Source organism: Entelurus aequoreus, linkage group LG05 (assembly GCF_033978785.1).
Source record: "Entelurus aequoreus isolate RoL-2023_Sb linkage group LG05, RoL_Eaeq_v1.1, whole genome shotgun sequence".
NCBI classification, from domain to species: domain Eukaryota; kingdom Metazoa; phylum Chordata; class Actinopteri; order Syngnathiformes; family Syngnathidae; genus Entelurus; species Entelurus aequoreus.
Window position 1 is genome coordinate 61,815,813 of NC_084735.1, and position 72,089 is coordinate 61,887,901.

Genomic DNA, 72,089 nt, shown 5'->3' on the forward strand with positions numbered 1-72,089 from the left:
TCCATATGTGCACTTGGCACAAGGACACCCTCGGCCGCATGATTGACTTTGTAGTTGTGTCATGGGATTTGCGGCCTCATGTTTTGGACACTCGGTGAAGAGAGGGGCAGAGCTTTCTACCAACCACCACCTGGTGGTGAGCTGGCTCCGATGGTAGGGGAGGATGCCGGTCAGACCTGGCAGGCCCAAACGCATTGTAAGGGTCTGCTGGGAACACCTAGCAGAGTCTCCTGAAGAACTTTGAACATGTCCGGAAGAACTTTGAACATGTCACGAGGGAGGTGCTGGACATTGAGTCTGAGTGGACCATGTTCCGTTCCTCTCTTGTTGAGCCAGCTGATTGAAGCTGTGGCCGCAAGGTGTTTGGTGCTGTCGTGGCGGTAATCCACCAGCAGTGAGGGATGCTGTCAAGCTGAAGAAAGAGCCACCGGGTCCTTTTGGCTCATGGGACTCCAGAGGCAGTGGGCATACCGACAGGCCAAGCGAGACCTCCTCAGTCCCACCAACACGTCTTCCTATGAGGAAACAGTGCCTGGGAAGTCTGTGGTGGGCTCTCCTATTTCTGGGGCTGAGGTTGCCAAGGTAGTTAAAAAGCTCCTCGGTGGCAAGGCCCCGGGGATATGAGCTCCGTCCGGAGTTCCTTAAGGCTCTGGATGCTGTGGGGCAGTCTTGGTTGACAAGACTCTGCAACATTGCGTCTACATCGGGGGCGGTACCTCTGGATTGGCAGACCGGGGTGGTGGTTCCTCTCTTTAAGAAGGGGAACCGGAGGGTGTGTTCCAAATATCGTAGAACACACTCCTCAGCCTTCCCGGTAAGGTCTATTCATGTATAATGGAGAGGAGGAACCTCGGATCCAGGACGAACAGTGTGGTTTTCGTCCTGGTCGTGGAACGGTAGACCAGCTCTATACTCTCGGCAGGGTCCTTGAGTGTGCATGGGAGTTTGCCCAACCAGTCTACATAAGTTTTGTGGACTTGGAGAAGACATTCGACCTTGGCCCCCGGTAAATCCTGTGGGGAGTGCTCAGAGAGTATGGAGTATCGGCATGTCTGATTGTGGCGGGTGTCTCCCTGTATGATCAGTGTCAGAGCTTGGTGACTGCTCGCCGTCTGTTCGCTGCTGCGAAAAAGCGAAAAAGCTAAGTAGCGCTCTATCTGTGTGCTTTTAATTGTTCTACAGCTTTCTTTATCACTTCTCAAACATTTTTAGTGGTACTATTTAACTTGCAAATCACCCGATCTCTGTCCCACCCTTTCCTCAGCTAGCTAGCTGCTAAGCTAGCGCGGAGAAAGGCAGCGCCGGTCAGTAAGAAGCTACTCCTACAGACCGCGACCACTTCCCTGAGGACAGCAGGAACTTCACTCGGTGACAGAAAACACTGTGAGTAATGGCTTCCTGCGCGTCTTGCACCATACTCACGGAGAGGTTGGCTCTGCTAGAGGGCCGTGTCCGCCAGTTAGAGCAGAGTAATGTCGTAACTTTAGATGTTGCGGACACATCTGCTAGCGTTAGCTGTAGCGAGCTAACTAGCCCAGCTTGTAGCAGTCCTAAGCGGCCTACAAGCTACGGTGTACCGGTTGAGACGCATAATAGATTTAGCTCTTTAGCTAGTCCTACACCCCAGTCTACCGGGCACCACACCTTAGTTATAGGGGACTCCATCACCCGAAACATAAAGCTTAGCAAACCAGCCACAATAAAGTGTATCCCCGGGGCCAGAGCACCTGACATTGAAGCTAATCTTAGGGAGCTAACTCGCAACAGGCCTAGTAAACACGTACGACAGGCTAATCGCACCACTAATTATGCGAATATAGTTGTACACGTTGGCTCCAATGACACTAGAATGAGACAGTCAGAGATTACAAAGAGAAACATAGCCAGGACTTGTGATCTCGCCAGAAAGATGTCCAGGCATCGAGTAATTGTCTCTGGCCCCCTGCCTGCGAGAGGCAATGATGAGAGATATAGCAGATTAGTCTCGCTTAACAAGTGGTTGGCTAGCTACTGTAGGACGCAGGGACTAACGTTTATTGATAACTGGCCCTCTTTCTGGGGCAAACCAGGCTTGCTGATGAGAGACGGCCTTCACCCTAACCAGGAAGGCGCCATCATCCTGTCTAGAAACATAGACTACTATTTAAGTCTCACTTGACTGACTACACTAGAGCAAGCCCGGTCACAGGCAACTACAATGTCTGTTAGTCCGGGTGAGGAGTCAGTTAAGCTAGAACTAGCCAGCGCCAGGCTGGATAATCCATGTACGCATAGCAATTCTCTTAGAATAATACACAATTCACATAATGTTTTTTCTGTTGTGTCTGTGTCAGGGGTGGACATGCATTCTACTGAGGTGGCAAATTATGATATGTCCAGTCTATTGCAGCACCAAACAAACAATCGGAAAATTCCCGTCATATCAATTCCTAGATATGGTCGAAACTATTTAAAGTGCACTACGCATAATAAACGCAACATTGTTAATATTGCCACTACGGATAATCTTAACAAAAACTCGTCAAAACAGCCCAATACCTATAATATGGGCTTTTTAAACATAAGATCATTGTCTCCCAAGGCGTTATTGGTTAATGAGGTCATTAGAGACAACAATCTTAACGTCATTGGTCTTAGCGAAACCTGGCTCAAACCGGACGAATTTTTTGCGCTCAATGAGGCATCTCCTCCTAACTATACGAATGCGCATGTTGCCCGCCCTCTTAAAAGGGGAGGGGGTGTCGCACTAATATACAATGAAAATTTCAACCTTACCCCTAACCTAAATAATAAATATAAATCGTTTGAGGTGCTTACTATGAGGTCTGTCACACCGCTACCTCTCGACCTGGCTGTTATCTACCGCCCCCCTGGGCCCTATTCGGACTTTATCAGTGAATTCTCAGAGTTCGTTGCTGATCTAGTGACGCACGCCGACAATATAATCATAATGGGGGACTTTAATATCCATATGAATACCCCATCGGACCCTCAGTGCGTGGCGCTCCAAACCATAATTGATAGCTGTGGTCTTACACAAATAATACATGAACCCACGCATCGCAACGGTAATACAATAGATCTAGTGCTTGTCAGGGGTGTCACCACCTCCAAAGTTATGATACTTCCATATACTAAAGTAATGTCCGATCATTACCTTATAAAATTTGAAGTTTTGACTCTTTGTCAACAAGCTAATAATAATAATAACTGCTATAGCGGCCGCAACATTAATGCTGCCACAACGATGACTCTTGCTGACCTACTGCCTTCGGTAATAGCACCATTCCCAAATTATGTCGGCTCTATTGATAAACTCACTAACAACTTTGACGATGCCTTGCGCGAAATTATTGATAGTATAGCACCGCTAAAGCAAAAAAGGGCCCCTAAAAGGCGCACCCCATGGTTTACAGAAGAAATTAGAGCTCAGAAATTATCATGTAGAAAACTGGAACGCAAATGGCGCGCGACTAAACTTGAGGTTTTCCATCAAGCATGGAGTGATAGTTTCATAACTTATAAACGCATGCTTACCTTAGCTAAAACTAAATACTACTCAAATCTCATCCGCCTCAACAAAAACGATCCTAAATTTCTGTTTAGTACAGTAGCATCGCTAACCCAACAAGGGACTCCTCCCAGTAGCTCCACCCACTCGGCAGATGATTTTATGAATTTCTTTAATAAGAAAATTGAACTCATTAGAAAGGAGATTAAAGACAACGCATCCCAGCTACAACTGGGCTCTATTAACACAAATACGACTGTATATACGACGGACACTGCCCTCCAAAATAGTCTCTCTATTTTTGATGAAATAACATTAGAGGAATTATTACAGCGTGTAAGTGGGATAAAACAAACAACATGTTTACTTGACCCACTTCCTGGGAAACTTATCAAGGAACTGTTTGTATTATTAGGTCCATCAGTGTTAAATATTATAAACTTATCACTTTCCTCCGGCACTGTTCCCCTAGCATTCAAAAAAGCGGTTATTCATCCTCTGCTCAAAAGACCTAACCTCGATCCTGACCTCATGGTAAACTACCGACCGGTCTCCCACCTTCCGTTTATTTCCAAAATTCTCGAAAAAACTGTTGCACAGCAGCTAAATGAACACTTAGTGACTAACAATCTCTGTGAACCTTTTCAATCCGGTTTCAGGGCAAATCACTCTACGGAGACAGCCCTCGCAAAAATGACTAATGATCTATTGCTAACGATGGATTCTGATGCGTCATCTATGTTGCTGCTTCTTGATCTTAGCGCCGCTTTCGATACCGTCGATCATAATATTTTATTAGAGCGTATCAAAACACGTATTGGTATGTCAGACTTAGCCTTGTCTTGGTTTAACTCTTATCTTACTGACAGGATGCAGTGCGTCTCCCATAACAATGTGACCTCGGACTATGTCAAGGTAACGTGCGGAGTTCCCCAGGGTTCGGTTCTTGGCCCTGCACTCTTTAGTATTTACATGCTGCCGCTGGGTGACATCATACGCAAGTACGGTGTTAGCTTTCACTGTTATGCTGATGACACTCAACTCTACATGCCCCTAAAGCTGACCAACACGCCGGACTGTAGTCAGCTGGAGGCGTGTCTTAATGAAATTAAACAATGGATGTCCGCTAACTTTTTGCAACTCAACGCTAAGAAAACGGAAATGCTGATTATCGGTCCTGCTAGACACCAACATCTATTTAATAATACCACCTTAACATTTGACAACCAAACAATTAAACAAGGAGACTCGGTAAAGAATCTGGGTATTATCTTCGACCCAACTCTCTCGTTTGAGTCACACATTAAGAGTGTTACTAAAACGGCCTTCTTTCATCTCCGTAATATCGCTAAAATTCGTTCCATCTTGTCCACTAGCGACGCTGAGATCATTATTCATGCGTTCGTTACGTCTCGTCTCGATTACTGTAACGTATTATTTTCGGGCCTCCCTATGTCTAGCATTAAAAGATTACAGTTGGTACAAAATGCGGCTGCAAGGCTTTTGACAAAAACAAGAAAGTTTGATCATATTACGCCTATACTGGCTCACTTGCACTGGCTTCCTGTGCACTTAAGATGCGACTTTAAGGTTTTACTACTTACGTATAAAGTATTACACGGTTTAGCTCCAGCCTATCTCGCCGATTGTATTGTACCATATGTCCCGACAAGAAATCTGCGTTCAAAGAACTCCGGCTTATTAGTGATTCCCAGAGCCAAAAAAAAGTCTGCTGGCTATAGAGCGTTTTCTATTCGGGCTCCAGTACTCTGGAATGCCCTCCCGGTAACAGTTAGAGATGCTACCTCAGTAGAAGCATTTAAGTCCCATCTTAAAACTCATTTGTATAATCTAGCCTTTAAATAGACCCCCCCTTTTTTAGACCAGTTGATCTGCCGTTTCTTTTCTTCTCTCCTCTTCTCCCCTGTCCCTTGCGAGGGGGAGTTGCATAGGTCCGGTGGCCATGGATGAAGTGCTGGCTGTCCAGAGCCGGGACCCCGGGTGGACCACTAGCCTGTGCATCGGTTGGGGACATCTCTGCGCTGCTGACCCGTCTCCGCTCGGGATGGTTTCCTGTTGGCCCCGCTGTGGACTGGACTCCCGCTGATGTGTTGGATCCACTGTGGACTGGACTTTCACAATGTTATGTCAGACCCACTCGACATCCGTTGCTTTCGGTCTCCCCTAGAGGGGGGGGGTTACCCACATATGCGGTCCTCTCCAAGGTTTCTCATAGTCATTCACCGACGTCCCACTGGGGTGAGTTTTTCCTTGCCCGTATGTGGGCTCTGTACCGAGGATGTCGTTGTGGCTTGTACAGCCCTTTGAGACACTTGTGATTTAGGGCTATATAAATAAACATTGATTGATTGATTGATTGGTCCGCATTGCCGGCAGTATGTCGGACCCCTTTCCAGTGAGGGTTGGACTCCGCCAAGGCTGCTCTTTGTCACCGATTCTGTTCATAACTTTAATGGACAGAATATCTAGGCGCAGTCATGGCTTTGAGGATCCCCTCAACGCCATGACTGCGCCTGGTTTGGTGGCTGCAGGATTAGGTCTCTGCTTTTTGCAGATGATGTGGTCCTGATGGCTTCAACTGGCCAAGATCTTCAGCTTTCATTGGATCGGTTCACAGTGAAGCGACTGGGATGAGAATCAATCAATCAATCATATTGAGTGTGACAGTATACTGTCAAAAAACCTAATTTTTGTATTTGCAAACCTGATTCTAGTAAAACTCACATCTATACAATATTACAGGCAATTTTGGACATAATGCACGTTTGGTTTTGGAGTTATGTTCATATAAGTTTAATATATAGTATGACATCTATACTGTTATAATGAGTAAAAAAAACTAACTTGTGTCTGTCATAAAACTCAATTTTTGTATTTGCAAACCTTACAAAAACAAATGATTCTAGTAAAACTCACATGGATTCAATATTACAGGCATTTTTAGACATTTCGCATGTTTGGTTTAGGAATCATGTTGGAATACATTTGTATTGTTTTTTTCACATTATCTCAGCATTTTAGAACTTACTGTCATATTGAGTAAAAAAAACCTTTTGTGTTTGCAAGCCTTAAAAAAACAACCGATTCTAGTAAAACTCACATTGATACAATATTACAGGCATGTTTAGACATCTTGCATGTTTGGTTTTGGAGTTATGTTTATATAACCTGCTTTCTGAGCCGCCACCTTTGTGGTTTGCGTGTCCCACTGATCCTAGGAGCTATGTTGTCCGGGGGCTTCTATGCCCCCTGGTAGGGTCCCCCAAGACAAACAGGTCCTAGGTGAGGAATCAGACAAAGAGCAGCTCAAAGACCTTTATGAAAAGTACAAATCGAGGACCTAGATATTTTCTCGCCCGGACGCAGGTCACCGTGGCTCCCCTGTGGAGCCAGGCCCAGAGGTGGGGCACGATGGCGAGCGACTGGTGCCCATGGGGCCCAGCTCGAAGAGGCAACGTGGGTCCCCCCTGCAATAGGCTCACCACTCATGGGCTGGGTCACAGAGGTCGGGTGCAGTGTTAGCTGGGCGGAAGCCGAAGGCAGGGCACTTGGCGGTCCGATTATCGGCTACATAAGCTCGCTCTTGGGACGTGGAACGTCACCTCGCGAGGTGGAGAAGTTCCCGGCTAGATAAAGCTGGACTCACTTCGACGCACAGCAAGGGCTCTGGAACCTGTTCTCTCAAGAGGGGTTGGACTCTCTTCCACTCTGGCGTTGCAAGTAATGAGAGGCTGGGTTGGCAATTCTTGTTGCCCCCCGGCTCAAAGCCTGCACGTTGGACTTAACCCAGAAGACGAGATGGTAGTTTCCCGCCGCTTTCGGGTTGGGTGACGGGTCCTGACTGTTGTTGGTGTTTACGCACCAAACAGCAGCTCAGAGTACCCACTCTTTTTGGATTCCCTTGAGAGTGCTCCCTCGGGTGATTCCCTTGTTCTGCTGGGGGTCTTCAACGCTCATGTTGGCAACGACTTTGAAACCTGGAGAGTCGTGATTGGGAAAAATGGCCACCCGGATCTGAACCCAAGTGGTGCTTTGTTATTGGACTTTTGTGCTCGTCACGGATTGTCCATAACAAACACAATGTTCAAACATAAGGGTGTCCATATGTGCACTTGGCACCAGGACACCCTCGGCCGCAGTTCCATTATTGACTTTGTAGTTGTGTCATGGGATTTGCGGCCTCATGTTTTGGACACTCGGGTGAAGAGAGGGGCGAGCTTTCTACCGATCACCACCTGGTGAGCTGGCTCCGATGGTGGGGTAGGATCCCGGACAGACCTGGCAGGCCCAAACGCATTGTGAGAGTCTTTTGGGAATGCCTAGCAGAGTCTCCTGTCAGAGAGAGTTTCTTTTTCCACCTCCGGAGGAACTTTGAACATGTCACAAAGGAGGTGCTGGACATTGAGTCTGAAAGGATCATATTTTGTGCCTCTCTTGTCAAGCCAGCTGATTGGAGCTGTGGCCGCAAGGTGTTTGGTGCCTGTCGTGGCGGTAATCCTAGAACCCGCTGGTGGCCACCAACAGTGCGGGATGCCGTCAAGCTGAAGAAAGAGCTTATCTGGTCCTTTTGGCTCATGGGACTCCAGAGGCAGCGGGCATACCGACAGGCCAAGCAGTGCCTGGGGAGTCTGTGGTGGGCTCTCCTATTTCTGGGGCTGAGGTTGCCAAGGTAGTTAAAAAGCTCCTCGGTGGCAAGGCCCCGGGGGTGGATGAGCTCCGTCCGGAGTTCCTTAAGGCTCTGGATGCTGTGGGGCTGTTTTAGTTGACAAGACTCTGCAATATCGCATGGACATCAGGGGCGGTACCTCTGGATTGGCAGACCGGGGTGGTGGTTCCTCTCTTTAAGAAGGGGAACCGGAGGGTGTGTTCCAACTATCGTAGATCACACTCCTCAGCCTTCCCGGTAAGGTCTATTCATGTGTACTGGAGAGGAGGAACCTCGGATCCAGGACGAACAGTGTGGTTTTCGTCCTGGTCGTGGAACGGTAGACCAGCTCTATACTCTCGGCAGGGTCCTTGAGTGTGCATGGGAGTTTGTCCAACCAGTCTACATGTGCTTTGTGGACTTGGAGAAGACATTCGACCGTGGCCACCCCGGGAAGTCCTGTGGGGAGTGTTTAGAGAGTATGGGATATCGGCATGTCTGATTGTGGCGGGTCGCTCCCTGTATGATCAGTGTCAGAGCTTGGTCCGCATTGCCAGCAGTAAGTCGGACCCCTTTCCAGTGAGGGTTGGACCGGAGTCCAACCCTCGTGTTGGCTGCCCTTTGTCACCAAATGTGTTCATAAATTTTATGGACAGAATTTCTAGGCGCAGTCATGGCGTTGAGGGGATCCGGTTTGGTGGCTGCAGGATTAGGTCTCTCCTTTTTGCAGATGATGTGGTCCTTATGGCTTTAACTGGCCAGGATCTTCAGCTCTCATTGGATTGGTTCGCAGCCGAGTGTGAAGCGACTGGGATGAGAATCAGCACCTCCAAGTCCGAGGTTCTCGCCCGGGAAAGGGTGGAGTGCCATTTCGAGGTTGGGCAGGAGATCTTGCCCCAAGTGGATGAGTTCAAGTACCTGGAGTCTTGTTCATGAGTGAGGGAAGAGTGGATCGTGAGATGCACAGGCTGGCGGCCGAAATGAGTTTTCTCCGCTGGGTGGCGGGTCTCTCCCTTACTGTAAGAATTTTCACCGTTTAATTACAGTAACCTACTGGCAGCTAATGGTTCCAGTATAAAACTGTTTTTCTACAGCACACATATTGTGATTTATCACTACAGTTTATTACTGTAAAAAGTATCACAGTACTGTGCTGTATCAAATATACACTTCACAGCATAATACTGTCATCTGTTTAGCGGCATTACACTGTTATTTTAGTGTATCTACTGTAATATCCATTAACAGTTAATTACAGTAAAATAATTGTAAGCACTATAGACTGAGCTTTACAGTATAATGCCACTAGAAGTTAATGAGTTGAACTTTTAATTTTTCAAAATCAAAACCCCTGCAATCTGCTGGCATAAAAATGACTGGAGAAATGGCCTTGCAAGATTATGTTTTTATTAAGCAATTATTTTAAAGTGCATCAAATACATTCAATGTACATTTAGTGCATTCTTCTTATTTTCAGTAAAGCATTTTAACATTTATAACATGTCCACGTAATTTATAACTGGAGACAAAACACTGAACACGAGTCCAGTGTTTAGTTGTCGGCTACATAAAGCCCCACTCAAAGTCTGTGAGATGTTTTATAAGGGTGGCTACGTGAGGATTTACAGTTGCTGCCTTTTTCTGGACCAGCTTCCCGGTCTTCTTGGACACCACCTTTCCCTGGCTAGCATTTGTTCCCCTCTCAGGGTTAACGCCAATGAATCGCCTAAGAAAGAGAGAAAGCATATTAGATATTCTGTTGTGATTGAAGATTACTTGTAGTCGATACAGAACCCCCCTCACATTGTTATTTAGGAATATGCACTGCACAAATATTAATATCAATTTTAGGATATATGTGAGCCTATACCATAACCACAGCTGTAGATGAGTGAATGCTCTAAAACCCATTAAGACAAATTCAGAGAGGAAGACAATGCTAAAGCCTCCCCAACCCCTCTCTCTATTCATGTTTTCTCTCCATCTACGGGACCGTGTATTTACGCTGATGTTTCCTGCTTTCACCCATTTAACATATCGTTACCTGCTCATTACCTATCTTCTCTGCATCCTGGGGTCACACTGGTGCTTCTTGCCTTTACCCATTCAACATATCTTTACCTGCACATTACCTACCTTCTCTGCATAGTGTGGTCACGCTGGTACTTTCTACCTTTACCCATTCAACATATCTTTACCTGCACATTACCTACCTTCTCTATATCCTGGAGTCAAGCTGGTGTTTCCTGCCTTTACTCATTCAACATATCTTTACCTGCACATTACCTACCTTCTCTCTATCCTGGCGTCTAGCTGGTGTTTCCTGCCTTCACCCATTCAACATATCTTTACCTGCACATTACCTACCTTCCCTGCATCCTTGGGTCACACTGGTGCTTCTTTCTTTCACCATACAACATATCTTCACCTGCACATACCTACCTTGTCTGCATGGCCTCGACCACACCTGCGCTTCCTTCTTTCACCCATTCAACATACCTTCACCCGCACATTACCTACCTTCCCTGCATAGTGGGGTCACACTGGTGCTTCCTGCCTTTACCCATTCAACATATCTTCACCCGCACATTACCTACTTGCTCTGCATTCTCGGGTCAAGCTGGTGCTTCCTGCCATCATCCAGTCAACATGTCTTTACCTGCAAATTATCTACTTTTTCTGCATCCTGGGGTCAAACAGGTGCTTCCTTCTTTGACCCAGTCAACATATCTTTACCTGCACATTACCTACCTTCTCTGTATCCTAGAGTCAAACTGGTTTGTCGGTCCCTAATAAGAAGGTCCACAAAGGAACAAAAGAGTCACTGATTTAAGGCACCAAATTGGGGAAATGACAAGTCAAATTCCTGAACAGAGGTGAGAAATATAAAATAAATATCCTAACAGTATTTTAACAGTATCAAGAGGATTTACCTTTGAACAAATTCCAATGTCCGAGGACCTTCCTCTTGGTATTCCAAGTTGAACACATACTAGGTGGCAAGAAGGGCAGCAAGCCCTGAGATTAAGCTAGGTTGGACGCCTTTGCAGATGACATCACCTTCCATGCTGATCATCCAACGTTTTATTGTGACTTTGTCACCAGCAACTGGTACAGTCAAGAAATGCAGTTTATGTTCCTAAACAGTATCCAATATGGGTAGCTTTTTAAAAGTATTTGGAATGGCCACCTCACTCGCTCTCTCTTTCCTCTGTTTACATCTAGTCTCCTAAGGCAGTGGTTCTCAAATGGGGGTACGCGTACTCCTGGGGGTACTTGAAGGTATGCCAAGGGGTACGTGAGATTTTTTTTTAATATTCTAAAAATAGCAACAAATAAAAAATCCTTTATAAATATATTTATTGAATAATACTTCGACAAAATATGAATGTAAGTTCATAAACTGAACAACTAATCAAGTAGGCTATTCCATTCATTACCATAAAGCCAGAGTTTCCCCCATGCCATGATAATAATAATAATACCTGGGATTTATATAGCGCTTTTCTAAGTACCCAAAGTCGCTTTACATGTTAAAAACCAATCATTCATTCACACCTGGTGGTGGTAAGCTACTTTCGTAGCCACAGCTGCCCTGGGGTAGACTGACGGAAGCGTGGCAGCCAATTTGCGCCTACGGCCCCTCCGACCACCACCTATCATTCATTCACCGGTGTGAGTGGCACCGGGGGCAAGGGTGAAGTGTCCTGCCCAAGGACACAACGGCATGGTAAGAGGCGGGGAGCGAACCTGCAACCCTCAGGTTTCTGACACGGGCGCTCTACCCACTACGCCATGCCGCCATGAGGGTTTGACCCTACCTGGCGGTGCCACACGGCACCAACTGTCAATCAACTATCCATGTAGAAAACAATGGAGGCTTGGTTAAAGCGTAGTGGACATGTTCCATAAATATTGATGTTAAAGATTTCTTTTTTTGTGAAGAAATGTTGAGAATGAAGTTCATGAATCCAGATGGATCTCTATTACAATCCCCAAAGAGGGCACTTTAAGTTGATTACTTCTATGTGTGAAAATCTTTATTTATAATTGAATCACTTGGTTATTTTTCAACAAGTTTTTAGTTATTTTTATATATTTTTTTCCAAATAGTTCAAGAAAGACAAATGAGCAATATTTTGCACTGTTATACAATTTAATAAATCAGAAACTGATGACATAGTGCTGTATTTTACTTCTTTATCTCTTTTTTTCAACCAAAAATGCTTTGCTCTGATTAGGGGGTACTTGAATTTAAAAAATGTTCACAGGGGTACATCACTGAAAAAAGGTTGAGAACCCCTGTCCTAAGGCAGTGGTTCTCAACCTTTTTTCAGTGCTGTGAACATTTTTTTAATGCAAGTAGACCTCCATGTCTTCATAACAGGAATATCCTGAATCCTCAAGTTGCATATCACAATAGTCATCATCAGTGTTAATAACACAAGAGCTGCTTGGATTTGCTGTTGATCAAGTCAAACTTCGTTCAGTGTAGCCGTAGTGCTTCCTTGACACGTGCGATGTGAAAGTAGACTTAACTGTAAATCTTTTTTCACATTGACTGAAGGGGCACGTAACTGTCCTACCTTCGGTAATATGACTTTTCAAATGAAGGAGAAAGGCCCGTTTATCATCGCACTTCGCGCTACATGAGACAATATTACAAGGTAAACCATCTGCGCTATACATATCAGTCCTACTCTTGCCATATTTATGACGACGGCTGTGAGTTTTGAAGGCTGAGAAGTTGGAAAAAACTCTTGTGCATTTAGGGAAAGCACACTTAAACGATGCATTAGGCATACAACTATGACTTCGCATGTGTCTAACATACGCAAATACATTGCTGCAAGTCGTAGCACATATGTTGCAAGTTATCATCTTTTATGATGACTATGACAAAAAAGAAGAAAACTTAGCTAGCTAGCATGCGGCGGTACATGCGCGTGGTCAACGATAGTGTCTGTGATGCTGACTGTGACGCTATGTCATTTCGGACTTTATAAATATATATATAAAGTAATTCAAACAGAAAATGACACATCAAGGTACAAGTGACTCTTACCTTGTTATCAAAAACACACGATGCAGTAGGATGGATTTAGCAGGGTCGGCCAGGTGAAATGAAGCTCGGTTGGACGAATTGTGGGCGGACCCAAGAAACAAGTCTGAAAAATACTGAATTACACTGTAGGTTTTACAGTAACTTACTGCTGGTCGATATTTTTTGAAAAATGCAACAAAATTTACAGTACTTAACTGCATTTAAGAAGAACATGATAGGTTGATTGGCAACACTAAATTGGCCCTAGTGTGTGAATGTGAGTGTGAATGTTGTCTGTCTATCTGTGTTGGCCCTGCGATGAGGTGGCGACTTGTCCAGGGTGTACCCCGCCTTCCGCCTGATTGTAGCTGAGATAGGCTCCAGCGCCCTCCGCGACCCCGAAGGGAATAAGCGGTAGAAAATGGATGGATGGATGGAGTATATGACTGTAATTTTATTTTTTATTTTTACAGTAATTTTTTACAGTGAAGGTCATGGGTGTCAAACTCTGGCCCGTGGGCCAAATTTGGCCCAACGTGTAATTTGACTTGGCCCTTGAGGCAATATCAAATTAACACTAAAGCTGGACCGGCGATTATACATTGCGGCAGTGCCGCGGTAACACCGCATTCACCGCTACTTCTAATACTTGCCAACCCTCCCGGGAGTAACTCCAGCACTCCTCCCGAATTTTTTTTTTTTTTTTTTTTTTTTCAGCTAGTCAAACAAGTGCCGGCCCAGTTTCATGTCAGTGCAGCTTCTGCACCCACACACATTTGAATGCAACGCATACTTCATCAACAGCGATACAGGTTACACTGACGGTAGCCAAATAAAAAACTTTAACACTTTTAGAAATATACGCCACACTGTGAATCCACACCAAACAAGAATGACAAACACATTTCGGGAGAACATCCGCACCGTAACACAACATAAACACAACAGAACAAATACCCGGAACCCTTTGTAGCACTAAATCTTCCGGGACGCTACAAGGTGTGTGTGTGTGGGGGGGGTTTGGTGGTAGCGGGGGTGTATTTTGTAGCGTCCCGAAAGAGTTAGTGCTGCAAAAGATTCTGGGTATTTGTTCTTTTGTGTTTATGTTATGTTACGGTGCGGATGTTCTCCCGAAAAGTGTTTTTTATTTTTGTTTGGTGTGGGTTCACAGTGTGGCGTATATTTCTAACAGTGTTAAAGTTTTTTATACTGGCACCCTCAGTGTAACCTGTATCGCTGTTGATGAAGTATGCGTTGCATTCATTTGTGTATGCGTGCTGAAGCTGCACATATCTTGTGACTGGGTGTGAATGATGTTAGAATTGGGTGTACGAGATATGTCTGTTGAACACCTTCGTTCGATAATGAAAGTTGCCTCAGCTCAAAGCCTGAGCCCTGACATTAAAGAACTAGCATCTAAAAAAAGATGCCAGGTATCTGGCTTGGGCACATCAAATTAGATCAGTGTGTTGCAAACTGAGCAGTTTAAAGTCCTGAATGGTTGTTTTATTCATTGTTATTTTATTTTCAAATGTATTAGCCTGTGGAAAAAGTTAATGTTGATATTTACCTCAGAAGGCTGCAAATAGAAAAGAGGCATTAAATTTTTATTTAAATTGTATTTGATATGCAATTGATATCTTTTAATTATTATTATTATTATTTGAAACTCCATTTTGCATGTCACTATAAAGTTATATAAGCCTTGCTTGTTCAATATTCAATGCAAAACTTGTTTGGGTCCCTATTAAAAGGTTAATTTGTTCAACCTTGGCCCGCGGCTTTGTTCAGTTTTAAAATTTGGCCTACTCTGTATTTGAGTTTGACACCCCTGGTGAAGGTGAAGCTCTGTCATCCTGGAGGCCACGGGGAAGACCCAGGACACATTGGGAACACTATGTCTCCCGGCTGGCCTGGGAATGCCTCGGGATCCCCTGAGAAAAGGTCCTAGGTGAGGGATCAGACAAAGAGCAGCTCAAAGGCCTTTATGAAAAGTACAAATCGAGGACCTAGATTTTTTCTCGCCCAGGCGCAGGTCACCGTGGCTCCCCTGTGGAGCCAGGCGCAGAGGTGGGGCACGATGGCGAGCGACTGGTGGCCGGGCCTGTCTCCATGGGGCCCTGCCGGGCTCAGCTCGAAGAGGCAACGTGGGTCAACCCTCCAATGGGCTCACCACTCATGGGCCCATTGAGGTCATAGAGGTCGGATGCAGTGTGAACTGGGCGGCAGCCGAAGGCAGGGCACTTGGCGGTCCGATTATCGGCTACATAAGCTCGCTCTTGGGACGTGGAACGTCACCTCGCTGGGAGGGAAAGAGCCTGAGCTGGTGCGCGAGGTGAAGAAGTTCCGGCTAGATATAGTTGGACTCACTTCGACGCACAGCAAGGGCTCTGGAACCTGTTCTCTCAAGAGGGGCTGGACTCTCTTCCACTCTGGCGTTGCAAGCAATGAGAGGCTGGGTTGGCAATTGTTGTTGCTCAAAGCCTGCACGTTGGACTTTAACCCAGTAGACGAGATGGTAGCTTCCCTCCGCCTTCGGGTTGGGTGACGGGTCCTCACTGTTGTTTGTGTTTACGCACCAAACAGCAGCTCAGAGTACCCACTCTTTTTGGATTCCCTTGAGGGAGTACTGGAGAGTGCTCCCTCGGGTGATTCCCTTGTTCTGTTGGGGGACTTCAATGCTCATGTTGGCAAGGACAGTGAAACCTGGAGAGTCGTGATTGGGAAAAATGGCCACCCGGATCTGAACCCAAGTGGTGCTTTGTTATTGGACTTTTGTGCTCGTCACGGATTGTCCATAACAAACACAATGTTCAAACATAAGGAAGAACTTTGAACATGTCACGAGGGAGGTGCTGGACATTGAGTCTGAGTGGACCATGTTCCATGCCTCTCTTGTCGAGTCTGCTGATTGGAGCTGTGGCCGCAAGGTGTTTGGTGCCTGTCGTGGCGGTAATCATAGAATTCGCTGGTGGCCACCAGCAGTGAGGGATGCCGTCAAGCTGAAGAAAGAGCCTATCGGGTCCTTTTGGCTCATGGGACTCCAGAGGCAGCGGGCATACCGACAGGCCAAGCAGTGCCTGGGGAATCTGTGGTGGACTCTCCTATTTCTGGGGCTTAGGTTGCCTAGGTAGTTAAAAAGCTCCTCTGTGGCAAGGCCCCGGTGGTGGATGAGTTCCTTAAGGCTCTGGATACTGTGGGGCTGTCTTGGTTGACAAGACTATGCAACATCGCGTGAACATTGGGGGCGGTACCTCTGGATTGGCAGACCGGGGTGGTGGTTCCTCTCTTTAAGAAGGGGAACCGGAGGGTGTGTTCCAACTATCGTGAAACACACTCCTCAGCCTTCCCGGTAAGGTCTATTCATGTGTACTGGAGAGGAGGAAACTCGGATCCAGGACGAACAGTGTGGTTTTCATCCTGGTCGTGGAACGGTAGACCAGGTCTATACTCTCGGCAGGGTCCTGGAGTGTGAAGCGACTGGGATGAGAATCAGCACCTCCAAGTCCAAGTCCATGGTTCTCGCGCAGGAAAGGGTCGAGTGCCATCTCCAGGTTGGGGAGGAGATCTTGCCCCAAGTGGAGGAGTTCAAGTACCTAGGAGTCTTGTTCACGAGTGAGGATAGAGTGGATCGAGAGATCCACAGGCGGATTGGTGCGGCGTCTTCAGTATTGAGGACGCTATATCGATCCGTTGTGGTGAAGAAGGAGCTGAGCCAGAAGGAAAAGCTCTCAATTTACCGTCGATCTACATTCCCAGCTTTGGGTTATGACCGAAAGGACAAGCGGCCGAAATGCGTTTCCTCTGCCGGGTGGTGGGTCTCTCCCTTAGAGACAGGGTGAGAAGCTCTGTCATCCGGGAGGAACTCAAAGTAAAGCCGCTGCTCCTCCACATTGAGAGGAGCCATGAGGTGGTTCGGGCATCTGCTCAGGATGCCACCCGAACGCCTCTAGGGAGGTGTGGCAGGAGGCCACGGGGAAGACCTAGGACACATTGGAAAGACTATGTCCCCGGCTGGCCTGGGAACGCCTCGGAATACCCCGAGAAGAGCTGGACGAAGTGGCTGGGGAGAGGGAAGTCTGGGATTTTCTGCTCAGGCTGCTTCCCCCGCAACCCGACCTCGGATAAGCGGAAGAAAATGGATGGATTTAGAATGACAGTTATACTGTCAGATTGAGTACAAAAACTAACTAAACCTTACACAATATAATGTTTCTAGTAAAACTCACAAAGATACATATCTCCAGGCATTATTAGCCATTTTGCATGTGTGGTTTAGGAGTTATAAATAAATAACTGTCAGATTGAGTGTGACAGTAAACTGTCATAGTGAGTAAAACCCTTATTTTGTATTTGCAAACCTTACAAAAACAACTAAATCTAGTTAAACTCACACAGATACAATATTACAGGCATTTTTAGACACAATGCATGTTTGGTTTTAGAGTTATGTTTATATAACTTTCATATTTAGTATGACAGTTATACTGTCATATTGAATAAAAACAACAACGAACTTGTGTCTTTGCAAACCTTACAAAATACCATTTTTCTAGTAAAACTAACTAAGATACATGCTCCAGGCATTATTAGCTATTTTGCATGTGTTGTTTGAGTTATGTTTAAATAACTGTCATATTGAGTGTGACAGTATACTGTCATAAAACCCAATTTTTGTATTTGCAACCCTGATTCTAGTAAAACTCACATATATACAATATTACAGGCAGTTTTGGACATAATGGTTTGGTTTTGGAGTTATGTTTATATAACTTTCATATATAGTATGACAGCTAAACTGTTATATTGAGTAAAAAAACTAACTTGTGTTTGTCATAAAACCCAATTTTTGTTTTAGCAAACCATACAACTGATTCAAATAAAACTCACATGGATTCAATATTACAGGCATTTTCAGACATTTTGCATGTTTGGTTTAGGAATTATGTTGTAATACATAATACAATACAAATAATTGTTGTGTTTGCAAGCCTTAAAAAAAGCATATGTTTCCAGTAAAACTCCCAAAGATGCATTATTTCAGGCATTATTAGCCATTTTTCAGGTGTGGTTTAGGAGTTATGTTTAAATAACTGTCATATTAAGTGTGGCGTTATACTGTCCTATTGAGTTAAAAAAATCTTTGTCTTTGCAAACCTTACAAAAGAAAATGTTTCTAGCAACACTCACAAAGATATTTTTTTTCACGCTATTAGACATGTTTCATGTGTATTTAGGAGTTATAATTAAATAACTTTCATATTGACTGTTAAAGTTATAATGTCATTATGTGTAAAACCTAATTTTTGTATTTGCAAACCTTACAAAAACAATTGATTCTAGTAAAACTTACATACATTCAATATTACAGGCATTTTTGGACAATTTACATGTTTGGTTTAAAAATTGTGTTTGAATGCATTTGTATTGCTTTTTTCGCATTATCTCAGGAATCTAAGATCATTACTTTCATATTGAGTAAAACACTACTTTTTGTTTTTGCAAACCTTACAAACCCACATGAATACATTATTATAAGCAATTTTAGACATGACACACGTTTGGTTCTGGAGTTATGTTTATATAACTTTTATATTTAGTATGACTGTTATACTGTCATATTGAATAAAAAAAAACCTAGCGTGTGTCTTTGCAAACATTACAAAAGATCATTTTTCTAGTAAAACTAACAAAGATACATGTCTCCAGGCATTATTACCCATTTTGCATGGGTTGTTTAGGAATTATGTTTAAATACATTTTTATTGCTTTTTTCGCATTATCTCAGGATTCTAAAATCCTTACTTTCATATTGAGGAAAAAACTACTTTTTGTTTTGCAAACCTTACAAACTCACATAAATACATTATTACAGGCATTTTTAGACATAACACATGTTTGGTTTAGAAGTTATGTTTTGATAACTTTCATATTTAGTAGGACTGTTACACTGTCATATTTAATTTTAAAAAACTAGCTTGTGTCTTTGCAAACTTTACAAAACATCATTTTCTAGTAAAACTAACAAAGATACATGTGTCCAGGCATTATTACCCATTTTGCATGGGTTGTTTAGGAATTATGTTTAAATACATTTTTATTGCTTTTTTCGCATCATCTCAGGATTCTAAAATCCTTACTTTCATATTGAGGAAAAAACTACTTTTTGTTTTGCAAACCTTACAAACTCACATAAATACATTATTACAGGCATTTTTAGACATAACACATGTTTGGTTTTGGAGTTATGTTTTGATAACTTTCATATTTAGTAGGACTGTTATACTGTCATATTTAATTTTAAAAAACTAGCTTGTGTCTTTGCAAACTTTACAAAACATCATTTTTCTAGTAAAACTAACAAAGATACATGTGTCCAGGCATTATTACCCATTTTGCATGGGTTGTTTAGGAATTATGTTTAAATACATTTGTATTGCTTTTTTTGCATTATCTCAGGATTCTAAGATCATTACTTTCATATTGAGTAAAAAACTACTTTTTGTTTTTGCAAACCTTACAAACTCACATAAATACATTATTACAGGCATTTTTAGACATGACACATGTTTGGTTTTGGAGTTATGTTTATATAACTTTCATATTTAGTGTGACTGTTATACTGTCATATTGAATAAAAAAAAACTAGCTTGTGTCTTTGCAAACATTATAAAAGATCATTTTTCTAGTAAAATTAACAAAGATACATGTCTCCAGGCATTATTACCCATTTTGCATGGGTTGTTTAGGAATTATGTTTAAATACATTTTTATTGCTTTTTTCGCATTATCTCAGGATTCTTAGATCATTACTTTCATATTGAGTAAAAAACTACTTTTTGTTATTGCAAACCTTACAAACTCACATAAATACATTATTACAGGCATTTTTAGACATGACACATGTTTGGTTTTGGAGTTATGTTTATATAACTTTTATATTTAGTATGACTGTTATACTGTCATATTGAAAAAGAAAAAACTAGCTTGTGTCTTTGCAAACATTACAAAAGATCATTTTTCTAGTAAAACTAACAAAGATACATGTCTCCAGGCATTATTACCCATTTTGCATGGGTTGTTTAGGAATTATGTTTGAATACATTTTTATTGCTTTTTTCGCATTATCTCAGGATTCTAAAATCCTTACTTTCATATTGAGGAAAAAACTACTTTTTGTTTTGCAAACCTTACAAACTCACATAAATACATTATTACAGGCATTTTTAGACATAACACATGTTTGGTTTTGGAGTTATGTTTTGATAACTTTCATATTTAGTAGGACTGTTATACTGTCATATTTAATTTTAAAAAACTAGCTTGTGTCTTTGCAAACTTTACAAAACATCATTTTTCTAGTAAAACTAACAAAGATACATGTGTCCAGGCATTATTACCCATTTTGCATGGGTTGTTTAGGAATTATGTTTAAATACATTTGTATTGCTTTTTTTGCATTATCTCAGGATTCTAAGATCATTACTTTCATATTGAGTAAAAAACTACTTTTTGTTTTTGCAAACCTTACAAACTCACATAAATACATTATTACAGGCATTTTTAGACATGACACATGTTTGGTTTTGGAGTTATGTTTATATAACTTTCATATTTAGTGTGACTGTTATACTGTCATATTGAATAAAAAAAAAACTAGCTTGTGTCTTTGCAAACATTATAAAAGATCATTTTTCTAGTAAAACTAACAAAGATACATGTCTCCAGGCATTATTACCCATTTTGCATGGGTTGTTTAGGAATTATGTTTAAATACATTTTTATTGCTTTTTTCGCATTATCTCAGGATTCTTAGATCATTACTTTCATATTGAGTAAAAAACTACTTTTTGTTATTGCAAACCTTACAAACTCACATAAATACATTATTACAGGCATTTTTAGACATGACACATGTTTGGTTTTGGAGTTATGTTTATATAACTTTTATATTTAGTATGACTGTTATACTGTCATATTGAAAAAGAAAAAACTAGCTTGTGTCTTTGCAAACATTACAAAAGATCATTTTTCTAGTAAAACTAACAAAGATACATGTCTCCAGGCATTATTACCCATTTTGCATGGGTTGTTTAGGAATTATGTTTGAATACATTTTTATTGCTTTTTTCGCATTATCTCAGGATTCTAAAATCCTTATTTTCATATTGAGGAAAAAACTACTTTTTGTTTTGCAAACCTTACAAACTCACATAAATACATTATTACAGGCATTTTTAGACATAACACATGTTTGGTTTAGAAGTTATGTTTTGATAACTTTCATATTTAGTAGGACTGTTATACTGTCATATTTAATTTTAAAAAACTAGCTTGTGTCTTTGCAAACTTTACAAAACATCATTTTCTAGTAAAACTAACAAAGATACATGTGTCCAGGCATTATTACCCATTTTGCATGGGTTGTTTAGGAATTATGTTTAAATACATTTTTATTGCTTTTTTCGCATTATCTCAGGATTCTTTGATCATTACTTTCATATTGAGTAAAAAACTACTTTTTGTTATTGCAAACCTTACAAACTCACATAAATACATTACTACAGGCATTTTTAGACATGACACATGTTTGGTTTTGGAGTTATGTTTATATAACTTTTATATTTAATATGACTGTTATACTGTCATATTGAATTAAAAAAAATAGCTTGTGTCTTTGCAAACTTTACAAAATATACATTTCCTAGTAAAATTAACAAAGATACATGTCTCCAGGCATTATTAGCCATTTTGCATGGGTTGTTTAGGAATTATCTTTAAATACATTTTTATTGCTTTTTTCGCATTATTTAGGATTCTAAAATCCTTACTTTCATATTGAGTAAAAAACTACTTTTTGTTTTTGCAAACCTTACAAACTCACATAAATACATTATTATAGGCAATTTTAGACATGACACACGTTTGGTTCTGGAGTTATGTTTATATAACTTTCATATTTAGTATGACTGTTATACTGTCTTATTGAATAAAAACAACTAGCTTGTGTCTTTGCAAACTTTACAAAATATACATTTCCTAGTAAAACTAACAAAGATACATGTCTCCAGGCATTATTACCCATTTTGCCTGGGTTGTTTAGGAGTTATGTTTAAATACATTTTTATTGCTTTTTTCGCATTATCTCAGGATTCTTAGATCATTACTTTCATATTGAGTAAAAAACTACTTTTTGTTTTTGCAAACCTTACAAACTCACATAAATACATTATTACAGGCATTTTTAGACATGACACATGTTTGGTTTTGGAGTTATGTTTATATAACTTTTATATTTAATATGACTGTTATACTGTCATATTGAATTAAAAAAAACTAGCTTGTGTCTTTGCAAACTTTACAAAATATACATTTCCTAGTAAAACTAACAAAGATACATGTGTCCAGGCATTATTACCCATTTTGCAAGGGTTGTTTAGGAATTATGTTTAAATACATTTGTATTGCTTTTTTCGCATTATCTCAGGATTCTAAGATCATTACTTTCATATTGAGTAAAAAACTACTTTTTGTTTTTGCAAACCTTACAAACTCACATAAATACATTATTACAGGCATTTTTAGACATGACACATGTTTGGTTTTGGAGTTATGTTCATATAACTTTCATATTTAGTATGACTGTTATACTGTCACATTGAATAAAAAAAAAACTAGCGTGTGTCTTTGCAAACATTACAAAAGATCATTTTTCTAGTAAAACTAACAAAGATACATGTCTCCAGGCATTATTACCCATTTTGCATGGGTTGTTTAGGAATTATGTTTAAATACATTTTTATTGCTTTTTTCGCATTATCTCAGGATTCTAAAATCCTTACTTTCATATTGAGGAAAAAACTACTTTTTGTTTTGCAAACCTTACAAACTCACATAAATACATTATTACAGGCATTTTTAGACATAACACATGTTTGGTTTAGAAGTTATGTTTTGATAACTTTCATATTTAGTAGGACTGTTACACTGTCATATTTAATTTTAAAAAACTAGCTTGTGTCTTTGCAAACTTTACAAAACATCATTTTCTAGTAAAACTAACAAAGATACATGTGTCCAGGCATTATTACCCATTTTGCATGGGTTGTTTAGGAATTATGTTTAAATACATTTTTATTGCTTTTTTCGCATTATCTCAGGATTCTAAAATCCTTACTTTCATATTGAGGAAAAAACTACTTTTTGTTTTGCAAACCTTACAAACTCACATAAATACATTATTACAGGCATTTTTAGACATAACACATGTTTGGTTTTGGAGTTATGTTTTGATAACTTTCATATTTAGTAGGACTGTTATACTGTCATATTTAATTTTAAAAAAACTAGCTTGTGTCTTTGCAAACTTTACAAAACATCATTTTTCTAGTAAAACTAACAAAGATACATGTGTCCAGGCATTATTACCCATTTTGCATGGGTTGTTTAGGAATTATGTTTAAATACATTTGTATTGCTTTTTTTGCATTATCTCAGGATTCTAAGATCATTACTTTCATATTGAGTAAAAAACTACTTTTTGTTTTTGCAAACCTTACAAACTCACATAAATACATTATTACAGGCATTTTTAGACATGACACATGTTTGGTTTTGGAGTTATGTTTATATAACTTTCATATTTAGTGTGACTGTTATACTGTCATATTGAATAAAAAAAAACTAGCTTGTGTCTTTGCAAACATTATAAAAGATCATTTTTCTAGTAAAACTAACAAAGATACATGTCTCCAGGCATTATTACCCATTTTGCATGGGTTGTTTAGGAATTATGTTTAAATACATTTTTATTGCTTTTTTTGCATTATCTCAGGATTCTAAAATCCTTACTTTCATATTGAGGAAAAAACTACTTTTTATTTTGCAAACCTTACAAACTCGCATAAATACATTATTACAGGCATTTTTAGACATAACACATGTTTGGTTTTGGAGTTATGTTTTGATAACTTTCATATTTAGTAGGACTGTTATACTGTCATATTGAATAAAAAAAAACTAGCTTGTGTCTTTGCAAACATTACAAAATATCATTTTTCTAGTAAAATTAACAAAGATACATGTCTCCAGGCATTATTAGCCATTTTGCATGGGTTGTTTAGGAATTATCTTTAAATACATTTTTATTGCTTTTTTCGCATTATCTCAGGATTCTAAAATCCTTACTTTCATATTGAGGAAAAAACTACTTTTTGTTTTTGCAAACCTTACAAACTCACATAAATACATTATTATAGGCAAATTTAGACATGACACACGTTTGGTTCTGGAGTTATGTTTATATAACTTTCATATTTAGTATGACTGTTATACTGTCTTATTGAATAAAAACAACTAGCTTGTGTCTTTGCAAACTTTACAAAATATACATTTCCTAGTAAAACTAACAAAGATACATGTCTCCAGGCATTATTACCCATTTTTCCTGGGTTGTTTAGGAGTTATGTTTAAATACATTTTTATTGCTTTTTTCGCATTATCTCAGGATTCTTAGATCATTACTTTCATATTGAGTAAAAAACTACTTTTTGTTTTTGCAAACCTTACAAACTCCCATAAATACATTATTACAGACATTTTTAGACACGACACATGTTTGGTTTTGGAGTTATGTTTATATAACTTTTATATTTAGTATGACTGTTATACTGTCATATTGAATAAGAAAAAACTAGCTTGTGTCTTTGCAAACTTTACAAAACATCATTTTTCTAGTAAAACTAACAAAGATACATGTCTCCAGGCATTATTACCCATTTTGCCTTGGTTGTTTAGGAATTATGTTTAAATGCATTTTTATTGCTTTTTTCGCATTATCTCAGGATTAAAATCCTTACTTTCATATTGAGGAAAAAACTACTTTTTGTTTTGCAAACCTTACAAACTCGCATAAATACATTATTACAGGCATTTTTAGACATAACACATGTTTGGTTTTGGAGTTATGTTTTGATAACTTTGATATTTAGTAGGACTGTTATACTGTCATATTTAATTTTAAAAAACTAGCTTGTGTCTTTGCAAACTTTACAAAACATCATTTTTCTAGTAAAACTAACAAAGATACATGTCTCCAGGCATTGTTACCCATTTTGCATGGGTTGTTTAGGAATTATGTTTAAAGACATTTTTATTGCTTTTTTCGCATTATCTCAGGATTTTAAGATCATTACATTTATATTGAGTAAAAAACTACTTTTTGTTTTTCCAAACCTTACAAACTCACATTAATACATTATTACAGGCATATTTAGACATGACACATGTTTGGTTTTGGAGTTATGTTTATATAACTTTCATATTTAGTATTACTGTTATACTGTCATATTGAATTAAAAAAAACTAGCTTGTGTCTTTGCAAACTTTACAAAAGATCATTTTACTAGTAAAACTAACAAAGATACATGTCTCCAGGCATTATTACCCATTTTGCATGGGTTGTTTAGGAATTATGTTTGAATACATTTTTATTGCTTTTTTCGCATTATCTCAGGATTCTTAGATCATTACTTTCATATTGAGTAAAAAACTACTTTTTGCTTTTGCAAACCATACAAACTCACATGAATACATTATTACAAGCATTTTTAAACATAACACATGTTTGGTTTTGGAGTTGTGTTTTGATAACTTTCATATTTAGTATGACTGTTATACTGTCATATTGAATAAGAAAAAACTAGCTTGTGTCTTTGCAAACATTACAAAAGATCATTTTTCTAGTAAAACTAACAAAGATACATGTCTCCAGGCATTATTACCCATTTTGCATGGGTTGTTTAGGAATTATGTTTGAATACATTTTTATTGCTTTTTTCGCATTATCTCAGGATTCTAAAATCCTTACTTTCATATTGAGGAAAACTACTTTTTGTTTTGCAAACCTTACAAACTCACATAAATACATTATTACATGCATTTTTAGACATAACACATGTTTGGTTTTGGAGTTATGTTTTGATAACTTTCATATTTAGTAGGACTGTTATACTGTCATATTTAATTTTAAAAAACTAGCTTGTGTCTTTGCAAACTTTACAAAACATCATTTTTCTAGTAAAACTAACAAAGATACATGTGTCCAGGCATTATTACCCATTTTGCATGGGTTGTTTAGGAATTATGTTTAAATACATTTGTATTGCTTTTTTTGCATTATCTCAGGATTCTAAGATCATTACTTTCATATTGAGTAAAAAACTACTTTTTGTTTTTGCAAACCTTACAAACTCACATAAATACATTATTACAGGCATTTTTAGACATGACACATGTTTGGTTTTGGAGTTATGTTTATATAACTTTCATATTTAGTGTGACTGTTATACTGTCATATTGAATAAAAAAAAAACTAGCTTGTGTCTTTGCAAACATTATAAAAGATCATTTTTCTAGTAAAACTAACAAAGATACATGTCTCCAGGCATTATTACCCATTTTGCATGGGTTGTTTAGGAATTATGTTTAAATACATTTTTATTGCTTTTTTCGCATTATCTCAGGATTCTTAGATCATTACTTTCATATTGAGTAAAAAACTACTTTTTGTTATTGCAAACCTTACAAACTCACATAAATACATTATTACAGGCATTTTTAGACATGACACATGTTTGGTTTTGGAGTTATGTTTATATAACTTTTATATTTAGTATGACTGTTATACTGTCATATTGAAAAAGAAAAAACTAGCTTGTGTCTTTGCAAACATTACAAAAGATCATTTTTCTAGTAAAACTAACAAAGATACATGTCTCCAGGCATTATTACCCATTTTGCATGGGTTGTTTAGGAATTATGTTTGAATACATTTTTATTGCTTTTTTCGCATTATCTCAGGATTCTAAAATCCTTATTTTCATATTGAGGAAAAAACTACTTTTTGTTTTGCAAACCTTACAAACTCACATAAATACATTATTACAGGCATTTTTAGACATAACACATGTTTGGTTTAGAAGTTATGTTTTGATAACTTTCATATTTAGTAGGACTGTTATACTGTCATATTTAATTTTAAAAAACTAGCTTGTGTCTTTGCAAACTTTACAAAACATCATTTTCTAGTAAAACTAACAAAGATACATGTGTCCAGGCATTATTACCCATTTTGCATGGGTTGTTTAGGAATTATGTTTAAATACATTTTTATTGCTTTTTTCGCATTATCTCAGGATTCTTTGATCATTACTTTCATATTGAGTAAAAAACTACTTTTTGTTATTGCAAACCTTACAAACTCACATAAATACATTACTACAGGCATTTTTAGACATGACACATGTTTGGTTTTGGAGTTATGTTTATATAACTTTTATATTTAATATGACTGTTATACTGTCATATTGAATTAAAAAAAATAGCTTGTGTCTTTGCAAACTTTACAAAATATACATTTCCTAGTAAAATTAACAAAGATACATGTCTCCAGGCATTATTAGCCATTTTGCATGGGTTGTTTAGGAATTATCTTTAAATACATTTTTATTGCTTTTTTCGCATTATTTAGGATTCTAAAATCCTTACTTTCATATTGAGTAAAAAACTACTTTTTGTTTTTGCAAACCTTACAAACTCACATAAATACATTATTATAGGCAATTTTAGACATGACACACGTTTGGTTCTGGAGTTATGTTTATATAACTTTCATATTTAGTATGACTGTTATACTGTCTTATTGAATAAAAACAACTAGCTTGTGTCTTTGCAAACTTTACAAAATATACATTTCCTAGTAAAACTAACAAAGATACATGTCTCCAGGCATTATTACCCATTTTGCCTGGGTTGTTTAGGAGTTATGTTTAAATACATTTTTATTGCTTTTTTCGCATTATCTCAGGATTCTTAGATCATTACTTTCATATTGAGTAAAAAACTACTTTTTGTTTTTGCAAACCTTACAAACTCACATAAATACATTATTACAGGCATTTTTAGACATGACACATGTTTGGTTTTGGAGTTATGTTTATATAACTTTTATATTTAATATGACTGTTATACTGTCATATTGAATTAAAAAAAACTAGCTTGTGTCTTTGCAAACTTTACAAAATATACATTTCCTAGTAAAACTAACAAAGATACATGTGTCCAGGCATTATTACCCATTTTGCAAGGGTTGTTTAGGAATTATGTTTAAATACATTTGTATTGCTTTTTTCGCATTATCTCAGGATTCTAAGATCATTACTTTCATATTGAGTAAAAAACTACTTTTTGTTTTTGCAAACCTTACAAACTCACATAAATACATTATTACAGGCATTTTTAGACATGACACATGTTTGGTTTTGGAGTTATGTTCATATAACTTTCATATTTAGTATGACTGTTATACTGTCACATTGAATAAAAAAAAAACTAGCGTGTGTCTTTGCAAACATTACAAAAGATCATTTTTCTAGTAAAACTAACAAAGATACATGTCTCCAGGCATTATTACCCATTTTGCATGGGTTGTTTAGGAATTATGTTTAAATACATTTTTATTGCTTTTTTCGCATTATCTCAGGATTCTAAAATCCTTACTTTCATATTGAGGAAAAAACTACTTTTTGTTTTGCAAACCTTACAAACTCACATAAATACATTATTACAGGCATTTTTAGACATAACACATGTTTGGTTTAGAAGTTATGTTTTGATAACTTTCATATTTAGTAGGACTGTTACACTGTCATATTTAATTTTAAAAAACTAGCTTGTGTCTTTGCAAACTTTACAAAACATCATTTTCTAGTAAAACTAACAAAGATACATGTGTCCAGGCATTATTACCCATTTTGCATGGGTTGTTTAGGAATTATGTTTAAATACATTTTTATTGCTTTTTTCGCATTATCTCAGGATTCTAAAATCCTTACTTTCATATTGAGGAAAAAACTACTTTTTGTTTTGCAAACCTTACAAACTCACATAAATACATTATTACAGGCATTTTTAGACATAACACATGTTTGGTTTTGGAGTTATGTTTTGATAACTTTCATATTTAGTAGGACTGTTATACTGTCATATTTAATTTTAAAAAAACTAGCTTGTGTCTTTGCAAACTTTACAAAACATCATTTTTCTAGTAAAACTAACAAAGATACATGTGTCCAGGCATTATTACCCATTTTGCATGGGTTGTTTAGGAATTATGTTTAAATACATTTGTATTGCTTTTTTTGCATTATCTCAGGATTCTAAGATCATTACTTTCATATTGAGTAAAAAACTACTTTTTGTTTTTGCAAACCTTACAAACTCACATAAATACATTATTACAGGCATTTTTAGACATGACACATGTTTGGTTTTGGAGTTATGTTTATATAACTTTCATATTTAGTGTGACTGTTATACTGTCATATTGAATAAAAAAAAACTAGCTTGTGTCTTTGCAAACATTATAAAAGATCATTTTTCTAGTAAAACTAACAAAGATACATGTCTCCAGGCATTATTACCCATTTTGCATGGGTTGTTTAGGAATTATGTTTAAATACATTTTTATTGCTTTTTTTGCATTATCTCAGGATTCTAAAATCCTTACTTTCATATTGAGGAAAAAACTACTTTTTATTTTGCAAACCTTACAAACTCGCATAAATACATTATTACAGGCATTTTTAGACATAACACATGTTTGGTTTTGGAGTTATGTTTTGATAACTTTCATATTTAGTAGGACTGTTATACTGTCATATTGAATAAAAAAAAACTAGCTTGTGTCTTTGCAAACATTACAAAATATCATTTTTCTAGTAAAATTAACAAAGATACATGTCTCCAGGCATTATTAGCCATTTTGCATGGGTTGTTTAGGAATTATCTTTAAATACATTTTTATTGCTTTTTTCGCATTATCTCAGGATTCTAAAATCCTTACTTTCATATTGAGGAAAAAACTACTTTTTGTTTTTGCAAACCTTACAAACTCACATAAATACATTATTATAGGCAAATTTAGACATGACACACGTTTGGTTCTGGAGTTATGTTTATATAACTTTCATATTTAGTATGACTGTTATACTGTCTTATTGAATAAAAACAACTAGCTTGTGTCTTTGCAAACTTTACAAAATATACATTTCCTAGTAAAACTAACAAAGATACATGTCTCCAGGCATTATTACCCATTTTTCCTGGGTTGTTTAGGAGTTATGTTTAAATACATTTTTATTGCTTTTTTCGCATTATCTCAGGATTCTTAGATCATTACTTTCATATTGAGTAAAAAACTACTTTTTGTTTTTGCAAACCTTACAAACTCCCATAAATACATTATTACAGACATTTTTAGACACGACACATGTTTGGTTTTGGAGTTATGTTTATATAACTTTTATATTTAGTATGACTGTTATACTGTCATATTGAATAAGAAAAAACTAGCTTGTGTCTTTGCAAACTTTACAAAACATCATTTTTCTAGTAAAACTAACAAAGATACATGTCTCCAGGCATTATTACCCATTTTGCCTTGGTTGTTTAGGAATTATGTTTAAATGCATTTTTATTGCTTTTTTCGCATTATCTCAGGATTAAAATCCTTACTTTCATATTGAGGAAAAAACTACTTTTTGTTTTGCAAACCTTACAAACTCGCATAAATACATTATTACAGGCATTTTTAGACATAACACATGTTTGGTTTTGGAGTTATGTTTTGATAACTTTGATATTTAGTAGGACTGTTATACTGTCATATTTAATTTTAAAAAACTAGCTTGTGTCTTTGCAAACTTTACAAAACATCATTTTTCTAGTAAAACTAACAAAGATACATGTCTCCAGGCATTGTTACCCATTTTGCATGGGTTGTTTAGGAATTATGTTTAAAGACATTTTTATTGCTTTTTTCGCATTATCTCAGGATTTTAAGATCATTACATTTATATTGAGTAAAAAACTACTTTTTGTTTTTCCAAACCTTACAAACTCACATTAATACATTATTACAGGCATATTTAGACATGACACATGTTTGGTTTTGGAGTTATGTTTATATAACTTTCATATTTAGTATTACTGTTATACTGTCATATTGAATTAAAAAAAACTAGCTTGTGTCTTTGCAAACTTTACAAAAGATCATTTTACTAGTAAAACTAACAAAGATACATGTCTCCAGGCATTATTACCCATTTTGCATGGGTTGTTTAGGAATTATGTTTGAATACATTTTTATTGCTTTTTTCGCATTATCTCAGGATTCTTAGATCATTACTTTCATATTGAGTAAAAAACTACTTTTTGCTTTTGCAAACCATACAAACTCACATGAATACATTATTACAAGCATTTTTAAACATAACACATGTTTGGTTTTGGAGTTGTGTTTTGATAACTTTCATATTTAGTATGACTGTTATACTGTCATATTGAATAAGAAAAAACTAGCTTGTGTCTTTGCAAACATTACAAAAGATCATTTTTCTAGTAAAACTAACAAAGATACATGTCTCCAGGCATTATTACCCATTTTGCATGGGTTGTTTAGGAATTATGTTTGAATACATTTTTATTGCTTTTTTCGCATTATCTCAGGATTCTAAAATCCTTACTTTCATATTGAGGAAAACTACTTTTTGTTTTGCAAACCTTACAAACTCACATAAATACATTATTACATGCATTTTTAGACATAACACATGTTTGGTTTTGGAGTTATGTTTTGATAACTTTCATATTTAGTAGGACTGTTATACTGTCATATTTAATTTTAAAAAACTAGCTTGTGTCTTTGCAAACTTTACAAAACATCATTTTTCTAGTAAAACTAACAAAGATACATGTGTCCAGGCATTATTACCCATTTTGCATGGGTTGTTTAGGAATTATGTTTAAATACATTTGTATTGCTTTTTCGCATTATCTCAGGATTCTAAGATCATTACTTTCATATTGAGTAAAAAACTACTTTTTGTTTTTGCAAACCTTACAAACTCACATAAATACATGATTACAGGCATTTTTAGACATGACACATGTTTGGTTTTGGAGTTATGTTTATATAACTTTCATATTTAGTGTGACTGTTATACTGTCATATTGAATAAAAAAAAAACTAGCTTGTGTCTTTGCAAACATTATAAAAGATCATTTTTCTAGTAAAACTAACAAAGATACATGTCTCCAGGCATTATTACCCATTTTGCCTTGGTTGTTTAGGAATTATGTTTAAATACATTTTTATTGCTTTTTTCGCATTATATCAGGATTCTAAAATCCTTACTTTCATATTGAGGAAAAAACTAATTTGTTTTGCAAACCTTACAAACTCGCATAAATACATTATTACAGGCATTTTTAGACATAATACATGTTTGGTTTTGGAGTTATGTTTTGATAACTTTCATATTTAGTAGGACTGTTATACTGTCATATTGAATAAAAAAAAACTAGCTTGTGTCTTTGCAAACATTACAAAATATCATTTTTCTAGTAAAATTAACAAAGATACATGTCTCCAGGCATTATTAGCCATTTTGCATGGGTTGTTTAGGAATTATCTTTAAATACATTTTTATTGCTTTTTTCGCATTATCTCAGGATTCTAAAATCCTTACTTTCATATTGAGGAAAAAACTACTTTTTGTTTTTGCAAACCTTACAAACTCACATAAATACATTATTATAGGCAAATTTAGACATGACACACGTTTGGTTCTGGAGTTATGTTTATATAACTTTCATATTTAGTATGACTGTTATACTGTCTTATTGAATAAAAACAACTAGCTTGTGTCTTTGCAAACTTTACAAAATATACATTTCCTAGTAAAACTAACAAAGATACATGTCTCCAGGCATTATTACCCATTTTGCCTGGGTTGTTTAGGAGTTATGTTTAAATACATTTTTATTGCTTTTTTCGCATTATCTCAGGATTCTTAGATCATTACTTTCATATTGAGTAAAAAACTACTTTTTGTTTTTGCAAACCTTACAAACTCCCATAAATACATTATTACAGACATTTTTAGACACGACACATGTTTGGTTTTGGAGTTATGTTTATATAACTTTTATATTTAGTATGACTGTTATACTGTCATATTGAATAAGAAAAAACTAGCTTGTGTCTTTGCAAACTTTACAAAAGATCATTTTTCTAGTAAAACTAACAAAGATACATGTCTCCAGGCATTATTACCCATTTTGCCTTGGTTGTTTAGGAATTATGTTTAAATGCATTTTTATTGCTTTTTTCGCATTATCTCAGGATTAAAATCCTTACTTTCATATTGAGGAAAAAACTACTTTTTGTTTTGCAAACCTTACAAACTCGCATAAATACATTATTACAGGCATTTTTAGACATAACACATGTTTGGTTTTGGAGTTATGTTTTGATAACTTTGATATTTAGTAGGACTGTTATACTGTCATATTTAATTTTAAAAAACTAGCTTGTGTCTTTGCAAACTTTACAAAACATCATTTTTCTAGTAAAACTAACAAAGATACATGTCTCCAGGCATTGTTACCCATTTTGCATGGGTTGTTTAGGAATTATGTTTAAAGACATTTTTATTGCTTTTTTCGCATTATCTCAGGATTTTAAGATCATTACATTTATATTGAGTAAAAAACTACTTTTTGTTTTTCCAAACCTTACAAACTCACATTAATACATTATTACAGGCATATTTAGACATGACACATGTTTGGTTTTGGAGTTATGTTTATATAACTTTCATATTTAGTATTACTGTTATACTGTCATATTGAATTAAAAAAAACTAGCTTGTGTCTTTGCAAACTTTACAAAAGATCATTTTACTAGTAAAACTAACAAAGATACATGTCTCCAGGCATTATTACCCATTTTGCATGGGTTGTTTAGGAATTATGTTTGAATACATTTTTATTGCTTTTTTCGCATTATCTCAGGATTCTTAGATCATTACTTTCATATTGAGTAAAAAACTACTTTTTGCTTTTGCAAACCTTACAAACTCACATGAATACATTATTACAAGCATTTTTAAACATAACACATGTTTGGTTTTGGAGTTGTGTTTTGATAACTTTCATATTTAGTATGACTGTTATACTGTCATATTGAATAAGAAAAAACTAGCTTGTGTCTTTGCAAACATTACAAAAGATCATTTTTCTAGTAAAACTAACAAAGATACATGTCTCCAGGCATTATTACCCATTTTGCATGGGTTGTTTAGGAATTATGTTTGAATACATTTTTATTGCTTTTTTCGCATTATTTAGGATTCTAAAATCCTTACTTTCATATTGAGGAAAAAACTACTTTTTGTTTTTGCAAACCTTACAAACTCACATAAATACATTATTATAGGCAATTTTAGACATGACACACGTTTGGTTCTGGAGTTATGTTTATATAACTTTCATATTTAGTATGACTGTTATACTGTCTTATTGAATAAAAACAACTAGCTTGTGTCTTTGCAAACTTTACAAAATATACATTTCCTAGTAAAACTAACAAAGATACATGTCTCCAGGCATTATTACCCATTTTGCCTGGGTTGTTTAGGAGTTATGTTTAAATACATTTTTATTGCTTTTTTCGCATTATCTCAGGATTCTTAGATCATTACTTTCATATTGAGTAAAAAACTACTTTTTGTTTTTGCAAACCTTACAAACTCACATAAATACATTATTACAGGCATTTTTAGACATGACACATGTTTGGTTTTGGAGTTATGTTTATATAACTTTTATATTTAATATGACTGTTATACTGTCATATTGAATTAAAAAAAACTAGCTTGTGTCTTTGCAAACTTTACAAAATATACATTTCCTAGTAAAACTAACAAAGATACATGTGTCCAGGCATTATTACCCATTTTGCAAGGGTTGTTTAGGAATTATGTTTAAATACATTTGTATTGCTTTTTTCGCATTATCTCAGGATTCTAAGATCATTACTTTCATATTGAGTAAAAAACTACTTTTTGTTTTTGCAAACCTTACAAACTCACATAAATACATTATTACAGGCATTTTTAGACATGACACATGTTTGGTTTTGGAGTTATGTTCATATAACTTTCATATTTAGTATGACTGTTATACTGTCACATTGAATAAAAAAAAAACTAGCGTGTGTCTTTGCAAACATTACAAAAGATCATTTTTCTAGTAAAACTAACAAAGATACATGTCTCCAGGCATTATTACCCATTTTGCATGGGTTGTTTAGGAATTATGTTTAAATACATTTTTATTGCTTTTTTCGCATTATCTCAGGATTCTAAAATCCTTACTTTCATATTGAGGAAAAAACTACTTTTTGTTTTGCAAACCTTACAAACTCACATAAATACATTATTACAGGCATTTTTAGACATAACACATGTTTGGTTTAGAAGTTATGTTTTGATAACTTTCATATTTAGTAGGACTGTTACACTGTCATATTTAATTTTAAAAAACTAGCTTGTGTCTTTGCAAACTTTACAAAACATCATTTTCTAGTAAAACTAACAAAGATACATGTGTCCAGGCATTATTACCCATTTTGCATGGGTTGTTTAGGAATTATGTTTAAATACATTTTTATTGCTTTTTTCGCATTATCTCAGGATTCTAAAATCCTTACTTTCATATTGAGGAAAAAACTACTTTTTGTTTTGCAAACCTTACAAACTCACATAAATACATTATTACAGGCATTTTTAGACATAACACATGTTTGGTTTTGGAGTTATGTTTTGATAACTTTCATATTTAGTAGGACTGTTATACTGTCATATTTAATTTTAAAAAAACTAGCTTGTGTCTTTGCAAACTTTACAAAACATCATTTTTCTAGTAAAACTAACAAAGATACATGTGTCCAGGCATTATTACCCATTTTGCATGGGTTGTTTAGGAATTATGTTTAAATACATTTGTATTGCTTTTTTTGCATTATCTCAGGATTCTAAGATCATTACTTTCATATTGAGTAAAAAACTACTTTTTGTTTTTGCAAACCTTACAAACTCACATAAATACATTATTACAGGCATTTTTAGACATGACACATGTTTGGTTTTGGAGTTATGTTTATATAACTTTCATATTTAGTGTGACTGTTATACTGTCATATTGAATAAAAAAAAACTAGCTTGTGTCTTTGCAAACATTATAAAAGATCATTTTTCTAGTAAAACTAACAAAGATACATGTCTCCAGGCATTATTACCCATTTTGCATGGGTTGTTTAGGAATTATGTTTAAATACATTTTTATTGCTTTTTTTGCATTATCTCAGGATTCTAAAATCCTTACTTTCATATTGAGGAAAAAACTACTTTTTATTTTGCAAACCTTACAAACTCGCATAAATACATTATTACAGGCATTTTTAGACATAACACATGTTTGGTTTTGGAGTTATGTTTTGATAACTTTCATATTTAGTAGGACTGTTATACTGTCATATTGAATAAAAAAAAACTAGCTTGTGTCTTTGCAAACATTACAAAATATCATTTTTCTAGTAAAATTAACAAAGATACATGTCTCCAGGCATTATTAGCCATTTTGCATGGGTTGTTTAGGAATTATCTTTAAATACATTTTTATTGCTTTTTTCGCATTATCTCAGGATTCTAAAATCCTTACTTTCATATTGAGGAAAAAACTACTTTTTGTTTTTGCAAACCTTACAAACTCACATAAATACATTATTATAGGCAAATTTAGACATGACACACGTTTGGTTCTGGAGTTATGTTTATATAACTTTCATATTTAGTATGACTGTTATACTGTCTTATTGAATAAAAACAACTAGCTTGTGTCTTTGCAAACTTTACAAAATATACATTTCCTAGTAAAACTAACAAAGATACATGTCTCCAGGCATTATTACCCATTTTTCCTGGGTTGTTTAGGAGTTATGTTTAAATACATTTTTATTGCTTTTTTCGCATTATCTCAGGATTCTTAGATCATTACTTTCATATTGAGTAAAAAACTACTTTTTGTTTTTGCAAACCTTACAAACTCCCATAAATACATTATTACAGACATTTTTAGACACGACACATGTTTGGTTTTGGAGTTATGTTTATATAACTTTTATATTTAGTATGACTGTTATACTGTCATATTGAATAAGAAAAAACTAGCTTGTGTCTTTGCAAACTTTACAAAACATCATTTTTCTAGTAAAACTAACAAAGATACATGTCTCCAGGCATTATTACCCATTTTGCCTTGGTTGTTTAGGAATTATGTTTAAATGCATTTTTATTGCTTTTTTCGCATTATCTCAGGATTAAAATCCTTACTTTCATATTGAGGAAAAAACTACTTTTTGTTTTGCAAACCTTACAAACTCGCATAAATACATTATTACAGGCATTTTTAGACATAACACATGTTTGGTTTTGGAGTTATGTTTTGATAACTTTGATATTTAGTAGGACTGTTATACTGTCATATTTAATTTTAAAAAACTAGCTTGTGTCTTTGCAAACTTTACAAAACATCATTTTTCTAGTAAAACTAACAAAGATACATGTCTCCAGGCATTGTTACCCATTTTGCATGGGTTGTTTAGGAATTATGTTTAAAGACATTTTTATTGCTTTTTTCGCATTATCTCAGGATTTTAAGATCATTACATTTATATTGAGTAAAAAACTACTTTTTGTTTTTCCAAACCTTACAAACTCACATTAATACATTATTACAGGCATATTTAGACATGACACATGTTTGGTTTTGGAGTTATGTTTATATAACTTTCATATTTAGTATTACTGTTATACTGTCATATTGAATTAAAAAAAACTAGCTTGTGTCTTTGCAAACTTTACAAAAGATCATTTTACTAGTAAAACTAACAAAGATACATGTCTCCAGGCATTATTACCCATTTTGCATGGGTTGTTTAGGAATTATGTTTGAATACATTTTTATTGCTTTTTTCGCATTATCTCAGGATTCTTAGATCATTACTTTCATATTGAGTAAAAAACTACTTTTTGCTTTTGCAAACCATACAAACTCACATGAATACATTATTACAAGCATTTTTAAACATAACACATGTTTGGTTTTGGAGTTGTGTTTTGATAACTTTCATATTTAGTATGACTGTTATACTGTCATATTGAATAAGAAAAAACTAGCTTGTGTCTTTGCAAACATTACAAAAGATCATTTTTCTAGTAAAACTAACAAAGATACATGTCTCCAGGCATTATTACCCATTTTGCATGGGTTGTTTAGGAATTATGTTTGAATACATTTTTATTGCTTTTTTCGCATTATCTCAGGATTCTAAAATCCTTACTTTCATATTGAGGAAAACTACTTTTTGTTTTGCAAACCTTACAAACTCACATAAATACATTATTACATGCATTTTTAGACATAACACATGTTTGGTTTTGGAGTTATGTTTTGATAACTTTCATATTTAGTAGGACTGTTATACTGTCATATTTAATTTTAAAAAACTAGCTTGTGTCTTTGCAAACTTTACAAAACATCATTTTTCTAGTAAAACTAACAAAGATACATGTGTCCAGGCATTATTACCCATTTTGCATGGGTTGTTTAGGAATTATGTTTAAATACATTTGTATTGCTTTTTCGCATTATCTCAGGATTCTAAGATCATTACTTTCATATTGAGTAAAAAACTACTTTTTGTTTTTGCAAACCTTACAAACTCACATAAATACATGATTACAGGCATTTTTAGACATGACACATGTTTGGTTTTGGAGTTATGTTTATATAACTTTCATATTTAGTGTGACTGTTATACTGTCATATTGAATAAAAAAAAAACTAGCTTGTGTCTTTGCAAACATTATAAAAGATCATTTTTCTAGTAAAACTAACAAAGATACATGTCTCCAGGCATTATTACCCATTTTGCCTTGGTTGTTTAGGAATTATGTTTAAATACATTTTTATTGCTTTTTTCGCATTATATCAGGATTCTAAAATCCTTACTTTCATATTGAGGAAAAAACTAATTTGTTTTGCAAACCTTACAAACTCGCATAAATACATTATTACAGGCATTTTTAGACATAACACATGTTTGGTTTTGGAGTTATGTTTTGATAACTTTCATATTTAGTAGGACTGTTATACTGTCATATTGAATAAAAAAAAACTAGCTTGTGTCTTTGCAAACATTACAAAATATCATTTTTCTAGTAAAATTAACAAAGATACATGTCTCCAGGCATTATTAGCCATTTTGCATGGGTTGTTTAGGAATTATCTTTAAATACATTTTTATTGCTTTTTTCGCATTATCTCAGGATTCTAAAATCCTTACTTTCATATTGAGGAAAAAACTACTTTTTGTTTTTGCAAATCTTACAAACTCACATAAATACATTATTATAGGCAAATTTAGACATGACACACGTTTGGTTCTGGAGTTATGTTTATATAACTTTCATATTTAGTATGACTGTTATACTGTCTTATTGAATAAAAACAACTAGCTTGTGTCTTTGCAAACTTTACAAAATATACATTTCCTAGTAAAACTAACAAAGATACATGTCTCCAGGCATTATTACCCATTTTGCCTGGGTTGTTTAGGAGTTATGTTTAAATACATTTTTATTGCTTTTTTCGCATTATCTCAGGATTCTTAGATCATTACTTTCATATTGAGTAAAAAACTACTTTTTGTTTTTGCAAACCTTACAAACTCCCATAAATACATTATTACAGACATTTTTAGACACGACACATGTTTGGTTTTGGAGTTATGTTTATATAACTTTTATATTTAGTATGACTGTTATACTGTCATATTGAATAAGAAAAAACTAGCTTGTGTCTTTGCAAACTTTACAAAAGATCATTTTTCTAGTAAAACTAACAAAGATACATGTCTCCAGGCATTATTACCCATTTTGCCTTGGTTGTTTAGGAATTATGTTTAAATGCATTTTTATTGCTTTTTTCGCATTATCTCAGGATTAAAATCCTTACTTTCATATTGAGGAAAAAACTACTTTTTGTTTTGCAAACCTTACAAACTCGCATAAATACATTATTACAGGCATTTTTAGACATAACACATGTTTGGTTTTGGAGTTATGTTTTGATAACTTTGATATTTAGTAGGACTGTTATACTGTCATATTTAATTTTAAAAAACTAGCTTGTGTCTTTGCAAACTTTACAAAACATCATTTTTCTAGTAAAACTAACAAAGATACATGTCTCCAGGCATTGTTACCCATTTTGCATGGGTTGTTTAGGAATTATGTTTAAAGACATTTTTATTGCTTTTTTCGCATTATCTCAGGATTTTAAGATCATTACATTTATATTGAGTAAAAAACTACTTTTTGTTTTTCCAAACCTTACAAACTCACATTAATACATTATTACAGGCATATTTAGACATGACACATGTTTGGTTTTGGAGTTATGTTTATATAACTTTCATATTTAGTATTACTGTTATACTGTCATATTGAATTAAAAAAAACTAGCTTGTGTCTTTGCAAACTTTACAAAAGATCATTTTTCTAGTAAAACTAACAAAGATACATGTCTCCAGGCATTATTACCCATTTTGCATGGGTTGTTTAGGAATTATGTTTGAATACATTTTTATTGCTTTTTTCGCATTATCTCAGGATTCTTAGATCATTACTTTCATATTGAGTAAAAAACTACTTTTTGCTTTTGCAAACCTTACAAACTCACATGAATACATTATTACAAGCATTTTTAAACATAACACATGTTTGGTTTTGGAGTTATGTTTTGATAACTTTCATATTTAGTAGGACTGTTATACTGTCATATTTAATTTTAAAAAACTAGCTTGTGTCTTTGCAAACTTTACAAAACATCATTTTCTAGTAAAACTAACAAAGATACATGTGTCCAGGCATTATTACCCATTTTGCATGGGTTGTTTAGGAATTATGTTTAAATACATTTGTATTGCTTTTTTCGCATTATCTCAGGATTCTAAGATCATTACTTTCATATTGAGTAAAAAACTACTTTTTGTTTTTGCAAACCTTACAAACTCACATAAATACATTATTACAGGCATTTTTAGACATTACACATGTTTGGTTTTGGAGTTATGTTTATATAACTTTCATATTTAGTGTGACTGTTATACTGTCATATTGAATAAAAAAAAAACTAGCTTGTGTCTTTGCAAACATTATAAAAGATCATTTTTCTAGTAAAACTAACAAAGATACATGTCTCCAGGCATTATTACCCATTTTGCATGGGTTGTTTAGGAATTATGTTTAAATACATTTTTATTGCTTTTTTCGCATTATCTCAGGATTCTTTGATCATTACTTTCATATTGAGTAAAAAACTACTTTTTGTTATTGCAAACCTTACAAACTCACATAAATACATTACTACAGGCATTTTTAGACATGACACATGTTTGGTTTTGGAGTTATGTTTATATAACTTTTATATTTAGTATGACTGTTATACTGTCATATTGAATAAGAAAAAACTAGCTTGTGTCTTTGCAAACATTACAAAAGATCATTTTTCTAGTAAAACTAACAAAGATACATGTCTCCAGGCATTATTACCCATTTTGCATGGGTTGTTTAGGAATTATGTTTGAATACATTTTTATTGCTTTTTTCGCATTATCTCAGGATTCTAAAATCCTTACTTTCATATTGAGGAAAAAACTACTTTTTGTTTTGCAAACCTTACAAACTCACATAAATACATTATTACATGCATTTTTAGACATAACACATGTTTGGTTTTGGAGTTATGTTTTGATAACTTTCATATTTAGTAGGACTGTTATACTGTCATATTTAATTTTAAAAAACTAGCTTGTGTCTTTGCAAACTTTACAAAACATCATTTTTCTAGTAAAACTAACAAAGATACATGTGTCCAGGCATTATTACCCATTTTGCATGGGTTGTTTAGGAATTATGTTTAAATACATTTGTATTGCTTTTTTTGCATTATCTCAGGATTCTAAGATCATTACTTTCATATTGAGTAAAAAACTACTTTTTGTTTTTGCAAACCTTACAAACTCACATAAATACATTATTACAGGCATTTTTAGACATGACACATGTTTGGTTTTGGAGTTATGTTTATATAACTTTCATATTTAGTGTGACTGTTATACTGTCATATTGAATAAAAAAAAAACTAGCTTGTGTCTTTGCAAACATTATAAAAGATCATTTTTCTAGTAAAACTAACAAAGATACATGTCTCCAGGCATTATTACCCATTTTGCCTTGGTTGTTTAGGAATTATGTTTAAATACATTTTTATTGCTTTTTTCGCATTATATCAGGATTCTAAAATCCTTACTTTCATATTGAGGAAAAAACTAATTTGTTTTGCAAACCTTACAAACTCGCATAAATACATTATTACAGGCATTTTTAGACATAACACATGTTTGGTTTTGGAGTTATGTTTTGATAACTTTGATATTTAGTAGGACTGTTATACTGTCATATTTAATTTTAAAAAACTAGCTTGTGTCTTTGCAAACTTTACAAAACATCATTTTCTAGTAAAACTAACAAAGATACATGTCTCCAGGCATTATTACCCATTTTGCATGGGTTGTTTAGGAATTATGTTTAAAGACATTTTTATTGCTTTTTTCGCATTATCTCAGGATTTTAAGATCATTACATTTATATTGAGTAAAAAACTACTTTTTGTTTTTCCAAACCTTACAAGCTCACATTAATACATTATTACAGGCATATTTAGACATGACACATGTTTGGTTTTGGAGTTATGTTTATATAACTTTCATATTTAGTATTACTGTTATACTGTCATATTGAATTAAAAAAAACTAGCTTGTGTCTTTGCAAACTTTACAAAAGATCATTTTCCTAGTAAAACTAACAAAGATACATGTCTCCAGGTATTATTACCCATTTTGCATGGGTTGTTTAGGAATTATGTTTGAATACATTTTTATTGCTTTTTTCGCATTATCTCAGGATTCTTAGATCATTACTTTCATATTGAGTAAAAAACTACTTTTTGCTTTTGCAAACCTTACAAACTCACAAGAATACATTATTACAAGCATTTTTAAACATAACACATGTTTGGTTTTGGAGTTATGTTTTGATAACTTTCATATTTAGTGGGACTGTTATACTGTCATATTGAATTAAAAAAACTAGCTTTTGTCTTTGATATCTTTACAAAAGATCATTTTTCTAGTAAAATTAACAAAGATACATGTCTCCAGGCATTATTAGCCATTTTGCATGGGTTGTTTAGGAGTTATGTTTGAATACATTTTTATTGCTTTTTTCGCATTATCTCAGGATTTTAAGAACATTACAGTCATAATGAGTAAAAAAAACTACTTTTTGTGTTTGCAAGATTTAAAAAAAGCATGTGTTTCGAGTAAAACGGCCAAGGATGCATTATTTCAGGCATTATTAGCCATTTTTCATGTGTGGTTTGAGTTATGGTTAAATAACTGTCATATACTGTCAGTTATGACATAGTAAGTAAAACCTAATTTATGTATTTGCAAACCTTACAAAATCATTTAAATCTAGTAAAACTCACATGGATTCAATATTACAGACATTTTTAGACATTTTGCATGTTTGGTTTAGGAATTATGTTGGAATCATTTTTATTAATTTGTTCGTATTTTCTCAGAATTTTAGAACATTACTGTCATATTAAGTAAAGAAATAATTTTTGTGTTTGCAAGCCTTAAAAAAGCATATGTTTCGAGTAAAACTTACAAGAATGCATTATTTCAGGCATTGTTAATCATTTTTCATGTGTAGTTTAAGAGTTATGTTTAAATAACTGTCATATTGAGTGTGGCAGTTATACTGTCATATTGAGTAAAAAAAACTAACCTGTATTTGCAAACCTTACAAAAGAAAATGTTTCTAGTAACACTCACAAAGATACATTTTTTCACGCATTATTAGACATGTTTCATGTGTGGTTAGGAGTTATAAATAAATAATTGTCATATTGAGTGTTACAGTTTTAATGTCATTATGTGTAAAACCTAATTTTTGTATTTGCAAACCTTACAAAAACAATTGATTCTAGTAAAACTTATATAGATTCAATATTACAGGCATTTTTAGACATTTTACATGTTTGGTTTAAAATTTGTGTTTGAATACATTTGTATTGCTTTTTCGCATTATCTCAGGATTCTAAGAACATTACTTTCATATTGAGTAAAAAACTACTTTTTGTTTTTGCAAACCTTACAAACTCACATAAATACATTATTACAGGCATTTTTAGACATGACACATGTTTGGTTTTGGAGTTATGTTTATATAACTTTCATATTTAGTATGACTGTTATACTGTCATATTGAATAAAAAAAACTAGCTTGTGTCTTTGATATCTTTACAAAAGATCATTTTTTTAAACTAACAACGTTACATGTCTCCCTAGGCATTATTAGCCATTTTGCATGTGTTGTTTAGGAGTTAGGTTTAAATACATTTTTATTGCTTTTTTCCCATTATCTCAGGGTTCTAAGAACATTACAGTAAAGTAAAAAACTACTTTTTGTGTTTGCAAAATATAAAACTCAGTAAAACTCCCAATGATTCATTATTTCAGGCATTATTAGCCATTTTTTTGTGTGGTATATGAGTTATGTTTAAACAACTGTCATATTGAGTGTGATTTTGTCATTGTGAGTAAAACCTAATTTTTGTATTTGCAAACCTTACAAAAACAACCGATTCTAGGAAAAGTCACATTGATACAATATTACAGGCATGTTTAGACATATTGCATGTTTGGTTTTGGAGTTATATTTATATAACCTGCTTTCTGAGCCGCCACCTTTGTGGTTTGCGTGTCCCACTGATCCAGGACAAACAGGTCCTAGGTGAGGGATCAGACAAAGAGCAGCTCAAAGACCTTTATTAAAAGTACAATTGAGGACCTAGATTTTTTCTCACCCGGACGCAGGTCACCGTGGCTCCCCTGTGGAGCCAGGCCCAGAGGTGTGGCACGATGGCGATTGACGGGCCTGTCCCCATGGGGCCCAGCCGTGCTCAGCTCGAAGAGGCAACGTGGATCCCCCCTCCAGGGCTCACCACTCATGGGCTGGGTCATAGAGGGTGCAGTGTGAGCTGGGCGGCAGCCGAAGGCAGGGCACTTGGTGGTCCGATTATCGGCTACATAAGCTCGCTCTTGGGACATGGAACGTCACCTCGCTGGGAGGGAAGGAGCCTGAGCTGGTGCTTGAGGTGGAGACGTTCCCGGGTAGATATAGTTGGACTCACAGCAAGGGCTCTGGAACCTGTTCTCTCAGAGGGGCTGGACTGAGCTGAACTTTCATTACTTGCAACGCCAGAGTGGAAGAGATTCCACACTGGCGTTGCAACTAATGAGAGGCTGGGGTGGCAATTCTTGTTGCCCCCCGGCTCAAAGCCTGCACGTTGGACTTTAAACCCAATAGACGAGATGGTAGCTTCCTTCAGCCTTCGGGTTGGGTGACGGGTCCTGACTGTTGTTTGTGTTTACACACCAAACAGCAGCTCAGAGTACCAACTCTTTTTGGATTCCCTTGAGGGAGTACTGGAGAGTGCTCCCTCGGGTGATTCCCTTGTTCTGCTGGTGGACTTCAACGCTATGTTGGCAACGACAGTGAAACCTGGAGAGTCGTGATTGGGAAAAATGGCCACCCGGATCTGAACCCAAGTGGTGCTTTGTTATTGGACTTTTGTGCTTGTCACGGATTGTCCATAACAAACACAATGTTCAAACATAAGGGTGTCCATATGTGCACTTGGCACAAGGACACCCTCGGCCGCATGATTGACTTTGTAGTTGTGTCATGGGATTTGCGGCCTCATGTTTTGGACACTCGGTGAAGAGAGGGGCAGAGCTTTCTACCAACCACCACCTGGTGGTGAGCTGGCTCCGATGGTAGGGGAGGTTGCCGGTCAGACCTGGCAGGCCCAAACGCATTGTAAGGGTCTGCTGGGAACACCTAGCAGAGTCTCCTGAAGAACTTTGAACATGTCCGGAAGAACTTTGAACATGTCACAAGGGAGGTGCTGGACATTGAGTCTGAGTGGACCATGTTCTCTTGTTGAGCCAGCTGATTGAAGCTGTGGCCGCAAGGTGTTTGGTGCCTGTCGTGGCGGTAATCCACCAGCACTGAGGGATGCTGTCAAGCTGAAGAAAGAGCCACCGGGTCCTTTTGGCTCATGGGACTCCAGAGGCAGTGGGCATATCGACAGGCCAAGCAAGACCTCCTCAGTCCCACCAACACGTCTTCCTATGAGGAAACAGTGCCTGGGAAGTCTGTGGTGGGCTCTCCTATTTCTGGGGCTGAGGTTGCCAAGGTAGTTAAAAAGCTCCTCGGTGGCAAGGCCCCGGGGGTATGAGCTCCGTCCGGAGTTCCTTAAGGCTCTGGATGCTGTGGGGCAGTCTTGGTTGACAAGACTCTGCAACATTGCGTCTACATCAGGGGCGGTACCTCTGGATTGGCAGACCGGGGTGGTGGTTCCTCTCTTTAAGAAGGTGAACCGGAGGGTGTGTTCCAACTATCGTAGATCACACTCCCCAGCCTTCCCGGTAAGGTCTATTCATGTGTAATGGAGAGGAGGAACCTCGGATCCAGGACGAACAGTGTGGTTTTCGTCCTGGTCGTGGAACGGTAGACCAGCTCTATACTCTCGGCAGGGTCCTTGAGTGTGCATGGGAGTTTGCCCAACCAGTCTACATAAGTTTTGTGGACTTGGAGAAGACATTCGACCTTGGCCCCCGGTAAATCCTGTGGGGAGTGCTCAGAGAGTATGGAGTATCGGCATGTCTGATTGTGGCGGGTGTCTCCCTGTATGATCAGTGTCAGAGCTTGGTCCGCATTGCCGGCAGTATGTCGGACCCCTTTCCAGTAAGGGTTGGACTCCGCCAAGGCTGCCCTTTGTCACCGATTCTGTTCATAACTTTAATGGACAGAATATCTAGGCGCAGTCATGGCTTTGAGGATCCCCTCAACGCCATGACTGCGCCTGGTTTGGTGGCTGCAGGATTAGGTCTCTGCTTTTTGCAGATGATGTGGTCCTGATGGCTTCAACTGGCCAAGATCTTCAGCTTTCATTGGATCGGTTCGCAGTGAAGCGACTGGGATGAGAATCAGCACCTCCATGTCCGAGTCCATGGTTCTCGCCCGGGAAAGGGTGGAGTGCCATCTCGAGGTTGGGAAAGAGATCTTGCCCCAAGTGAAGGAGTTCAAGTACCTAGGAGTCTTGTTCACGAGTGAGGATAGAGTGGATTGTGAGATCTACAGGCGGATCGGTGCGGCGTCTTCAGTAATGAGGACGCTATAGCGATCCGTTGTGGTGAAGAAGGAGCTGAGCCAGAAGGAAAAGCTTTCAATTTACCGGTCGATCAACGTTCCCATCCTCACCTATGGTCATGAGCTTTGGGTTATGACCGAAAGGACAAGGTCACGGGTACAAGCGGCCGAAATGAGTTTCCTCCGCCGGGTGGTGGGTCTCTCCCTTAGAGATAGGGTGAGAAGCTCTGTCATCTGGGAGGAACTCAGTGTAAAGCCGCTGCTCCTCCACATTGAGAGGAGCCAGATGAGGTGGTTCGGGCATCTGCTCAGGATGCCACCCGAACGCCTCCCTAGGTCCGAACGGCAGGAGGCCATGGGGAAGACCTAGGATACATTGGAAAGACTATGGCCTGGGAACGCCTCGGGATCCCCCGAGAAGAGCTGGACGAAGTGGCTGGGGAGAGGGAAGTCTGGGCTCTCTGCTTAGGCTGCTGCCCCCGCAACCCGACCTCGGATAAGCGGAAGAAAATGGATGGATTTAGTATGACAGTTATACTGTCATATTGAGTGTGACAGTATACTGTCATAAAACCCAATTTTTGTATTTGCAAACCTGATTCTAGTAAAACTCACATCTATACAATATTACAGGCAATTTTGGACATAATGCACATTTGGTTTTGGAGTTATGTTTATATAACTTTAATATATAGTATGACATCTATACTGTTATAATGAGTAAAAAAACTAACTTGTGTCTGTCATAAAACTCAATTTTTGTATTTGCAAACCTTACAAAAACAAATGATTCTAGTAAAACTCACATGGATTCAATATTACAGGCATTTTTAGACATTTTGCATGTTTGGTTTAGGAATCATGTTGGAATACATTTGTATTGTTTTTTTCACATTATCTCAGCATTTTAAGAACTTACTGTCATATTGAGTAAAAAAAAACCTTTTGTGTTTGCAAGCCTTAAAAAAACAACCGATTCTAGTAAAACTCACATTGATACAATATTACAGGCATGTTTAGACATCTTGCATGTTTGGTTTTGGAGTTATGTTTATATAACCTGCTTTCTGAGCCGCCACCTTTGTGGTTTGCGTGTCCCACTGATCCTAGGAGCTATGTTGTCCGGGGGCTTCTATGCCCCCTGGTAGGGTCCCCCAAGACAAACAGGTCCTAGGTGAGGAATCAGACAAAGAGCAGCTCAAAGACCTTTATGAAAAGTACAAATCGAGGACCTAGATATTTTCTCGCCCGGACGCAGGTCACCGTGGCTCCCCTGTGGAGCCAGGCCCAGAGGTGGGGCACGATGGCGAGCGACTGGTGCCCATGGGGCCCAGCTCGAAGAGGCAACGTGGGTCCCCCCTGCAATAGGCTCACCACTCATGGGCTGGGTCATAGAGGTCGGGTGCAGTGTTAGCTGGGCGGAAGCCGAAGGCAGGGCACTTGGCGGTCCGATTATCGGCTACATAAGCTCGCTCTTGGGACGTGGAACGTCACCTCGCGAGGTGGAGAAGTTCCCGGCTAGATAAAGCTGGACTCACTTCAACGCACAGCAAGGGCTCTGGAACCTGCTCTCTCAAGAGGGGTTGGACTCTCTTCCACTCTGGCGTTGCAAGTAATGAGAGGCTGGGTTGGCAATTCTTGTTGCCCCCCAGCTCAAAGCCTGCACGTTGGACTTAACCCAGAAGACGAGATGGTAGCTTCCCTCCGCTTTCGGGTTGGGTGATGGGTCCTGACTGTTGTTGGTGTTTACGCACCAAACAGCAGCTCAGAGTACCCACTCTTTTTGGATTCCCTTGAGAGGGCTCCCTCGGGTGATTCCCTTGTTCTGCTGGGGGTCTTCAACGCTCATGTTGGCAACGACTTTGAAACCTGGAGAGTCGTGATTGGGAAAAATGGCCACCCGGATCTGAACCCAAGTGGTGCTTTGTTATTGGACTTTTGTGCTCGTCACGGATTGTCCATAACAAACACAATGTTCAAACATAAGGGTGTCCATATGTGCACTTGGCACCAGGACACCCTCGGCCGCAGTTCCATTATTGACTTTGTAGTTGTGTCATGGGATTTGCGGCCTCATGTTTTGGACACTCGGGTGAAGAGAGGGGCGAGCTTTCTACCGATCACCACCTGGTGAGCTGGCTCCGATGGTGGGGTAGGATCCCGGACAGACCTGGCAGGCCCAAACGCATTGTGAGAGTCTTTTGGGAATGCCTAGCAGAGTCTCCTGTCAGAGAGAGTTTCTTTTTCCACCTCCGGAGGAACTTTGAACATGTCACAAAGGAGGTGCTGCACATTGAGTCTGAATGGATCATGTTCCGTGCCTCTCTTGTCAAGCCAGCTGATTGGAGCTGTGGCCGCAAGGTGTTTGGTGCCTGTCGTGGCGCTAATCCTAGAACCCGCTGGTGGCCACCAGCAGTGCGGGATGCCGTCAAGCTGAAGAAAGAGCTTATCTGGTCCTTTTGGCTCATGGGACTCCAGAGGCAGCGGGCATACCGACAGGCCAAGCAGTGCCTGGGGAATCTGTGGTGGGCTCTCCTATTTCTGGGGCTGAGGTTGCCAAGGTAGTTTTAAAAGCTCCTCGGTGGCAAGGCCCCGGGGGTGGATGAGCTCCATCCGGAGTTCCTTAAGGCTCTGGATGCTGTGGGGCTGTTTTAGTTGACAAGACTCTGCAACATCGCGTGGACATCAGGGGCGGTACCTCTGGATTGGCAGACCGGGGTGGTGGTTACTCTCATTAAGAAGGGGAACCGGAGGGTGTGTTCCAACTATCGTAGATCACACTCCTCAGCCTTCCCGGTAAGGTCTATTCATGTGTACTGGAGAGGAGGAACCTCGGATCCAGGACGAACAGTGTGGTTTTCGTCCTGGTCGTGGAACGGTAGACCAGCTCTATACTCTCGGCAGGGTCCTTGAGTGTGCATGGGAGTTTGTCCAACCAGTCTACATGTGCTTTGTGGACTTGGAGAAGACATTCGACCGTGGCCACCCCGGGAAGTCCTGTGGGGAGTGCTCAGAGAGTATGGGGTATCGGCATGTCTGATTGTGGCGGGTCGCTCCCTGTATGATCAGTGTCAGAGCTTGGTCCGCATTGCCAGCAATAAGTTGGCTGCCCTTTGTCACCAAATGTGTTCATAAATTTTATGGACAGAATTTCTAGGCGCAGTCATGGCGTTGAGGGGATCCGGTTTGGTGGCTGCAGGATTAGGTCTCTCCTTTTTGCAGATGATGTGGTCCTTATGGCTTTAACTGGCCAGGATCTTCAGCTCTCATTGGATTGGTTCGCAGCCGAGTGTGAAGCGACTGGGATGAGAATAAGCACCTCCAAGTCCGAGGTTCTCGCCCGGGAAAGGGTGGAGTGCCATTTCGAGGTTGGGCAGGAGATCTTGCCCCAAGTGGATGAGTTCAAGTACCTGGAGTCTTGTTCATGAGTGAGGGAAGAGTGGATCGTGAGATGCACAGGCTGATCGGTGCAGCGTCTTCAGTAATGAGGACGCTATATCGATTCGTTGTGGTAAGAAGGAGCTGCGCCAGAGGGAAAAGCTCTCAATTTACCGGTCAATCTACGTTCCCATCCTCACCTATGGTCATGAGCTTTGGGTTATGACCGAAAGGACAACATCACGGGTACAAGCGGCCGAAATGAGTTTTCTCCGCTGGGTGGCGGGTCTCTCCCTTACTGTAAGAATTTTCACCGTTTAATTACAGTAACCTACTGGCAGCTAATGGTTCCAGTATAAAACTGTTTTTCTACAGCACACATACTGTGATTTATCACTACAGTTTATTACTGTAAAAAGTATCACAGTACTGTGCTGTATCAAATATACGCTTCACAGCATAATACTGTCATCTGTTTAGCGGCATTACACTGTTATTTTAGTGTATCTACTGTAATATCCATTAACAGTTAATTACAGTAAAATAATTGTAAGCACTATAGACTGAGCTTTACAGTATAATGCCACTAGAAGTTAATGAGTTGAACTTTTAATTTTTCAAAATCAAAACCCCTGCAATCTGCTGGCATAAAAATGACTGGAGAAATGGCCTTGCAAGATTATGTTTTTATTAACCAATTATTTATTGTGCATCAAGTACATTCAAAGTACATTTAGTGCATTCTTCTTATTTTCAGTAAAGCATTTTAACATTTATAACATGTCCACTTAATTTCTAACTGGAGATAAAACACTGAACACGAGTCCAGTGTTTAGTTGTCGGCTACATAAAGCCCCACTCAAAGTCTGTGAGATGTTTTATAAGGGTTGCTACGTGAGGATTTACAGTTGCTGCCTTTTTCTGGACCAGCTTCCCGGTCTTCTTGGACACCACCTTTCCCTGGCTAGCCTTTGTTCCCCTCTCAGGTTTAACGCCAATGAATCGCCTAAAAAAGAGAGAAAGCATATTAGATATTCTGTTGTGATTGAAGATTACTTGCAGTCGATACAGAACCCCCCTCACATTGTTATTTAGGAATATGCACTGCACAAATATTAATATCAATTTTAGGATATATGTGAGCCTATACCATAACCACAGCTGTAGATGAGTGAATGCTCTAAAACCCATTAAGACAAATTCAGAGAGGAAGACAATGCTAAAGCCTCCCCAATCTTTCTCTCTATTTATGTTTTCTCTCCATCTACGGGACCGTGTATTTACGCTGATGTTTCCTGCTTTCACCCATTTAACATATCGTTACCTGCTCATTACCTATCTTCTCTGCATCCTGGGGTCACACTGGTGCTTCTTGCCTTTACCCATTCAACATATCTTTACCTGCACATTACCTACCTTCTCTGCATAGTGTGGTCACGCTGGTGCTTTCTACCTTTACCCATTCAACATATCTTTACCTGCACATTACCTACCTTCTCTGTATCCTGGAGTCAAGCTGGTGTTTCCTGCCTTTACTCATTCAACATATCTTTACCTGCACATTACCTACCTTCTCTGTATCCTGGCGTCTAGCTGGTGTTTCCTGCCTTCACCCATTCAACATATCTTTACCTGCACATTACCTACCTTCCCTGCATCCTTGGGTCACACTGGTGCTTCTTTCTTTCACCATACAACATATCTTCACCTGCACATACCTACCTTGTCTGCAGGGCCTCGACCACACATGCGCTTCCTTCTTTCACCCATTCAACATACCTTCACCCGCACATTACCTACCTTCCCTGCATGGTGGGGTCACACTGGTGCTTCCTGCCTTTACCCATTCAACATATCTTCACCCGCACATTACCTACTTGCTCTGCATTCTCGGGTCAAGCTGGTGCTTCCTGCCATCATCCAGTCAACATATCTTTACCTGCAAATTACCTACTTTTTCTGCATCCTGGGGTCAAACAGGTGCTTCCTTCTTTGACCCAGTCAACATATCTTTACCTGCACATTACCTACCTTCTCAGTATCCTAGAGTCAAACTGGTGCTTCGGTCCCTAATAAGAAGGTACACAAAGGAACAGAAGAGTCATTGATTTAAGGCACACAATTGGGGAAATGACAAGTCAAATTCCTGAACAGAGGTGAGAAATATAAAATAAAATATCCTAACAGTATTTTAACAGTATCAAGAGGATTTACCTTTGAACAAATTCCAATGTCCGAGGACCTTCCTCTTGGTATTCCAAGTTGAACACATAGTAGGTGGCAAGAAGGGCAGCAAGCCCTGAGATTAAGTTAGGTTGGACGCCTTTGCAGATGACATCACCTTCCATGCTGATCATCCAACGTTTTATTGTGACTTTGTCACCAGCAACTGGTACAGTCAAGAAATGCAGTTTATGTTCCTAAACAGTATCCAATATGGGTAGCATTTTAAAAGTATTTGGAATGGCCACCTCACTCTCTCTCTCTTTACTCTGTTTACATCTAGTCTCCTAAGGCAGTGGTTCTCAAATGGGGGTACGCGTACTCCTGGGGGTACTTGAAGGTATGCCAAGGGGTATGTGAGATTTTTTTTAAATATTCTAAAAATAGCAACAATTCAAAAATCCTTTATAAATATATTTATTGAATAATACTTCGACAAAATATGAATGTAAGTTCATAAACTGAACAACTAATCAAGTAGGCTATTCCATTCATTACCATAAAGCCAGAGTTTCCCCCATGCCATGATGGTTTGACTCTACCTGGCGGTGCCACACGGCACCAACTGTCAATCAACTATCCATGTAGAAAACAATGGAGGCTTGGTTAAAGCGTAGTGGACATGTTCCATAAATATTGATGTTAAAGATTTCTTTTTTTGTGAAGAAATGTTGAGAATGAAGTTCATGAATCCAGATGGATCTCTATTGCAATCCCCAAAGAGGGCACTTTAAGTTGATTACTTCTATGTGTAAAAATCTTTATTTATAATTGAATCACTTGTTTATTTTTCAACAAGTTTTTAGTTATTTTTATATCTTTTTTTCCAAATAGTTCAAGAAAGACCACAACAAATGAGCAATATTTTGCACTGTTATACAATTTAATGAATCAGAAACTGATGACATAGTGTTGTATTTTACTTCTTTATCTCTTTTTTTCAACCAAAAATGCTTTGCTCTGATTAGGGGGTACTTGAATTTAAAAAATGTTCACAGGGGTACATCACTGAAAAAAGGTTGAGAACCACTGTCCTAAGGCAGTGGTTCTCAACCTTTTTTCAGTGCTGTGAACATTTTTTTAATGCAAGTAGACCTCCATGTCTTCATAACAGGAATATCCTGAATTCTCAAGTTGCATATCACAATAGTCATCATCAGTGTTAATAACACAAGAGCTACTTGGATTTGCTGTTGATCAAGTCAAACTTCGTTCAGTGTAGCCGTAGTGCTTCCTTGACGCGTGCGATGTGAAAGTAGACTTAACTGTAAATCTTTTTTTACATTGACTGAAGGGGCACGTAACTGTCCTACCTTCGGTAATATGACTTTTCAAATGCAGGAGAAGGGCCCGTATATCATCGCACTTCGCGCTACATGAGACAATATTACAAGGTAAACCTTCTGCGCTATACATATCAGTCCTACTCTTGCCATATTTATGACGACGGCTGTGAGTTTTGAAGGCTGAGAAGTTGGAAAAAACTCTTGTGCATTTAGGGAAAGCACACTTAAACGATGCATTAGGCATACAACTATGACTTCGCATGTGTCTAACATACGCAAATACATTGCTGCAAGTCGTAGCACATATGTGGCAAGTTATCCTCTTTTATGATGACTATGACAAAAAAGAAGAAAACTTAGCTAGCTAGCATGCGGCGGTACATGCGCGTGGTCAACGATAGTGTCTGTGATGCTGACATTTCGGACTTTATAAATATATATATAAAGTAATTCAAACAGAAAATGACACATCAAGGTACAACTGACTCTTACCTTGTTATCAAAAACACACGATGCAGTAGGATGGATTTAGCAGGGTCGGCCAGGTGAAATGAAGCTCGGTTGGACGAATTGTGGGCGGACCCAAGAAACAAGTCTGAAAAATACTGAATTACACTGTAGGTTTTACAGTAACTTACTGCTGGTCGATATTTTTTGAAAAATGCAACAAAATTTACAGTACTTAACTGCATTTAAGAAGAACATGATAGGTTGATTGGCAACACTAAATTGGCCCTAGTGTGTGAATGTGAGTGTGAATGTTGTCCGTCTATCTGTGTTGGCCCTGCGATGAGGTGGCGACTTGTCCAGGGTGTACCCCGATTGTAGCTGAGATAGGCTACAGCGACCCCGAAGGGAATAAGCGGTAGAACATGGATGGATGGATGGAGTATATAACTGTAATTTTATTTTTTATTTTTACAGTAATTTTTTACAGTGAAGGTCATGGGTGTCAAACTCTGGCCCGTGGGCCAAATTTGGCCCAACGTGTAATTTGACTTGGCCCTTGAGGCAATATCAAATTAACACTAAAGCTGGACCTTCGATTATACATTGCGGCAGTGCCGCTACTTCTAATACTTGCCAACCCTCCCGGGAGTGACTCCAGCACTCCTCCCGAGTTTTTTTGTTTTTTTTTTCAGCTAGTCAAACGAGTGCCGGCCCAGTTTCATGTCAGTGCAGCTTCTGCACCCACACACAATTGAATGCAACGTATACTTCATCAACAGCGATACAGGTTACACTGACGGTAGCCAAATAAAAAACTTTAACACTTTTAGAAATATACGCCACACTGTGAATCCACACCAAACAAGAATGACAAACACATTTCGGGAGAGCATCCGTACCGTAATACAACATAAACACAACACAACAAATACCCAGAACCCTTTGTAGCACTAAATCTTCCGGGACGCTACAAGGTGTGTGTGTGTGGGGGGGTGGGAGGTTTGGTGGTAGCGGGGGTGTATTTTGTAGCGTCCCGAAAGAGTTAGTGCTGCAAAAGATTCTGGGTATTTGTTCTTTTGTGTTTATGTTATGTAACGGTGCGGATGTTCTCCCGAAAAGTGATTTTTATTTTTGTTTGGTGTGGGTTCACAGTGTGGCGTATATTTCTAACAGTGTTAAAGTTTTTTATACTGGCACCCTCAGTGTAACCTGTATCGCTGTTGATGAAGTATGCGTTGCATTCATTTGCGTATGCGTGCTGAAGCAGCACATATCTTGTGACTGGGTGTGAATGATGTTAGAATTGGGTGTATGAGAAATGACTGTTGAACACCTTCGTTCGATAATGAAAGTTGCCTCAGCTCAAAGCCTGAGCCCCGACATTAAAGAACTAGCATCTAAAAAAAGATGCCAGGTATCTGGCTTGGGCACATCAAATTAGATCAGTGTGTTGCAAACTGAGCAGTTTAAAGTCCTGAATGGTTGTTTTATTCATTGTTATTTTATTTTCAAATTTATTAGCCTGTGGAAAAAGTTAATGTTGATATTTACCTCAGAAGGCTGCAAATAGAAAAGAGGCATTCAATTTTTATTTAAATTGTATTTGATATGCAATTTATATTTTTTAATGATTATTATTATTATTTGAAACTCCATTTTGCATGTCACTATAAAGTTATATAAGCCTTGCTTGTTCAATATTCAATGCAAAACTTGTTTGGGTCCCTATTAAAAGGTTAATTTGTTCAACCTTGGCCCGCGGCTTTGTTCAGTTTTAAACTTTGGCCCACTCTGTATTTGAGTTTGACACCCCTGGTGAAGGTGAAGCTCTGTCATCCTGGAGGCCACGGGGAAGACCCAGGACACACTGGGAACACTATGTCTCCCGGCTGGCCTGGGAACGCCTCGGGATCCCCTGAGAAAAGGTCCTAGGTGAGGGATCAGACAAAGAGCAGCTCAAAGACCTTTATGAAAAGTACAAATCGAGGACCTAGATTTTTTCTCGCCCAGGCGCAGGTCACCGTGGCTCCCCTGTGGAGCCAGGCGCAGAGGTGGGGCACGATGGCGAGCGACTGGTGGCCGGGCCTGTCTCCTTGGGGCCCTGCCGGGCTCAGCTCGAAGAGGCAACGTGGGTCAACCCTCCAATGGGCTCACCACTCATGGGCCCATTGAGGTCATAGAGGTCAGATGCAGTGTGAACTGGGCGGCAGCCGAAGGCAGGGCACTTGGCGGTCCGATTATCGGCTACATAAGCTCGCTCTTGGGACGTGGAACATCACCTCGCTGGGAGGGAAAGAGCCTGAGCTGGTGCGCGAGGTGAAGAAGTTCCGGGTAGATATAGTTGGACTCACTTCGACGCACAGCAAGGGCTCTGGAACCTGTTCTCTCAAGAGGGGCTGGACTCTCTTCCACTCTGGCGTTGCAAGCAATGAGAGGCTGGGGTGGCAATTGTTGTTGCTCAAAGCCTGCACGTTGGACTTTAACCCAGTAGAGGAGATGGTAGCTTCCCTCCGCCTTCGGGTTGGGTGACGGGTCCTGACTGTTGTTTGTGTTTACGCACCAAACAGCAGCTCAGAGTACCCACTCTTTTTGGATTCCCTTGAGGGAGTACTGGAGAGTGCTCCCTCGGGTGATTCCCTTGTTCTGTTGGGGGACTTCAATGCTCATGTTGGCAAGGACAGTGAAACCTGGAGAGTCGTGATTGGGAAAAATGGCCACCCGGATCTGAACCCAAGTGGTGCTTTGTTATTGGACTTTTGTGCTCGTCACGGATTGTCCATAACAAACACAATGTTCAAACATAAGGAAGAACTTTGAACATGTCACGAGGGAGGTGCTGGACATTGAGTCTGAGTGGACCATGTTCCGTGCCTCTCTTGTCGAGCCTGCTGATTGGAGCTGTGGCCGCAAGGTGTTTGGTGCCTGTCGTGGCGGTAATCCTAGAACTCGCTGGTGGCCACCAGCAGTGAGGGATGCCGTCAAGCTGAAGAAAGAGCCTATCGGGTCCTTTTGGCTCATGGGACTCCAGAGGCAGCGGGCATACCGACAGGCCAAGCAGTGCCTGGGGAATCTGTGGTGGACTCTCCTATTTCTGGGGCTTAGGTTGCCTAGGTAGTTAAAAAGCTCCTCTGTGGCAAGGCCCCGGTGGTGGATGAGTTCCTTAAGGCTCTGGATACTGTGGGGCTGTCTTGGTTGACAAGACTCTGCAACATCGCGTGAACATTGGGGGCGGTACCTCTGGATTGGCAGACCGGGGTGGTGGTTCCTCTCTTTAAGAAGGGGAACCGGAGGGTGTGTGCCAACTATCGTGAAACACACTCCTCAGCCTTCCCGGTAAGCTCTATTCATATGTACTGGAGAGGAGGAAACTCGGATCCAGGACGAACAGTGTGGTTTTCGTCCTGGTCGTGGAACGGTAGACCAGGTCTATACTGTCGGCAGGGTCCTTGAGTGTGAAGCGACTGGGATGAGAATCAGCACCTCCAAGTCCAAGTCCACGCAGGAAAGGGTCGAGTGCCATCTCCAGGTTGGGGAGGAGATCTTGCCCCAAGTGGAGGAGTTCAAGTACCTAGGAGTCTTGTTCACGAGTGAGGATAGAGTGGATCGAGAGATCCACAGGCGGATTGGTGCGGCGTCTTCAGTATTGAGGACGCTATATCGATCCGTTGTGGTGAAGAAGGAGCTGAGCCAGAAGGAAAAGCTCTCAATTTACCGTCGATCTACGTTCCCAGCTTTGGGTTATGACCGAAAGGACAAGCGGCCGAAATGCGTTTCCTCTGCCGGGTGGTGAGTCTCTCCCTTAGAGACAGGGTGAGAAGCTCTGTCATCCGGGAGGTACTCAAAGTAAACCCGCTGCTCCTCCACATTGAGAGGAGCCATGAGGTGGTTCGGGCATCTGCTCAGGATGCCACCCGAACGCCTCTAGGGAGGTGTGGCAGGAGGCCACGGGGAAGACCTGGGACACATTGGAAAGACTATGTCCCCGGCTGGCCTGGGAACGCCTCGGAATACCCCGAGAAGAGCTGGACGAAGTGGCTGGGGAGAGGGAAGTCTGGGATTTTCTGCTCAGGCTGCTGCCCCCGCAACCCGACCTCGGATAAGCGGAAGAAAATGGATGGATTTAGAATGACAGTTATACTGTCAGATTAAGTACAAAAACTAACTAAACCTTACACAATATAATGTTTCTAGTAAAACTCACAAAGATACATATCTCCAGGCATTATTAGCCATTTTGCATGTGTGGTTTAGGAGTTATATTTAAATAAATAACTGTCAGATTGAGTGTGACAGTAAACTGTCATAGTGAGTAAAACCCTTATTTTGTATTTGCAAACCTTACAAAAACAACTAAATCTAGTTAAACTCACACAGATACAACATTACAGGCATTTTTAGACATAATGCATGTTTGGTTTTAGAGTTATGTTTATATAACTTTCATATTTAGTATGACAGTTATACTGTCATATTGAATAAAAAAAACAACTAACTTGTGTCTTTGCAAACCTTACAAAATACCATTTTTCTAGTAAAACTAACTAAGATACATGCTCCAGGCATTATTAGCCATTTTGCATGTGTTGTTTGAGTTATGTTTAAATAACTGTCATATTGAGTGTGACAGTATACTGTCATAAAACCCAATTTTTGTATTTGCAACCCTGATTCTAGTAAAACTCACATATATACAATATTACAGGCAGTTTTGGACATAATGCATGTTTGGTTTTGGAGTTATGTTTATATAACTTTCATACATAGTATGACAGCTAAACTGTTATATTGAGTAAAATAACTAACTTGTGTTTGTCATAAAACCCAATTTTTGTATTAGCAAACCATACAACTGATTCAAATAAAACTCACATGGATTCAATATTACAGGCATTTTCAGACATTTTGCATGTTTGGTTTAGGAATATGTTGTAATACATTTGTATTGCTTTTTTCACATTATCTCAGGATTTTTAGAACATTACTGTCATATTGAGTAAAAAAATTATTTTTGTGTTTGCAAGCCTTAAAAAAAGCATATGTTTCCAGTAAAACTCCCAAAGATGCATTATTTCAGGCATTATTAGCCATTTTTCAGGTGTGGTTTAGGAGTTATTTTTAAATAACTGTCATATTGAGTGTGGCGTTATACTGTCATATTGAGTTAAAAAAAACTAACTTGTGTCTTTGCAAACCTTACAAAAGAAAATGTTTCCAGCAACACTCACAAAGATAATTTTTTTCACGCTATTAGACATGTTTCATGTGTATTTAGGAGTTATAATTAAATAACTTTCATATTGAGTGTTAAAGTTATAATGTCATTATGTGTAAAACCAAATTTTTGTATTTGCAAACCTTACAAAAACAATTGATTCTAGTAAAACTTACATAGATTAGATATTACAGGCATTTTTAGACAATTTACATGTTTGGTTTAAAAGTTGTGTTTGAATACATTTTTATTGCTTTTTTCGCATTATCTCATGATTCTAAGATCATTACTTTCATATTGAGTAAAACACTACTTTTTGTTTTTGCAAACCTTACAAACTCACATAAAATACATTATTACAGAAATTTTTAGACATGACACATGTTTGGTTTTGGAGTTATGTTTATATAACTTTTATATTTAGTATGACTGTTATACTGTCATATTGAATAAAAAAAAACTAGCTTGTGTCTTTGCAAACTTTACAAAAGATAATTTTTCTAGTAAAACTAACAAAGATACATGTCTCCAGGCATTATTACCCATTTTGCATGGGTTGTTTAGGAATTATGTTTAAATACATTTGTATTGCTTTTTTCGCATTATCTCAGGATTCTTAGATCATTACTTTCATATTGAGTAAAAAACTACTTTTTGTTTTTGCAAACCTTACAAACTCACATAAATACATTATTACAGACATTTTTAGACATAACACATGTTTGGTTTTGGAGTTATGTTTTGATAACTTTCATATTTAGTAGGACTGTTATACTGTCATATTTAATTTTAAAAAACTAGCTTGTGTCTTTGCAAACTTTACAAAATATCATTTTTCTAGTAAAACTAACAAAGATACATGTCTCCAGGCATTATTAGCCATTTTGCATGGGTTGTTTAGGAATTATGTTTAAATACATTTTTATTGCTTTTTTCGCATTATCTCAGGATTCTAAGATCATTACTTTCATATTGAGTAAAAAACTACTTTTTGTTTTTGCAAACCTTACAAACTCACATAAATACATTATTACAGACATTTTTAGACATAACACATGTTTGGTTTTGGAGTTATGTTTATATAACTTTCATATTTAGTATGACTGTTATACTGTCTTATTGAAAAAAAACAACTAGCTTGTGTCTTTGCAAACTTTACAAAAGATACATTTTCTAGTAAAACTAACAAAGATACATGTCTCCAGGCATTATTACCCATTTTGCCTGGGTTGTTTAGGAGTTATGTTTAAATACATTTTTGTTGCTTTTTTCGCATTATCTCAGGATTCTAAGATCATTACTTTCATATTGAGTAAAAAACTAGTTTTTGTTTTTGAAAACCTTACAAACTTACATTAATACATTATTACAGGCATTTTTAGACATGACACATGTTTGGTTTTGGAGTTATGTTTATATAACTTTCATATTTAGTATGACTGTTATACTGTCATATTGAATAAAAAAAACTGGCTTGTGTCTTTGCAAACTTTACAAAAGATCATTTTTCCAGTAAAACTAAAAAAGATACATGTTTCCAGGCATTATTAGCCATTTTACATATGTTGTTTAGGAGTAATGTTTAAATACATTTGTATTGCTTTTTTCGCATTATCTCAGGATTTTAAGAACATTACAGTCATATTGGGTGAAAAAACTACTTTTTGTGTTTGCAAGATTTAAAAAAGCATGTGTTTCGAGTAAAACAGCCAAGGATGCATTATTTCAGGCATTATTAGCCATTTTTCATGTGTGGTTTGAGTTATGGTTAAATAACTGTCATATACTGTCAGTTATGACATAGTAAGTAAAACCTACTTTATGTATTTGCAAACCTTACAAAATCATTTAAATCTAGTAAAACTCACATGGATTCAATATTACAGACATTTTTAGACATTTTGCATGTTTGGTTTAGGAATTATGTTGGAATTATTTTTATTAATTTGTTCGTATTTTCTCAGAATTTTAGAACATTACTGTCATATTGAGTAAAAAACTAGTTTTTGTTTTAGAAAACCTTACAAACTCACATTAATACATTATTACAGGCATTTTTAGACATGACACATGTTTGGTTTTGGAGTTATGTTTATATAACTTTCATATTTAGTATGACTGTTATACTGTCATATTGAATAAAAAAAACTGGCTTGTGTCTTTGCAAACTTTACAAAAGATCATTTTTCCAGTAAAACTAAAAAAGATACATGTTTCCAGGCATTATTAGCCATTTTGCATATGTTGTTTAGGAGTAATGTTTAAATACATTTGTATTGCTTTTTTCGCATTATCTCAGGATTTTAAGAACATTACAGTCATATTGGGTAAAAAAACTACTTTTTGTGTTTGCAAGATTTAAAAAAGCATGTGTTTCGAGTAAAACGGCCAAGGATGCATTATTTCAGGCATTATTAGCCATTTTTCATGTGTGGTTTGAGTTATGGTTAAATAACTGTCATATACTGTCAGTTATGACATAGTAAGTAAAACCTACTTTATGTATTTGCAAACCTTACAAAATCATTTAAATCTAGTAAAACTCACATGGATTCAATATTACAGACATTTTTAGACATTTTGCATGTTTGGTTTAGGAATTATGTTGGAATTATTTTTATTAATTTGTTCGTATTTTCTCAGAATTTTAGAACATTACTGTCATATTGAGTAAAAAAATAATTTTTGTGTTTGCAAGCCTTAAAAAAGCATATGTTTCGAGTAAAACTTACAAGAATGCATTATTTCAGGCATTGTTAGTCATTTTTCATGTGTAGTTTAAGAGTTATGTTTAAATAACTGTCATATTGAGTGTGGCAGTTATACTGTCATATTGAGTAAAAAAAATTAACCTGTCTTTGCAAACCTTACAAAAGAAAATGTTTCTAGTAACACTCACAAAGATAATTTTTTTCACGCATATTAGACATGTTTCATGTGTGGTTAGGAGTTATAAATAAATAATTGTCATATTGAGTGTTACAGTTTTAATGTCATTATGTGTAAAACCTAATATTTGCAAACCTTACAAAAACAATTGATTCTAGTAAAACTTATATAGATTCAATATTACAGGCATTTTTAGACATTTTACATGTTTGGTTTAAAATTTGTGTTTGAATACATTTGTATTGCTTTTTTCGCATTATCTCAGGATTCTAAGAACATTACTTTCATATTGAGTAAAAAACTACTTTTTGTTTTTGCAAACCTTACAAACTCACATAAATACATTATTACAGGCATTTTTAGACATGACACATGTTTGGTTTTGGAGTTATGTTTATATAACTTTCATATTTAGTATGACTGTTATACTGTCATATTGAATAAAAAAAACTAGCTTGTGTCTTTGATATCTTTACAAAAGATCATTTTTTTAAACTAACAACGTTACATGTCTCCCTAGGCATTATTAGGCATTTTGCATGTGTTGTTTAGGAGATAGGTTTAAATACATTTTTATTGCTTTTTTCCCATTATCTCAGGGTTCTAAGAACATTACAGTCAAGTAAAAAACTACTTTCTGTGTTTGCAAAATGTAAAACTCAGTAAAACTCCCAATGATTCATTATTTCAGGCATTATTAGCCATTTTTTTGTGTAGTTTATGAGTTATGTTTAAATAACTGTCATATTCAGTGTGATTTTGTCATTGTGAGTAAAACCTAATTTTTGTATTTGCAAACCTTACAAAAACAACCGATTCTAGGAAAACTCACATTGATACAATATTACAGGCATGTTTGGACATATTGCATGTTTGGTTTTGGAGTTATATTTATATAACCTGCTTTCTGAGCCGCCACCTTTGTGGTTTGCGTGTCCCACTGATCCAGGAACTTCTATGGTCTCCCAAGACAAACAGGTCCTAGGTGAGGGATCAGACAAAGAGCAGCTCAAAGACCTTTATTAAAAGTACAATTGAGGACCTAGATTTTTTCTCGCCCGGACGCAGGTCACCGTGGCTCCCCTGTGGAGCCAGGCCCAGAGGTGTGGCACGATGGCGATTGACGGGCCAGTCCCCATGGGGCCCAGCCGTGCTCAGCTCGAAGAGGCAACATGGATCCCCCCTCCAGGGCTCACCACTCATGGGCTGGGTCATAGAGGGTGCAGTGTGAGCTGGGCGGCAGCCGAAGGCAGGGCACTTGGTGGTCCGATTATCGGCTACATAAGCTCGCTCTTGGGACATGGAACGTCACCTCGCTGGGAGGGAAGGAGCCTGAGCTGGTGCATGAGGTGGAGACGTTCCCGGCTAGATATAGTTGGACTCACAGCAAGGGCTCTGGAACCTGTTCTCTCAGAGGGGCTGGACTGAGCTGAACTTTCATTACTTGCAACGCCAGAGTGGAAGAGATTCCACACTGGCGTTGCATCTAATGAGAGGCTGGGGTGGCAATTCTTGTTGCCCCCCGGCTCAAAGCCTGCACGTTGGACTTTAAACCCAATAGACGAGATGGTAGCTTCCTTCAGCCTTCGGGTTGGGTGACGGGTCCTGATTGTTGTTTGTGTTTACACACCAAACAGCAGCTCAGAGTACCAACTCTTTTTGGATTCCCTTGAGGGAGTACTGGAGAGTGCTCCCTCGGGTGATTCCCTTGTTCTGCTGGTGGACTTCAACGCTATGTTGGCAACGACAGTGAAACCTGGAGAGTCGTGATTGGGAAAAATGGCCACCCGGATCTGAACCCAAGTGGTGCTTTGTTATTGGACTTTTGTGCTTGTCACGGATTGTCCATAACAAACACAATGTTCAAACATAAGGGTGTCCATATGTGCACTTGGCACAAGGACACCCTCGGCCGCATGATTGACTTTGTAGTTGTGTCATGGGATTTGCAGCCTCATGTTTTGGACACTCGGTGAAGAGAGGGGCAGAGCTTTCTACCAACCACCACCTGGTGGTGAGCTGGCTCCGATGGTAGGGGAGGATGCTGGTCAGACCTGGCAGGCCCAAACGCATTCTAAGGGTCTGCTGGGAACAACTAGCAGAGTCTCCTGAAGAACTTTGAACATGTCCGGAAGAACTTTGAACATGTCACGAGGGAGGTGCTGGACATTGAGTCTGAGTGGACCATGTTCCGTTCCTCTCTTGTTGAGCCAGCTGATTGAAGCTGTGGCCGCAAGGTGTTTGGTGCCTGTCGTGGCGGTAATCCACCAGCAGTGAGGGATGCTGTCAAGCTGAAGAAAGAGCCACCGGGTCCTTTTGGCTCATGGGACTCCAGAGGCAGTGGGCATACCGACAGGCCAAGCGAGACCTCCTCAGTCCCACCAACACGTCTTCCTATGAGGAAACAGTGCCTGGGAAGTCTGTGGTGGGCTCTCCTATTTCTGGGGCTGAGGTTGCCAAGGTAGTTAAAAAGCTCCTCGGTGGCAAGGCCCCGGGGATATGAGCTCCGTCCGGAGTTCCTTAAGGCTCTGGATGCTGTGGGGCAGTCTTGGTTGACAAGACTCTGCAACATTGCGTCTACATCGGGGGCGGTACCTCTGGATTGGCAGACCGGGGTGGTGGTTCCTCTCTTTAAGAAGGGGAACGGGAGGGTGTGTTCCAACTATCGTAGATCACACTCCTCAGCCTTCCCGGTAAGGTCTATTCATGTGTAATGGAGAGGAGGAACCTCGGATCCAGGACGAACAGTGTGGTTTTCGTCCTGGTCGTGGAACGGTAGACCAGCTCTATACTCTCGGCAGGGTCCTTGAGTGTGCATGGGAGTTTGCCCAACCAGTCTACATAAGTTTTGTGGACTTGGAGAAGACATTCGACCTTGGTCCCCGGTAAATCCTGTGGGGAGTGCTCAGAGAGTATGGAGTATCGGCATGTCTGATTGTGGCGGGTGTCTCCCTGTATGATCAGTGTCAGAGCTTGGTCCGCATTGCCGGCAGTATGTCGGACCCCTTTCCAGTGAGGGTTGGACTCCGCCAAGGCTGCCCTTTGTCACCGATTCTGTTCATAACTTTAATGGACAGAATATCTAGGCGCAGTCATGGCTTTGAGGATGCCCTCAACGCCATGACTGCGCCTGGTTTGGTGGCTGCAGGATTAGGTCTCTGCTTTTTGCAGATGATGTGGTCCTGATGGCTTCAACTGGCCAAGATCTTCAGCTTTCATTGGATCGGTTCGCAGTGAAGCGACTGGGATGAGAATCAGCACCTCCAAGTCCGAGTCCATGGTTCTCGCCCGGGAAAGGGTGGAGTGCCATCTCGAGGTTGGGAAAGAGATCTTGCCCCAAGTGAAGGAGTTCAAGTACCTAGGAGTCTTGTTCACGAGTGAGGATAGAGTGGATTGTGAGATCTACAGGCGGATCGGTGCGGCGTCTTCAGTAATGAGGACGCTATATCGATCCGTTGTGGTGAAGAAGGAGCTGAGCCAGAAGGAAAAGCTTTCAATTTACCGGTCGATCAACGTTCCCATCCTCACCTATGGTCATGAGCTTTGGGTTATGACCGAAAGGACAAGGTCACGGGTACAAGCGGCCGAAATGAGTTTCCTCCGCCGGGTGGTGGGTCTCTCCCTTAGAGATAGGGTGAGAAGCTCTGTCATCTGGGAGGAACTCAGTGTAAAGCCGCTGCTCCTCCACATTGAGAGGAGCCAGATGAGGTGGTTCGGGCATCTGCTCAGGATGCCACCCGAACGCCTCCCTAGGTCCGAACGGCAGGAGGCCATGGGGAAGACCTAGGATACATTGGAAAGACTATGGCCTGGGAACGCCTCGGGATCCCCCGAGAAGAGCTGGACGAAGTGGCTGGGGAGAGGGAAGTCTGGGCTCTCTGCTTAGGCTGCTGCCCCCGCAACCCGACCTCGGATAAGCGGAAGAAAATGGATGGATTTAGTATGACAGTTATACTGTCGTATTGAGTGTGACAGTATACTGTCATAAAACCCAATTTTTGTATTTGCAAACCTGATTCTAGTAAAACTCACATCTATACAATATTACAGGCAATTTTGGACATAATGCACGTTTGGTTTTGGAGTTATGTTTATATAACTTTAATATATAGTATGACATCTATACTGTTATAATGAGTAAAAAAACTAACTTGTGTCTGTCATAAAACTAAATTTTTGTATTTGCAAACCTTACAAAAACAAATGATTCTAGTAAAACTCACATGGATTCAATATTACAGGCATTTTTAGACATTTTGCATGTTTGGTTTAGGAATTATGTTGGAATACATTTGTATTGCTTTTTTTCACATTATCTCAGCATTTTAAGAACTTACTGTCATATTGAGTAAAAAAAACTTTTTGTGTTTGCAAGCCTTAAAAAAACAACCGATTCTAGTAAAACTCACATTGATACAATATTACAGGCATGTTTAGACATCTTGCATGTTTGGTTTTGGAGTTATGTTTATATAACCTGCTTTCTGAGCCGCCACCTTTGTGGTTTGCGTGTCCCACTGATCCTAGGAGCTATGCTGTCCGGGGGCTTCTATGCCCCCTGGTAGGGTCCCCCAAGACAAACAGGTCCTAGGTGAGGAATCAGACAAAGAGCAGCTCAAAGACCTTTATGAAAAGTACAAATCGAGGACCTAGATATTTTCTCGCCCGGACGCGGGTCACCATGGCTCCCCTGTGGAGCCAGGCCCAGAGGTGGGGCACGATGGCGAGCGACTGGTGCCCATGGGGCCCAGCTCGAAGAGGCAACGTGGGTCCCTCCTGCAATAGGCTCACCACTCATGGGCTGGGTCATAGAGGTCGGGTGCAGTGTTAGCTGGGCGGAAGCCGAAGGCAGGGCACTTGGCGGTCCGATTATCGGCTACATAAGCTCGCTCTTGGGACGTGGAACGTCACCTCGCGAGGTGGAGAAGTTCCCGGCTAGATAAAGCTGGACTCACTTCGACGCACAGCAAGGGCTCTGGAACCTGTTCTCTCAAGAGGGGTTGGACTCTCTTCCACTCTGGCGTTGCAAGTAATGAGAGGCTGGGTTGGCAATTCTTGTTGCCCCCCGGCTCAAAGCCTGCACGTTGGACTTAACCCAGAAGACGAGATGGTAACTTCCCTCCACTTTCGGGTTGGGTGACGGGTCCTGACTGTTGTTGGTGTTTACGCACCAAACAGCAGCTCAGAGTACCCACTCTTTTTGGATTCCCTTGAGAGTGCTCCCTCGGGTGATTCCTTTGTTCTGCTGGGGGTCTTCAACGCTCATGTTGGCAACGACTTTGAAACCTGGAGAGTCGTGATTGGGAAAAATGGCCACCCGGATCTGAACCCAAGTGGTGCTTTATTATTGGACTTTTGTGCTCGTCACGGATTGTCCATAACAAACACAATGTTCAAACATAAGGGTGTCCATATGTGCACTTGGCACCAGGACACCCTCGGCCGCAGTTCCATTATTGACTTTGTAGTTGTGTCATGGGATTTGCGGCCTCATGTTTTGGACACTCGGGTGAAGAGAGGGGCAAGCTTTCTACCGATCACCACCTGGTGAGCTGGCTCCGATGGTGGGGTAGGATCCCGGACAGACCTGGCAGGCCCAAACGCATTGTGAGAGTCTTTTGGGAATGCCTAGCAGTCTCCTGTCAGAGAGAGTTTCTTTTTCTACCTCCGGAGGAACTTTGAACATGTCACAAAGGAGGTGCTGGACATTGAGTCTGAATGGATCATGTTCCGTGCCTCTCTTGTCAAGCCAGCTGATTGGAGCTGTGGCCGCAAGGTGTTTGGTGCCTGTCGTGGCGGTAATCCTAGAACCCGCTGGTGGCCACCAGCAGTGCGGGATGCCGTCAAGCTGAAGAAAGAGCTTATCTGGTCCTTTTGGCTCATGGGACTCCAGAGGCAGCGGGCATACCGACAGGCCAAGCAGTGCCTGGGGAATCTGTGGTGGGCTCTCCTATTTCTGGGGCTGAGGTTGCCAAGGTAGTTAAAAAGCTCCTCGGTGGCAAGGCCGCGGGGGTGGATGAGCTCCGTCCGGAGTTCCTTAAGGCTCTGGATGCTGTGGGGCTGTTTTAGTTGACAAGACTCTGCAACATCGCATGGACATCAGGGGCGGTACCTCTGGATTGGCAGACCGGGGTGGTGGTTCCTCTCTGTAAGAAGGGGAACCGGAGGGTGTGTTCCAACTATCGTAGATCACACTCCTCAGCCTTCCCGGTAAGGTCTATTCATGTGTACTGGAGAGGAGGAACCTCGGATCCAGGACGAACAGTGTGGTTTTCGTCCTGGTCGTGGAACGGTAGACCAGCTCTATACTCTCGGTAGGGTCCTTGAGTGTGCATGGGAGTTTGTCCAACCAGTCTACATGTGCTTTGTGGACTTGGAGAAGACATTCGACCGTGGCCACCCCGGGAAGTCCTGTGGGGAGTGCTCAGAGAGTATGGGGTATCGGCATGTCTTATTGTGGCGGGTCGCTCCCTGTATGATCAGTGTCAGAGCTTGGTCCGCATTGCCAGCAGTATGTCGGACCCCTTTCCAGTGAGGGTTGGACCGGAGTCCAACCCTCGTGTTGGCTGCCCTTAGTCACCAAATGTGTTCATAAATTTTATGGACAGAATTTCTAGGCGCAGTCATGGCGTTGAGGGGATCCGGTTTGGTGGCTGCAGGATTAGGTCTCTCCTTTTTGCAGATGATGTGGTCCTTATGGCTTTAACTGGCCAGGATCTTCAGCTCTCATTGGATTGGTTCGCAGCCGAGTGTGAAGCGACTGGGATGAGAATCAGCACCTCCAAGTCCGAGGTTCTCGCCCGGGAAAGGGTGGAGTGCCATTTCGAGGTTGGGCAGGAGATCTTGCCCCAAGTGGATGAGTTCAAGTACCTGGAGTCTTGTTCATGAGTGAGGGAAGAGTGGATCGTGAGATGCACAGGCTGGCGGCCGAAATGAGTTTTCTCCGCTGGGTGGCGGGTCTCTCCCTTACTGTAAGAATTTTCACCGTTTAATTACAGTAACCTACTGGCAGCTAATGGTTCCAGTATAAAACTGTTTTTCTACAGCACACATACTGTGATTTATCACTACAGTTTATTACTGTAAAAAGTATCACAGTATTGTGCTGTATCAAATATACGCTTCACAGCATAATACTGTCATCTGTTTAGCGGCATTACACTGTTATTTTAGTGTATCTACTGTAATATCCATTAACAGTTAATTACAGTAAAATAATTGTAAGCACTATAGACTGAGCTTTACAATATAATGCCACTAGAAGTTAATGAGTTGAACTTTTAATTTTTCAAAATCAAAACCCCTGCAATCTGCTGGCATAAAAATGACTGGAGAAATGGCCTTGCAAGATTATGTTTTTATAAACCAATTATTTTAAAGTGCATCAAATACATTCAATGTACATTTAGTGCATTCTTCTTATTTTCAGTAAAGCATTTTAACATGTATAACATGTCCACTTAATTTCTAACTGGAGACAAAACACTGAGTCCAGTGTTTAGTTGTCGGCTACATAAAGCCCCACTCAAAGTCTGTGAGATGTTTTATAAGGGTGGCTACGTGAGGATTTACAGTTGCTGCCTTTTTCTGGACCAGCTTCCCGGTCTTCTTGGACACCACCTTTCCCTGGCTAGCCTTTGTTCCCCTCTCAGGGTTAACGCCAATGAATCGCCTAAAAAAGAGAGAAAGCATATTAGATATTCTGTTGTGATTGAAGATTACTTGTAGTCGATACAGAACCCCCCTCACATTGTTATTTAGGAATATGCACTGCACAAATATTAATATCAATTTTAGGATATATGTGAGCCTATACCATAACCACAGCTGTAGATGAGTGAATGCTCTAAAACCCATTAAGACAAATTCAGAGAGGAAGACAATGCTAAAGCCTCCCCAACCCCTCTCTCTATTCATGTTTTCTCTCCATCTACGGGACCGTGTATTTACGCTGATGTTTCCTGCTTTCACCCATTTAACATATCGTTACCTGCTCATTACCTATCTTCTCTGCATCCTGGGGTCACACTGGTGCTTCTTGCCTTTACCCATTCAACATATCTTTACCTGCACATTACCTACCTTCTCTGCATAGTGTGGTCACGCTGGTGCTTTCTACCTTTACCCATTCAACATATCTTTACCTGCACATTACCTACCTTCTCTATATCCTGGAGTCAAGCTGGTGTTTCCTGCCTTTACTCATTCAACATATCTTTACCTGCACATTACCTACCTTCTCTGTATCCTGGCGTCTAGCTGGTGTTTCCTGCCTTCACCCATTCAACATATCTTTACCTGCACATTACCTACCTTCCCTGCATCCTTGGGTCACACTGGTGCTTCTTTCTTTCACCATACAACATATCTTCACCTGCACATACCTACCTTGTCTGCATGGCCTCGACCACACCTGCGCTTCCTTCTTTCACCCATTCAACATACCTTCACCCGCACATTACCTACCTTCCCTGCATAGTGGGGTCACACTGGTGCTTCCTGCCTTCACCCATTCAACATATCTTCACCCGCACATTACCTACTTGCTCTGCATTCTCGGGTCAAGCTGGTGCTTCCTGCCATCATCCAGTCAACATGTCTTTACCTGCAAATTATCTACTTTTTCTGCATCCTGGGGTCAAACAGGTGCTTCCTTCTTTGACCCAGTCAACATATCTTTACCTGCACATTACCTACCTTCTCTGTATCCTAGAGTCAAACTGGTGCTTCGGTCCCTAATAAGAAGGTCCACAAAGGAACAGAAGAGTCATTGATTTAAGGCACACAATTGGGGAAATGACAAGTCAAATTCCTGAACAGAGGTGAGAAATATAAAATAAAATATCCTAACAGTATTTTAACAGTATCAAGAGGATTTACCTTTCAACAAATTCCAATGTCCGAGGACCTTCCTCTTGGTATTCCAAGTTGAACACATAGTATGTGGCAAGAAGGGCAGCAAGCCCTGAGATTAAGCTAGGTTGGACGCCTTTGCAGATGACATCACCTTCCATGCTGATCATCCAACGTTTTATTGTGACTTTGTCACCAGCAACTGGTACAGTCAAGAAATGCAGTTTATGTTCCTAAACAGTATCCAATATGGGTAGCATT